The 64478-nt window shown below is 37.8% G+C and overlaps 2 protein-coding genes and 2 long non-coding RNA genes across 6 annotated transcripts; 3 read left to right on the forward strand and 1 right to left on the reverse strand.

Annotated features, from left to right (window-relative positions):
- Positions 1-41655: 41655 nt before the first annotated feature.
- LOC130730176 (protein S40-7-like) lies at positions 41656-42783 on the forward strand. Its single transcript, XM_057582115.1, has one exon. It carries the CDS (start codon positions 41712-41714, stop codon positions 42312-42314), a length of 603 nt encoding a protein of 200 aa, XP_057438098.1. The 5' UTR covers positions 41656-41711; the 3' UTR covers positions 42315-42783.
- Positions 42784-52815: 10032 nt separating this feature from the next.
- Positions 52816-54052, forward strand: LOC130732589 (uncharacterized). The gene is made up of 3 exons (XR_009017081.1): positions 52816-53266; positions 53359-53525; positions 53694-54052. It is a non-coding gene; the product is annotated as an uncharacterized LOC130732589 (long non-coding RNA).
- Positions 54053-55403: 1351 nt separating this feature from the next.
- LOC130732590 (uncharacterized) lies at positions 55404-56023 on the forward strand. Its single transcript, XR_009017082.1, has 4 exons — positions 55404-55520; positions 55639-55730; positions 55824-55906; positions 55995-56023. It is a non-coding gene; the product is annotated as an uncharacterized LOC130732590 (long non-coding RNA).
- A 563-nt stretch (positions 56024-56586) lies between these two features.
- Positions 56587-60733, reverse strand: LOC130730177 (uncharacterized). 3 transcript variants are annotated; one of them, XM_057582117.1, is made up of 8 exons: positions 60432-60733; positions 60228-60339; positions 59090-59281; positions 58529-58795; positions 58346-58448; positions 57925-58241; positions 57610-57771; positions 56587-57251 (listed from the first exon to the last, which is right to left on the reverse strand). In XM_057582117.1, the coding sequence occupies exons 3-8, from the start codon at positions 59216-59218 to the stop codon at positions 57108-57110; spliced, it is 1122 nt and encodes a 373-aa protein (XP_057438100.1). In that variant the 5' UTR covers positions 59219-59281; positions 60228-60339; positions 60432-60733; the 3' UTR covers positions 56587-57107. The 3 variants fall into 3 exon arrangements, with proteins under 3 accessions (XP_057438100.1, XP_057438099.1, XP_057438102.1); XM_057582116.1 differs by having other exon boundaries at positions 60208-60339; XM_057582119.1 differs by lacking the exon at positions 57610-57771 and having other exon boundaries at positions 60208-60339; positions 60432-60732.
- Positions 60734-64478: the final 3745 nt, after the last annotated feature.

Raw genomic sequence — 64478 nt, forward strand, 5'->3', positions numbered from 1 at the left:
AACTAGTGCTTTTTTACCCGCGCGTTGCACGGGGAATATGTCTATCGTATTTGATACATCAATCAATTATTTGATTATTTAAAATATATTAAACAACATATGAAATAGAAGGGTCTCAAATGCTAAGCAAAGTGGACCAAAAGACTTGTCATCTAAGCCTGATTGAGATCAAGATGAAATCGTTTCACATTCTTCATGAACATGAAAACAATGACACAAATAATAGATATAAGGAATCACCAATAAAGCAAACGATAAACACATATTATGGAAAAAAAAGGATGTGATAGTAACACTAATCAGGATTGTAAAAGATAAATCATAAAGTATGACATCATTTTGTGTTTATACCAAGTCATCCAAGTTTGATTCAATATTGCAAGGTACCTACAAAATTTATGAAATATATCGGAATTTTTTTTTGGTTTGTTTGCTCTGTCCTGTTTTCTTTCCGGCACTTTCTAGGTTTTCCTATCTTTCTGTCTTTGGGTTTCTTCTGTTTGGTTTTTGTCTGGCTCGATCTTTGGGTGTACTTTCGGGTTTTTTCCGCCGGTGTTGGTTGGTTTGTATTTCCTGCTTAAGAGTTTGCTCTCAAGCCTTTTGATATTATATATATATATATATATATATATTTATCTTTCAAAAAAAAAAGTTTGACTTTTTTATTAGTAGTTTGTCAACACTACTTTAGTTGCATATAATAATAAAATGTGTAAGAAATATATATTGATTCGTCTACTTGAAATTTGTCTTCTAAAGGAGAAGAGCCGAAATATATAGGGAGTTTATGATCTTTTATAGTATATCAAGTAACAATTTTGTGTCTAAGGGTGACGACTGTCCTATTACCACAAAGTGATTCCACCCTTAGTACATTCATTAAAAAATTATTCTTTTTTTGAAAATGGAAGAAATAGCACGTGATTCTTTTTCAAAAAATTCAACGTGTCAATACATTAGATAACAACTGTGATTCTGTTACATATTTAATTTTAAAAAAAAAGTGATTATTAAACAATAGATGAAATAGAAGAGTCTGAAATGCTAAGGAAAGTGGACAAAAAAGAATCACCAATAAAGTAGATGATAAATACATATTAATCATGGAAAAAAAAAGAACGTGATAGTAGCACAAATCTGAATTGTGAAAGATAAATCATAAAGTATGACCTCATTTTTTTTATTTCAAGTCATCCATGTTTAAGCCAATATTGCAGGGTGCCTACAAAATTTAAGATATATATCAGACTTTGAAAAATCCCCTTTCGAGGTAATGGCAGGCCCTACTGGCTCTGCTAGGGCTTCTTGGATTCATGGCAGAAGTTATGGAGGAAGAAGAAGATTCAGGTCATCTGAGCGTACAAGGAAGCTGGAACAAAGGGAAGGAATGACGTTGTTCGTGGACGGACTGGACGACAGAGTCAAATACAAGCAATTGAGAAAGGCATTCGAAAAATATGGAAAGGTGGAGAGTGTCTTTCTGCCTAGAACAAAGAAGAAAATGAGGAGGTTTAGATTTGGATTCATCCATTTCAGTTCAAGAAATGACGGCTGTCGAGCCATTCAGGGTTGGCATAGACAAAGACTGAACAATGTGTACCTGACAGTGCTTCCAGCGAGATTTCCCTTGCTGCAAAGAAACGACAGATTCACGATGAAAAGGGGAACGAGTGGTCAATATAACATCAAGAATATGGTATGGAAACCAAAGGTAAAGGTTGACAAGAGTCAGGGAGCGAACTGGACAAGGAAATCATTCACACGTAAGAAGTGGAGGGTCAAACGAAAACGTCCAGAGAAGAAGGAGTGGAGGGTCAAACAAAAACCTCCAGAACAGCAGGAGCCTGGTAATGCATGGAATCAAGCGCAAGTAACAAGGAATCCCAATATATCAAAGCTGGCAGCTGTTAGCCTGAAGAATTTTGATTCAGAAAAAGAACTCCACTTGATGCTGGGATGTCAAGATTGGGGTGAGGTGGTGATTAAACCTTTTGGTGCACTAGAAAGAATCTTTGAATTTCAATCGGAAGAAAATTGTGAAGAATTCATCAAGGACACGCACGGAAGAAGGGTGAATTTGATCGAGCAGGTAAGTCGCGTTGAACCATGGGCATGTGCCAAGAGCTTCTTAACCTGGGTGCGAATATGGAAGATTCCGATTGGCTTTTGGTCAGTTGATTTTTTCTCAAAGCTTGTAAAAAGCTTAGGAACTCTGGTGCGGATAGATGATAATGGGGGATGCGATGGCTATGAGTCTGCAAAAATCCTGATTCACTCAAACAATCCTTTGCTTGAGAATGTCAGTATTCCAATTTGTGTGGATGGAAGAGAGATGGATGTTTGGGTTGAAGTTGATCGGACGGATTCTGATCACGGGTCAGGATGGGAAAAAGCGCGGGCACCGGAATATTCCTTTGTGGCGGAGTCGGAAGAAGTTGGAGAGGCAATGCTGGCCGGAGCAGGCAAATCAGGAGAGGAAGAGCCGCTAGAAGACACAGGGAATGACAACACCGCCGACAGAGCATTGAATCTTTACAATCCTCAAGGTTTGGGGTGCACGGGTGAAGGCAACGTGGGTGATTCGATGCACTTGTTTGGGACGGGTGTGAGTAACAAATTATTGCAGTGGGCCCATGAAATTAATGAGTGTGAAGGTTTAAATTTAATTGTTAAGGGGTGGGACGAGTTTTCAAATGATAACCTGTTCAAAATTATTATTCACACTGAAAGCTGGAATATGATGCTTTTTGGGTGTAATTTTCCTATGATAGGCATGGGCTCTCTTGGCAATGGGCTTTTTTTGGAGAATGGGTCTAGCTCCAACGTAACCCATGCTCTCATTTGTGAGCCAAACACACCAAGTTCTAGTGAAGACAATCTGATCGGTGTTGAAAATATAGAATTCTCCACACCCATTGACCTGAGTCAAGAGACCAACGAAGCTGCACCCCAGGAGGTTAGCGAGAGTGAAAACAGTGATAGCGAAAGGGATTTGTTCCTGTCCCTAGCACAAGCGACCAAGGGAGTGGGAAGAAGAAACAAACTGCGAGCATTTGAGAACCTGGGTTGCGACTGGGACAGGAGAACACAAAAAGGAAGAAAAAGAGGGAGAAAACCAAGGGCGGAAGTGGGTGCTACCATTCTCAGAGAAATTGATGAAGGTGCAGGTGTTGACCCAATAATATCAAGCCTGCAAGCTACGGCAGAAAGAGAGGGTAAAGGTGCGTACTTTACCAGGGCAACCAAAGCGTGGATGTTAGGCAAATCCGCAGGACTACGGTACCCGGGCACTGACGCAGAAGCAATCAAAGGGCTGGCAGAGGAATTGGAAGAGGATAGGCCTGTGAATCTTGGGGACTAATGGGAAGAGAACGCAAATGGCTGTCCTGGAACGTCAGAGGGTTATGCAATGCTGAGAAACGTCGATCAGTGAGAGATGCCATTAAGAAAGCCAAAATTGAGGTTTGTTTTTTGCAGGAGACAAAATTAGGTGAAGAGAAAGCAAGAACCAGTTTGAAGATGATTCAAGCTCTTAACATGCAAGGGGAATTCAGTCCGGCAAGTGGTTATGCGGGAGGCTTAGTTTCTTGTTGGGATCCCTCGAAAATTATAGTGGAAGAGGTAACCAAAGATACTAACTTCATTCTTATTGTTGCCAGAGTGTCGCCAATTTCATGTCCCATTGTGCTAGGGAACATTTATTGTCCAACTATTGAGAATGAAAGAAGACAAGTGCTTGATAGATTACACGAGAAGTTGATTTTATATGGATGTGCAATCTGTCTGGGCGGTGACTTTAACGGGACCCTGAATCTAAGGGAACGAAGGGGAGGGGCTGATGACATTGATCGCAATTTATCTAATTTTGTGGAGGGTTTGAACCTTATCGATCTCCCTCTATCAAATGCCGAATTCACATGGTTCAGTTCGAGGAACGGAGGATTATGGAGCAGGATCGATCGCTGGTTATTGAGCGAGGAGTTGATACAAGAATTGGCAGGGGTTAATCAATCGACTGCCAACTGGGGTTTTTCAGACTATAGAGCAGTGATTTTATCAATGGGGGATGTTGACTTCGGCCCTAAGCCCTTTCGCTTCTATAATAATTGGATGATGGAAGAAGATTTCAAAAAGTTGGTGGAAGCTTGGTGGAACTCCTTGACAGTGGCAGGATGGTCTGGGGCTTCGCTGCATTATAAACTAAAGGAGTTAAAACAGAAAATAAAATCCTGGAAAGGTGGGCAGGCACATACTGTCTGTGACAGAATTAATGTGCTAGAAAACGAGTTACAAGAGGTGATGGACCAGTTGGAGAGGGATGGGGCATCAGATTCGCTAAGAGCCAAAAGAAGGAAGACATTAGAAAACTTGTGGCAAGCATACAGAAGAGAGGAAAATAGATGGATGCAGAAAGCAAGAGTCAAATGGATCAAGGAAGGCGACAAAAACACTGCTTTTTTCCACAGAGTTCACAAAATAAGGAGAATTAAACAGAATATTCACAAATTGAATGTGGGAAATCAGGTTATTGAGGAGGCACAAGAAATCAAGAATGCTGTATTCAATCATTATAAATCTTTCTTCACTCGCAGAACCAAGACAAGGCCAACCTTAGCTTGCAGTCTTTTACCTAAGTTGAATGAAAGGGAGAAAAAAGATCTTGAAGCTGAGTTCTCAATCGAGGAGATTTGGGCCGTGGTTAAAGACTCAGATGGGAGCAAAGCGCCGGGGCCGGACGGCTTCAATTTCCAATTTTTTAAGGACTTCTGGTCACTGGTAAGAGATGATGTGAGAGCTTTATTTGCTGACTTCCATGAATCTGGCAAGATAACGCGGGGAATGAATGCAGCGTTTATCACTCTGATACCCAAGCAGGGCGAGGGAAGCTCCCTTTCTGATTTTCGCCCCATTAGTTTGATAGGGAGCACATACAAACTAATTGCGAAGGTTCTGGCTGCTAGATTACAGAAAGTGATGGCGAAATTAATTTCTTGGAACCAGTTTGCGTTTGTCCCAGGACGACAAATTGTGGACTGTATTGCTATCGCGAATGAGGTTGCTGATTTTCTATCAAGAAGGAGAGAGGGTGGGCTACTGTTAAAAATTGATTTCTCCAAAGCTTACGACCAAGTCGATTGGGATTTTCTGATAGATATTCTTCAAGAGATGAACTTTGGAATTAAATGGATAACATGGATGAAAAATTGCATATCTACAGCATCTTTGGCTATACTCGTTAATGGCTCCCCAACTGAATTTTTTGCTATCGAGAAGGGCCTCAGGCAGGGTGACCCCCTGTCCCCGCTGCTTTTTAATATATGTGCTAACGGGCTGTCTTGTCTTCTCAATCAATTATTAGATGAGGATAACTTCAATGGTATCAAGATTGGTCCGAATCTGGCTCTTAACCATCTGCAGTTCGCAGATGATACAATCATGTTCTGTGACAATGACGAACGTCAATTGGAGAAATTATGCAACATGCTGGTCACATTTCTATTTGCATCGGGGTTAAAGGTTAATTATGGAAAATCTGTTCTGATTGGCTGTAACATTCCAGAAGGAGAGGTCAGTAGGTTGGCAGAACAGTATGGTTGGAGTGTCGGCTCTCTTCCCATCCAATATCTTGGTGCCCCTCTCGGGGGCAATCCAAGGAAGGTGGATTTCTGGAAGCCTGTAATTGAAAAGCTCAGAGGCCGGTCAAGGAATTGGAACTCAAAACTGATTTCTCTCTCGGGTAGGCTTGTGATCCTTAAATCAATATTGTGTTCAATTCCAATTTTTCCTATGTCGGTTTTCAAAGCCCCAAAAGGGATTGTTATTGAGATTGAAAAACAGTTGCGTGCTTTCCTATGGGGAAGGGATAATGGGAGAAATAAGATAAACTGGATCGGCTGGGATCAGGTCTGCAAGAATAAAGAAGCGGGGGGCCTAGGTTTAGGCTTCTTAGAATGGCGTAATAAAGCACTCTTGTTGAAATGGGGGTGGAAATTTGGCACAGAAATTGAAAGCCTTTGGAGAAGGGTTGTAATAGCGAAATACAATTTAGATGAATCATCGCTTTTCTTACATAAAGCGAATCAACCAAGTGGTGGATGGTCTAAAATGATGGGTGATATTCTGAAAGTTGTATCTGATGATGATTTGATTTCAGTGAGTTTCAGAAATAGCTTATTGGTATTAATTGGTAATGGTAAGCACACCAATTTCTGGAATGACCTATGGGCATCGAATCTACCGCTGAAGTCTTCATTTCCTAGAATCTTTGCGATCTGTGAAAATAAAGAGGTGACAGTGGCTGATGTGGGTAAATTCGAAGGTGGAAAATGGGTCTGGAACCTGTCTTTTCGAAGGCGTTTTTTTGATTGGGAATGCTCTATATATGAAGAATTTACCAAAACAATAAACGGGATCACACCTTCTGTGGAAAAGCATGATTCCATTGTATGGGTACTGAATCAGAGCGGGATGTTCAGTGTGAAAGAAGCTTGTAGATGGGTAGAGGATCAAGTGTTCCAAAAAGAATGGCAGGTACCGAAAGCTATATCAAAAATGGTTCCATCAAAGGTTGGCTTGTTTGTGTGGCAAGCACAGCGAAATAAAATAGCAACTAAAGACAACCTTTTGGCTAGAGGAATGAATTTGAATGGTCAAGATTTGTGTGTGTTTTGCAACCAGGTACGTGAGACTTCTCCACATCTCTTTCTTCATTGTAAATTAATTTGGATGTTGTGGATGGGTACAGCAAAGCGGGAAGGCTTCTCTTGGGTGATCCCCAAATCTTTGAATGATCTGCTATTGGAATGGGACTACCTGACAAAGTCCTCTGATCGTATTTTATGGAACCTCATACCATATTCATTAATATGGTCAGTTTGGCTCGATCGGAATGGAATCTGTTTTAATAACAAGCCTGTAGACCTTGCAAACACTTGGGAAATGCACTTGCTGCGGATAGGATGGTGGATTAAAGCATGGAACCCTCGGTGTGCATACAATTTGGAGCAGTTCTCTAGAGACTTTTCGAGCATTCGGATTCAGCAGCAAGGAAAAAAGACAAGGAGCGCGAAGTGGACCCTCCCGGCTGCTGGAATCTGGAAGGTGAATGTAGATGGTGCCGTGAGGGGAAGTCCAGGTACGTGTGGAATTGGAGGTATACTGAGGAATGCTCGTAACGAAATTAAAGGTTTTTTCTCTAAAAATTTGGGGATTGGATATGCTTTTGAAGCTGAAACTATGGCAGTCCTTGAAGCTTTATCATTATGCCACCAACACTGCATTCAGAACATAATTGTTGAATCAGATTCAACGATAGTTGTTGGCTGGATAAACAGTAGAAGGAATAGACCCTGGAAGCTGGCGGGAGTGCTAAATCAGATTGATGCTCTCATTCCACTGGTTAGATGCTTGGAAATTCGTCATGTATTCCGCGAAGCAAATACAGAAGCGGATGCCTTGGCTAAACGTGGTTCTAACACCACAAGGCCTCTCCATTACCTAAATACCTCTATTTGTGCATAAGATTTTTGAGCGGGATTTTCTTTTGTAATGTTTAGAAGCAAGGTGCTGGTCAAGAAGTGCTCTTAAAATTGTTCCTTACGTGGATTGACATACTGTGTTGATGCATAATTGACAATTCAGCTGCTGGATTGTGAAGGGAGCATACTTTTTGGCATATTGTGGTTGGTTATTTGCTTTGCTTGGCATGTTCTGTAGCTTATCTGATGAATTCGTTTAGGCCGTGCTTTCCTTTGATATTTTTCTGGTTTGCTCTAGTATGAGTACTCTTTTTCCTTCCTGGGGTTTTTCCCACTGGGTTTTTCCTAGGAAGGTTTTAACGAGGCTTGTACTTGAGCACTGTTGGAAACCAGATTTTTTTAGGGTCTAAGCGCCATTAACTTGAGTTGTATTCAACCAGAGTTCTGGCTTCTTGCTCGTTTTTTCTTTTCATCTACGTGAGAGGATTGTTCTCATGGACATTTCTTTATCAAAGAATTTCAGTTAGTTCTCAAAAAAAATATATCAGACTTTGTACATACTTGTTTTAATCAATAAAGAATTATTTCATTGTAAGGGAAAATAGAACGAACCTTAAACCGACAATAATATTTTTGCATCAGATGTTCATCAACTTATAAGATGTCATAGACATCATATTAACAATGAAATAAAGTTAGGTCACTTAGAAGTCAGTTTGTATTAAAAAAACTATTAAGATAAAAAATTAAACTAACCACTCATATGTTCTAAAAAACTTCTTGGTAGACAACATTGCGCTTGGAGTTTGAAACTACCCCTTGTTTATCCCCTAGTGTTTTTTACCCGTGCGTTGCACGGCAAATTGATTGTTGGAGTTGACATTAATAAAAAATATAACAAAATGTGATGAGTATAGAGAAATACGTGTGGTATAGAGTAAATTATATAAGTTGTTTGTATGAGAGCTGTGATAGTAGAGAAAGAATGACGTAGATTCTCTCTCATCGTTGGGTTAAATAGAGAATAAAAGAGGGAATTAGTTTGCCATGAATCGACATTTAAATAAAAATAAAAATATCAAAATATAAAAACAATGATAGGCTTAATAAATTAATAAGATTACTCCCTCCCAATAACCAAAAAAATTAATAAGATTACAATTGGAAAGCTAAAAAAATTGATCAAACTTTGTTCTATGTCTACTCAAAATGAGAAGATTGAAAAAATACATTGGACCCACAAAATCTACCCCTTTATCTCTCATCCCTTGCCAATCAAACACACTAACTCTTATCTCTCTCTCCTCTATTTCTCTCTTCTCTTTCACTACCATATCAAACAAAGCATTAGAGAACCTAGTTGAATAGTTTAGCAAGGCTATAACAAAATGGCATAGGAGTTCTTGGAAAATAATTTTAAAATTTCTTTAAATTATTTTTCAAATCTTATCCAATATAGCTTTTGTTTGAAAGTAACATATCCACTTCATTAGCATTCTTTGTGTGCAATCACCCTCCTCTCTCTCTCTCTCTCTCTATTCTCCTGCCTACAACTCATTTCCTTCTTCTAGCTTCTCATACCTTATTTCAAGTAGTGCCTTGATTTCTTTAAGGCATTTGATTCAAATTAGCCTAATTGAACCAACCAAAACACATAAAGAATAAAATTAAAAACAGACACATAAGTAGCTTCAAACCAATACATTAATCTTATGAATCAAATGCTAGACATAAAGAACTTATAACTAAAAGGATTCATTCTCCTACCTCAGAAATTAAAAGCATTAAGCCACATGCTTTTCCTTCCCAAACTCTATCTCAAGCCTTTAATGTACTTCAACAATTCTTCTCTAATTTTTTTTTTGAAATCTCCTGCATTCTTCATTCCTTAGGATAGTATGAGAAAACAAATCATAATATGTCTTAGATCAAGAAAATCATTTCAACCTACAATATTATATCAAGAAACTGATTTTGGAGCAACATGCGTAGGTAGATTGGCGGAACCATCACCTATAATCCGAGTCAAAATAAGATTAGACATAAACAAAACTATGCAAAGAAGGAATTTGAAGAGGAAAAGGGAGAATGCTCACCACTTTTTCCGGCCAGCTCCCCAATTGAGTCATGGAACGTGACAAAGAGGGGAGTCGAAGCCATCATTATAAATTTAGTAAGGAGTAGTAGTAAATCTTCTTTCAAAATATAATTTATTTAAATCTTAGATAATTAGGGAAAATCTTTTAAAATTCAGGTTTCAAGATAAAATAGCACAACATAAGAGAGGCTATCTAACAAATTGACAATAAAAACAAAACAAAATCTTTAAAAAATATTTAATAAAAATACGATAAAAATTCGGATTTTTTTAGAGTATTAATTAATTTAAGATAAAAATAAACAACCTAAATCCTAATTGATTTATACTCTAAAAATAACTCTAAAATAGAATAAAATATTTCATGTAGAATCACATACAAAGGAGAATCAAAAAACATAAAAAAAAAATCAAAATATTGCAAAATTCCATATAGAATATAAAATGGACTCACCATCCATGGCTTCCAAAGAATCTCTTTTGGTGGAATATCTATAAAAAAAAACATGAAGAAAAGAATTTGAAATTAGCATGGCAAGTGATGAACGAAATTGACCTTGAAGTCAAACATGAGTGAATGAAAGTTAAAGGTAAAGTAAAATAAAATTGAAAAAAACCATAACATATTATGCAAGCAAAGGAAGAAAATAATTTGAAACCTCCATCTGCAACCTTCCCAATCAGTCCAAGGCAGCAAATCGGAGGGATGCGATTGCAAGTCGATGGCAAAGTGGTTCCGTTGAGAGATGAGACGATTTTGTGGGGGTGGTTCCGTTCAGTGGAGAGATGAGATGAAAATTGCATGGAGGAGATGAATTCCATGGAGGAGATAGTGGAGGTAGGCAGGGTTTTAAGAGGGTTTTTGCTGATGGGATGTATTATTGATTTAAATCACTTATCACAGATTTTATATTAAGATAAAATCATGAAATAAACAACATAAATCCTAATCAAATCTAAAATTAAAAAATGTACCAAATAAATATAGATAAAAACTATCAAAATCTAGCAAATCACAATAAAAACTCATAAAATCAGGAATTAATTAAAAATCTGAAAATTCAATAAAAATACCATAAAAAAATAAATAATAATATAAATTAAGATAAAATACATAAATAAACAACATAAATCCTAATCAAATCTAAAATTTAAAAATGTACTAAATAAAAATATATAAAAACTATCAAAATCTAGCAAATCACAATAAAAACTCATAAAATCCGGAATTAATTAAAAATCCGAAAATTCAATAAAAATACCATAAAAATTAATTAATACTCTAAAAATAAATCAAAAATAAATTAAGATAAAATCAAGAAATAAAAAACCTAAATCCTAATCAAATCTAAACTTTAAAAATGTATTTTTTTATTAAGGAGAAATAAGGTAAGGAAAAATCAGGGCACATGTGGCAAGTGGGGCCAAGGAGAAATAACTTACATGTAAAATATTAGGTGAGAATTAATCTGGGAGCGACACGTCATTAACTTGGCATGTGAGAGCGACACGTCATGCTAGAAGTTGTTCCTTTCTAATATATATAAAATTTAAAAATGTTCTAAATAAATATAGATAAAAACTATCAAAATCTAGCAAATCACAATAAAAACTCATAAAATCCGAAATTAATTAAAAATCCGAAAATTCAATAAAAATACCATAAAAAATAATTAATACTCTAAAAATAAATAATAATATAAATTAAGATAAAATACAAAAATAAACAACATAAACCCTAATCAAATCTAAAATTTAAAAATGTACTAAATAAAAATAGATAAAAACTATCAAAATCTAGCAAATCACAATAAAAACTCATAAAATCCGGAATTAATTAAAAATCCGAAAATTCAATAAAAATACCATAAAAATTAATTAATACTCTAAAAATAAATCAAAAATAAATTAAGATAAAATCAAGAAATAAAAAACCTAAATCCTAATCAAATCTACAATTTAAAAATGTATTTTTTTATTAAGCAGAAATAAGGTAAGTAAAAATCAGGGCACATGTGGCAAGTGGGTCAAGGAGAAAGAGCTTACATGTAAAATATTATGTGAGAATTAATCTGGGAGCGACACGTTGAAGGTATGAAAAACGGTAGAAAGGGGGGGTTTGAATAACGTTTTCAGTACAAAACTACCACCTTAAAGATTTATACAAATCTTTCGAGAACTTAAGTGCTAAAGATAAGAGATAGAAAAGCACACAAGGATTTTATCCTGGTTCACTTGATAAATCACTCAAGCTACTCCAGTCCACCCGTTAAGGTGATTTCTTCCTTCTTAGAATGAAGGCAATCCACTAATCAGGTAAGAGTTACAACTGCACTTGAAACCTACAAGTGACTAACAATTACACTGACTTAGCTCACACTAAGATTCACTCTCTTAGTCTTCTCTAGGATCCGATCAACCTTGATCTCCTAAAGGAACTACCACTAAGATACACAGATCCTAGTCTTCTTAAGGATACTGACCTACCTGGTCCCTTAAGGAAAATCAAACAACTGTTTGAGGTTGGTGTTTACAAAGGTTGCTTCTGAATAAGCTAAGTGTAAACTAAATAAGAACAGATGAAAGAAAGGCTTAGAATATTTTGAATATATCTTGCGCGTGTGTATTCTTTTCTTGTATATTTCTTCTCTTCTAGCCGCTTCTTTCAATCTTCAGCCTCTATATATACTCCAAGGATTAGGGTTGAGCGTTGCATGGAAATGCTACCGTTGGAGGGCAGTTCTGGAAAATCCAGCTTCTGTTGTGGCTGAGAACGTTAGGTAGGTCGTCAGGAAGGTACACTTGCTTTTGTACTTGGATAGCGACTTGACCTTTTAACCTAGGAGACTTCTGATCAGGGGAATACTTCATATTGGAACTTGTGAAGCCGGTTGATCAGAGTCAGAGGGAAAGCACAGATCCTCTGACCATTGTATCTTCTGATTCTGAACTCAGAGGGAAGAACATGGCCTTCAGAGTTTCTTGCTTCTGGACTTCAGAGTTTCCACTATTCAGCTTCTGGATCTTCAGAGTCTTCTACACCATCAGAACATCTGAACCTTCAGTGTTTCATGGTTATCAGAACTTCTGGATCTTCAGAGCTTCTAGCGACTGAATCCACATCAGAGTTTGTATATCTTCAGAACTTCTGAAGCTTTTCCACTGTTCATACTGAACATGGTGAATGCGAAAGCGTTGCTTGATTACCCTTTATACACAGTGCTTCTGATTTGTGTGAGATTGAGTTGAGGTCAGAGCCTGTAAATAGCACACTCAGAAAAACACGTTAGAGTACCACAATTGTTCATATCAAAAGGTTAACTTGTAATCATCAAAACATAGAGTTGTACTACTAGATCAAAACTTGATCTTACAATCTCCCCCTTTTTGATGATGACAAAACTCAGATTTTTGATGAACAATTCTTAAACAATAAACTGAATTCACTCAGAGTTTAGAGATATAGAATAAGACTTATCCTGATGTGAATAGTTTATCTTGCTCATTCTGAATTCAAGTCACTGCTTGATTCTGAGCTTAGCTCCCCCTGAATCTAATACTTGATGAAAACGTTAGTAAAGTCTAGATTCTGAGCTAAAACATATAAGAGTTCAGAGTGAAAAGCTTATGACATAGATGAAAAACGAATAATCAGAGCGCATAAGTGATCAGAGTCATAGACAGGGTATCAGAGTCTTGGGTATCAGAGTCAACTTAGAATCACTTCAGAAGAAGTGAAATGTATTCCTTGTATTTGCCCAGTGACACATCTATGGTCATGAAGGTGGAACTCTTAAAATCTCCAAAATAAAAATAAGTCACACTAAAACATCTTACACATCAAAAACTGGGTGTACTCCCCCTTTTTGTCATAAGCAAAAAGCTTGGGGTGTGAAAAACTTAGCTTGAAGTACAAGGTACTCCCCCTTAGAGAAGGTCTAAGTTTAAAGAAAATGAAGACGATGTAAGAATCAGAGTTAGGCGATAATAAGTAGAAGAGTTAATGCAAGGGATGAGCGTTTACCACCGGCCAAGTGAGTAAATAGAAGGGTCAGTTACCAAGAACGTAACCTCGAGAAACTGTAGGAGCATTAACTTTCAGAGAGAAAGTGAAGCCTATAAAAAGCGTTGGAGAAAAAGGTAGGCTTCACACCTCGAATAATTTTCAGTAAAAAAAATGGCATCATACAGAATGGCATTAGAAGAGCTCAGAAGGAAGGCTTTTGAGGAAGATATGTTCCTTAATATTAGGCATCCCGATGGTACAAAGACCATACAAGAGCTGACGAAGACACTGCTGGAAGAAGATCTTGGTCCAGAGATGGAGAAAGATCTGAAGGAGTTCCTCTGCTTCGTGGAAGAGATTCAGGAGCTTTGCCGGCGGGAGCTGAATCTGCTGGAAGAGAAGGAGACTGTGGAAAAGAGACTTAAGACGACAGAAGATAGTCTAGAGAGAGATGAGCTGAGCATCAGACTCGGCAACATAGAGTATACACTGGATCGTCTGGAGAAGGAAAGAGTGGAGCAGCGCCAAGAATGCAGAAGAATGAGGAAGGATCCTCCATTCTAGATATAGGGAATAATGTATGATGGAAAGAATTATGATGTAAACATAGAACAAGTATGAATAAAACAGGTTTTGCAAACATAAGTGACACAAATATATATAGATATATGCATATAGAATCACAGACGAACAAATGAAAATAAGTAAATAAAAAAGAAACAGAGTTTAACAAAAAGGAAAACAAAGTAAACGAAAGAAGAAAAAAGGAGAGATCCTAAGACTAAGGTTTGTCAGTGCGGCGCAGAAGTTCCATCATCATTTGCTTCATCTCAATCAGCATGGATTCATGAGTGTCAAGACGGTGTTCCATGATGTCGAGTCTGGATGAGCTTGTCTGAGTAGAGCTGGAAGGAACGTTCTGAGCAGCTTGAGGTTCTGGAATGGAAGTAGAAGCAGCAGGAGTAAACATAACTGGTGCAAGTCGCTCTGCCTCAGCCTCAGCTTCAAGACGCTCTGCCTCAAGTCTGGCTTGTTCAGCCTTAGCTGCTGCTTGACGTGCAGCTTCTGCTTCTTGCTCTTTCTTTCGCTTGGCTTCTTCAATAGCTTCAAGAAGCTTATTTCTCTGTTCTAGTTCGTGAAGAGCCACCCTTCTGGCAAACCTTTGCTTTGCAGCCTCAACACTCTGACTGCCCTCTGCATGCAGGAGCAGCATCATAGCGGGAAACTGAGCCACGAGCCAAGTGCTCAAATTGTTCCACTCATCAGCCACATGTTCAGCATTCTCACTGAGGTCAGTCTGACCGTGCACATTGCGGAGCCTCAAGGAGGCTTCATGATTGAAGATATTGATGCACTCAGAGAGAGATGTGGGTTGAAGGTGAGTATAGGGAATTATGGAGAGGTTGGTTTCAGGAGAGGCTGGGTGATTGCTGCTATGAGCTTCAGAGGCACCTTGTGGAGAACCAATGTTAATTATGGGAGCATTGGGTTCAGAGGTTCCATGGTGAGGGTCTGAAGGTTCAACCAGAGGGTGAGGTGATCTAACCGAGGATTGGTTAGACACTGATTGTTCGGGTTCAGGGTCTGGTTGAATAGGCTCATGTTGGTCAGGGACAGGGTGAGCTTGTTGAACTAGGGGATCTGCCTCTTGGATAGGATTGGCCAAGATAGGTTCATCTGGGTCAACTAGACGTTCAGGTCTAGGGCCAGGATATTGCCTAGGGCTTGGACATGTAAGGTAATATTCTTCCAAGGCAGATACCTTTTCTTTCCTAACCTCCATGAATTTTCTAATAGATTCAGAGGTATTGGAGGGAGGAGAGTCAATGACATTGATGGGGAAGGATACAGGTGTGAAGGCTGATGAAGAGTCTGTATCCGTGGTTCTGACAGCAGGACGTGCTGATGCTCTGGGAGCAGAGTGATCAGACGTTCTGGGTTGTGGTTCTGTTGGTTTGGGTTCTGGTTGGTCTTGGATGATGGGTTCAGAAGGTAATGAGTCGTATGGAATGGTAAGGAGAGAGGTTGGATCTTCTGACCTAGAGGGTTGGTTCTGAAGCAAATTCCAGAGTGGTGCTTCAGTAGGAGAAGGTTGAAAGAATGAAGATCTTGGGGAATGTGGTGGAGAGGTGGTTTGTGCGGCTGGTTGGGTTTCAGGAATAGGAGTGAGGGGATTTGAAGAGTGTTGGAGTAAGGCAGAAATTGGGAGTGCATCAAATAAATTCAAATCATCATCAGAGGTAAGTGCAGGCTTACTTGTATGTGCTGATGATCGAGTCACTCTGGCAGGAGGTTCAATCCTTCTGACCTCTGCAGCAGCTGGTTCCACCCGAGTAGGCTTCACCACAATTCTGACCTTCTTCTGCTTCTTCTTTGGAGGACCATCCTCACTATCATCACCATCATCATCATCAGGCTTGCTCTTCGCCTTCTTGACCAGAGGGACATCAGATTCCTCTGAGGATTCGTCCAGAACCATCTTCCTCTTGGTTTTCTTCTTGGGAGGAGAAGGACACTCTGGTGCTGGTGGAAGTCTGCTGACGAAATCATCAAGGTCAATCTCGAATCCTTGAGCCCTGAGGTCTTCAACATAGTATCTGATGGCTTCAGGATGGTCTGCTTGAGTCCACAGAGGGTAGTCATTCAGAGGCATTCTTCTTCCTCTGATCTCAGAAGATGTGTCCTCATGAGCAGGAGCAATCTTCTTCTGGACCAAACCCATCTTCTTCAGAGAGTTGGCAGTGAAGACATCGCTGACAATTGTGCTCAAGTCCTCTGTGCAACCAGCATCGATCAAATCTTGCACCAAGTTGCTTTCAATGAGAAAGTCTGAGAGCAGCCTCCCAAAAGGGATATATTTGATTGCAGACTTGATGGAGGAGGTGGTGCGAGACTTCCGGATGCATTCCTTCAAATAGGAGAACAGGAAGTAGGGAAGGCAGATCTTCTCCTTGTCTTGAATGAAGAACAGCATCGCCTTCTGGTTGAAGTTGATGTAGTCTGGAGAACTGCCCTTCGGTCTCTGATTGATGCAATTGAGCAGGATCTTGTGCCAGATTCTGAGTTTGGGATGAAGATCCATCACCTTGTAGCTCGTCTTGCCCGGTTTGAAGGTTGTGTACAGAGCCTTGTTGACTATGTCCTTGGTTCTGGGTTTCAGCTTCGATTCCGTCAGTGAGAACCGATACCCATGAGCAGTTTCTGCACCTAGCAGATTCACGAATGACTTCTCAGTGATGATGATCTTCCTGCCCAGTATGTAAGAGACCACCTGAGTATCATCACAGTCGGCGTGCTTCCAGAATTCCTTAACCAACTTCTCATACACCGGTCCTCGAAGTCGATTGAAGTAGTTTCCCCAACCTTGAGCTTGGACTTCAGGACGAAGATCAAACCCATTTGCAGCCAAGTTGTCGAGGTTGAATCTCCATTCTGCCAGGACTTGGAGTTCCTCAGGAGGAAATACACAGTGAACGGCACAGCCCCGTTCTGCAAGAGGAACAACCTGCTCTTGAGCTTCAACTTGTTCTTGTGCCGGGTTCTCAGAGCCTCGTTGACCCGTTGCCAAACCGACTACCATGTGAGGGAACTGAGGTGCATCTGCAGTAGATCTTCTGGTTTGTCTCACCATTTTGAAGAGGTTGAAGGTTTGAGGTAGAAGATGAAGTTTGAAGGATGAGGAGAGATCGAGAGAGAAATTGAGAAGGAGGCGGTTTTGAAAAGCAGAGAGTGCGAGAGTGAAAACCGGAAGTGAGAGAGAACGTGTGTGTATAGTGGGTTTTATCAAATAACCGTTGTTGATTCAAAAAGCACTTTAAGATCAACGGTTGAAAATTAAAGATAGATAGTAACAGTAAAATACACAATCACACACAGGAGATAAGCATATCTACACGCAATCATAACAGACTGTCACACGGGCACAAGGAACTATGCATCAGAAATTCTGACGCACGTGTTGTTGTCTCAGCTTCAGAGTCAGTACCAGTGGGCACACACACTCTGATTGAGTTACCTTCTGGACTAGACATCTTCTGATCAAGAAGTATCATAGTCAGAGGTTCTGATCCATCTTCACTCTGGACAAAAGTCCATGCTTAGATTTTTCAGAATAAAATTAAATCTATCTTCAGCTAAGGGCTTTGTAAAGATATCTGCCCATTGATGGTCAGTATCAACAAACTTCAGAAGAAGTACGCCCTTCTGTACATAATCTCTAATAAAATGATACTTTACCTCAATGTGCTTTGCCCTTGAATGCAAGATAGGATTCTTACTCAATGAAATTGCAGCAGTGTTATCACAATAGATTGGGATATTGCTCTCAAGGATCTGATAATCCTCCAGCTGATGTTTCATCCAGAGCATCTGAGTGCTGCATATTGCTGCTGAGATATATTCTGCCTCTGCAGTTGATAGTGCAATGGTTGATTGCCTCTTGCTTGCCCATGAGACTAGATTGCTTCCCAGAAATTGACAATTTCCAGAAGTACTTTTTCTCTCTGTTCTATCTCCAGCATAATCAGCATCACAATAACCTGAAAGCTTATACTCTGATGTTTTCTTATACATCAAGCCAAGGTTTGTGGTGCCTTTCAGATACCTTAGGATCCTCTTAACAGCAGTTAAGTGGGTTTCCCTTGGATCTGATTGGAAACGAGCACATAAATGAACACTAAATAATATGTCTGGCCTAGATGCAGTTAAGTATAGAAGTGAACCTATCATGCCACGATAGAGCTTCTGACATACTTTACCACTTTTATCTTCTTTTTCCAGAATGCATGTTGGATGCATTGGAGTCTTGGCCACTGTAGATTCCAGCATATTGAACTTCTTCAGAAGTTCTTTAGTGTACTTGCTCTGATGGATATATGTTCCTTCTGGTGTTTGATCAACTTGTATTCCCAGAAAGTACTTTAATTCTCCCATCATACTCATCTCAAATTCAGCCTGCATCATCTCAGAAAATTCTTTGCATAGAGATTGATTAGCAGAACCAAATATAATATCATCAACATAAATTTGCACAATTAAGATATCATCTTTATAGGTCTTGCAAAAGAGAGTTGTATCTACTTTACCCCTTACAAACTCATTCTCCAGAAGGAATGAGCTAAGTCTCTCATACCATGCTCTGGGAGCTTGCTTCAGACCGTAGAGTGATTTCTTCAATTTGAACACATGGTCTGGTTTCTTTTCATCTTCAAAACCTGGGGGTTGATGAACATAGACTTCCTCTGAGATATAACCATTTAGGAAGGCACTCTTTACGTCCATCTGATGTAGAACTATGTTGTGATTTACTGAGAAAGAGATCAATAGTCTGATTGCCTCCAGTCTTGCTACTGGAGCAAATGTTTCAGTGTAGTCTATTCCTTCCTGCTGGCTGTAGCCTTGAGCAACTAGCCTTGCCTTGTTTCTGACTACATCTCCTTTCTCATTTAGCTTGTTTATGAATACCCATTTCGTTCCAATAACATGGACATTCTCAGGCTTCTTCACTAAGCTCCAAACATCGTTCTTGGAAAATTGATTCAGTTCTTCTTCCATGGCCAGAATCCAATCCTTGTCCTGAAGAGCTTCATCTATGGACTTGGGTTCAATTAAAGACACCAATCCTTTCAGGCTCAGCAAGGTCTCTTCAGAGGGTCTGAAGGCAGATCTGGTTCTGACTGGTTCATCTTTGTTGCCCAGAATCAATTCCTTAGGATGAGCTGCAGTGATTCTGCTCTTCTTCAGAGTTTGTGAGTTAGAGGGACCAGCTTCTTCCTCTGGTTCATCTTCCTCTGGCTCAACTTCCTCTGGAGCTTTGCCTTTGTCAGAAACATTAATGCTTAAATCTGCAAACTTTTCAACTAGCTTTGACTGGTCAGAGTCAAGCTTATCATCAAATCTAACATGAATAGATTCTTCAATAGTCTTAGCATCAGTATTATAAAATCTAAAACCTTTAGATCTATCAGAATAACCAAGTAATAGACACTTAGAAGACTTAGCATCAAATTTATGCAATCTATCCTTAGTATTGAGAACATAACAAACACAGCCAAAAGGATGAAAATAAGAAATGTTGGGTTTTATGTTCTTCCACAATTCATAAGGAGTCTTATTCAGAATTGGTCTCACAGAGATTCTATTCTGAATGTAACATGTTGTGTTTACTGCCTCTGCCCAAAAGTGCTTAGCCATGCCAGTTTCTTGGAGCATGGTTCTAGCCATCTCCTGAAGAGTTCTGTTCTTCCTCTCAACAACACCATTTTGTTGAGGAGTTCTGGGACAAGAGAAATCATGTGCAATTCCATAGGAATCAAACAGACTCTCAAGCTTGTCATTCTCAAACTCTCCACCATGGTCACTTCTGACACGCACAATCCTACAAGCCTTCTCGTTTTGCACTTGAGCAATGAAGGTAGAGAACACAGCATGAGACTCATCCTTGCGGGTTAGAAACTTTACCCATGTCCAGCGGCTATAGTCATCAACGATAACCATCCCATATCTCTTGCCACCTATAGACTCAGTTTTCACTGGTCCAAACAGGTCGATATGCAGAAGTTCTAACGGCCTTGAGGTTGAGACAACATTCTTTGCCTTGAAAGGGACTTTTGTGAATTTGCCTTTCTGACATGCTTCACAAAGAGCGTCTGAAGCGAACTTCAGATTGGGTAAGCCCCTGACAAGGTTTAGCTTGCTCAGCTGAGAAATCTTTCTCATACTGGCATGCCCTAACCGTCTATGCCATACCCACTGCTCTTCATTAACAGACAGAAGGCACTTCACATTCTGAGCCTCCAACTCAGATAATCTGATCTTATAAATGTTGTTCTTCCTCTTGCTGTTAAACAGAACAGAGCCATCGATCTGACTTACAGCCCGGCAGGACTTTTGATTGAATATAACATCATAACCCTTGTCAGCTAATTGACTTATAGACAATAAGTTATGTGTTAAGCCGTCTACCAATAAAACATTATCAATGCATGGACTACTATCTACACAAATAGTACCAGTACCAATAATTTTACCCTTTTCATTTCCTCCAAAGCCAACTTCGCCTCCAGGCTTAAGTTTCAGCTCTCGGAACATACGCTTTTCTCCCGTCATGTGACGCGAGCATCCACTGTCCAGATACCATGATTGGTGTTTCAGTGGAGCTATCAAGGATATCTGCAACATAGATGATCTTGTCCTTAGGTACCCACTTTCTGGGTCCTCTTTTGTTAGTTACCCCAGAGGTTCTGATCACCTTGGGTGTCTCAACATAATATTTTAAAGGAATATTTGCATGATATTTAGTCATAGAGAAAGATCCCTTTTTAAGAGGGTTTTTAGCAACTTTAGCAGGTACAGGATCAGGCAATATGGTACCAGAGGGAACAAAGCATTCATACAAGGATTTAGCTTTAGACACAGAAGGCTCATTTCTAATTGGTTTAGAATAGCCAATGCCATGCATTCCATTTCTGCTTACGCCATAGATCATTGAAGCCATTAAGCTTCTATCTACGCTTTTAGCCAGGAATCTTTGAAAAGATTTTTCATACTTAGATTCATGCTTACTATCAGAGGCATCGCAGGCAATAACTTCTTCTAACTTAGCAATTTGATTCTTAAGCACAGAGTTAGAATTAACTAAAGCATGGTTATCATTTTTCAAATCAGATATGATTTTCTCATGTTCAGAAGGAGTTTTAGAAACAGCAGATAAGGTCTTTTTCAGCTTCTTATGCTTAGACAATAAAGAGTTATACTTATCCATGATATCAGACAAAGCATGTTTCAGTTCAGAGGTAGAGAAAGAAGCAAATACCTCATTTTCATCGTCAGAGTCTGGATCTCCTTCTGATTCTGAGTCAGAGTCAACAGCTTCCTTTGACTCTGCTCCTTTGTCTTTGACAATAGCCATGAGTCCTTGGACTTCACCATCAGAGTCAACATCCTCTGACTCTGATTCATCGAATGTCACCATCAGACTCTTCTTGGTCTTGAAGTGCTTCTTTGGCTTCTTGTCTTTCTTCAACTTTGGACAATCACTTTTGTAGTGCCCAGATTCTTTGCACTCAAAGCATGTGACTTCCCTGATTGAAGACTTCTTCTGGCCTGAGGACTCATACTTGCCTTTTGCCTTTCCAGAGCCTTTGAACTTGCTCTGCCTGTGCTTCCAGATGCGGTTGAGCCTCTTGGAGATCAGAGTCAGCTCATCTTCATCAGAATCTTCTGATGCCTCTTCAGATTCTTCTTCTTCAGCTTGAAGAGCCTTTGACTTCTCAACCTTAGCCTTTTCAGATTTGGATTTCAAGGCTATGGACTTTTTCCTCAGATCTTGCATCTCTGAGCGCTTCAGCTCATGGCATTTCAAAATGCTGATGAGTTCTTCTAAACTCATATTCTCAACGTCTCTCGTGAGCTCTATTGAAGTCACCAAAGGCATCCAACTTTCAGGAAGACACCTGATGACCCTTATGACATGATCTTTTGTTGTGTAGCTCTTGTTGAGAGGACGTATGCCAGCTACAAGCAGTTGAAATCTGGAGAACATTTCTTCAATGGACTCATTTGGCTCCATGATGAAGGATTCATACTTTTGGATCAAAGACAATGCCTTTGATTCTTTGACTTTCTTGTTTCCTTCATGAGACATCTTCAGAGAATCAAAAATGCCTTTAGCAAACTCACGATCTGTAATCTTCTGGTACTCCTCATAGGAAATAGCACTTAGAAGAATTGCTCTTGCTTTGTGATGTTGTGAGTACAGCTTCTTTTGATCTGCAGACATCTCTGACCTTGGAATCTTCTTGCCATCTGCATCAACTGGACGCTCATAGCCATCCACAATAATATCCCAGAGATCTGCATCGAAACCCAGAAAGAAACTTTCCAGTCTATCTTTCCAATATTCGAACCTTTGACCGTCGAACATAGGAGGCTTTGCATTGTAACCATCTCTTTGAGTTTCACTGGTCGTGGCAGCCATTGTTTTTCACACCGGCCCGGATCACTGAACACTGTTAGGTGTGGTAATCAGAACTTGCGCTCTGATACCAATTGAAGGTATGAAAAACGGTAGAAAGGGGGGGTTTGAATAACGTTTTCAGTACAAAACTACCACCTTAAAGATTTATACAAATCTTTCGAGAACTTAAGTGCTAAAGATAAGAGATAGAAAAGCACACAAGGATTTTATCCTGGTTCACTTGATAAATCACTCAAGCTACTCCAGTCCACCCGTTAAGGTGATTTCTTCCTTCTTAGAATGAAGGCAATCCACTAATCAGGTAAGAGTTACAACTGCACTTGAAACCTACAAGTGACTAACAATTACACTAACTTAGCTCACACTAAGATTCACTCTCTTAGTCTTCTCTAGGATCCGATCAACCTTGATCTCCTAAAGGAACTACCACTAAGATACACAGATCCTAGTCTTCTTAAGGATACTGACCTACCTGGTCCCTTAAGGAAAATCAAACAACTGTTTGAGGTTGGTGTTTACAAAGGTTGCTTCTGAATAAGCTAAGTGTAAACTAAATAAGAACAGATGAAAGAAAGGCTTAGAATATTTTGAATATATCTTGCGCGTGTGTATTCTTTTCTTGTATATTTCTTCTCTTCTAGCCGCTTCTTTCAATCTTCAGCCTCTATATATACTCCAAGGATTAGGGTTGAGCGTTGCATGGAAATGCTACCGTTGGAGGGCAGTTCTGGAAAATCCAGCTTCTGCTGTGGCTGAGAACGTTAGGTAGGTCGTCAGGAAGGTACACTTGCTTTTGTACTTGGATAGCGACTTGACCTTTTAACCTAGGAGACTTCTGATCAGGGGAATACTTCATATTGGAACTTGTGAAGCCGGTTGATCAGAGTCAGAGGGAAAGCACAGATCCTCTGACCATTGTATCTTCTGATTCTGAACTCAGAGGGAAGAACATGGCCTTCAGAGTTTCTTACTTCTGGACTTCAGAGTTTCCACTATTCAGCTTCTGGATCTTCAGAGTCTTCTACACCATCAGAACATCTGAACCTTCAGTGTTTCTTGGTTATCAGAACTTCTGGATCTTCAGAGCTTCTAGCGACTGAGTCCACATCAGAGTTTGTATATCTTCAGAACTTCTGAAGCTTTTCCACTGTTCATACTGAACATGGTGAATGCGAAAGCGTTGCTTGGATTACCCTTTATACACAGTGCTTCTGATTTGTGTGAGATTGAGTTGAGGTCAGAGCCTGTAAATAGCACACTCAGAAAAACACGTTAGAGTACCACAATTGTTCATATCAAAAGGTTAACTTGTAATCATCAAAACATAGAGTTGTACTACTAGATCAAAACTTGATCTTACACACGTCACTAACTTGGCCTGTGAGAGCGACACGTCATGCTAGAAGTTGTTCTTTTATAATATATATAGATATAGATGTGCTTCACATCTCCATTCTCTTTCTTCTAGGGTTGATTTTTCAATCTAAAATTATTTACGTTTGGCATGTTTTTTTATATGTTAGCTGAAAAATTTGAAATGTATCTTTTATCTTTTATTTTCACAAATCAATATTTATTTGATTTATTTAAGTGTCATCATCATTTTTTAGATTTTAATATTTTTGAGAAATATTGTATTTTCGAAATTTTTTATAATTTTTTTAATTCATAATGATTTATAAATTGTGGTAATATTTTTGTGAAATATATTTTATTTTCGTGCTTTTTATATTGTTATAAAAATTATATGGAATATTAAAAAGGAAATTAATTAGTACTCTAAAAATAAATAATAATATAAATTAAGATAAAATCATGAAATAAACAACCTAAATCCTAATCAAATCTAAAATTTAAAAAGCTACAGATAAAACTATCAAAATCTAGCAAATCACAATAAAAACTCATAAAATCCTGAATTAATTAAAAATCCGAAAATTCAATAAAAATACCATAAAAATTAATTAATACGCTATAAATAAATCAAAAATAAATTACGATAAAATCAAGAAATAAACAACCTAAATCCTAATCAAATATAAAATTTAAAAATGTATTTTTTATGAGAATTAACCTGAGAATGACACGTGAAATTTTTTTATGGGAATTAACATGAGAATGCTACGTCACTAAGAATTAACGTGAGAATGACACGTCACTAAATCAGCCTGATAAGAGTTCTTCTTTTCTAATATATATTGATATTGATATTGATATAAAATTTTAAAATGTACTAAATAAATATAGATAAAAACTATCAAAATCTAGCAAATCACAATAAAAACTCATAAAATCCGGAATTAATTAAAAATCCGAAAATTCAATAAAAATACCATAAAAAATAATTAATACTCTAAAAATAAATAATAATATAAATTAAGATAAAATACAGAAATAAACAACATAAATCCTAATCAAATCTAAAATTTAAAAATGTACTAAATAAAAATAGATAAAAACTATCAAATCAAGCAAATCACAATAAAAACTCATAAAATCGGGAATTAATTAAAAATCCGAAAATTCAATAAAAATACCATAAAAATTAATTAATACTCTAAAAATAAATCAAAAATAAATTAAGATAAAATCAAGAAATAAAAAACCTAAATCCTAATCAAATCTAAAATTTAAAAATGTATTTTTTTATTAAGGAGATATAAGGTAAGGAAAAATCAGGGCACATGTGGCAAGTGGGGTCAAGGAGAAAGAGCTTACATGTAAAATATTAGGTGAGAATTAATCTGGGAGCGACACGTCACTAACTTGGCCTGTGAGAGCGACACGTCATGCTAGAAGTTGTTCTTTTCTAATATATATTGATTGATATTGATTGTTGTTATCGTAACAACCTCGTTTAAATTTTGGATATCGATATCGTTTAATGTTTTAAAAGGAAATTAAATGACAAGGTTTTGAATTGACAAAGATAAAAGTAATCTTGAATCGATTTTGAAAACGATTTGGAAAATGATATTGGAAAACCCCATTGAGTTCAAGTAAGAACTCGGGTCGTTCTGTCTAGGTAAGAAGTGCTTTTAATAAGGCATTGTGCCCGACCAGCTTACTTGGGAACTCTTCTCGGGTCATTGCTTGGGTGATAGTGAGCTTTTGTGTTTCAAAATTATCACCCTTTTGAAAAGGAAAAAAAAACCCGATATTGTTTGGGTTACTAATGTGATACTCGGTTTAAAAAGTGACGTTATATTAGTTGTTAGTAAGTTAGAAAATTCCTACAAATTTTTCTTTCGGGATTCAAACATGGACTTTCCCCTCCCTAACCCTTATGTGTCATAGCTCTTACCACTTGAGCTAACCCTCAGACACATCAATATGAGCCTCCTAATCCCGACCAAAGAAACACCTTAATCCTCATAATAGCATGGAGAATCTGATGATTTCAAGATTTATATTAGATTAAAAAAAGAAATAAATTAACCATTTTAATACTCTACCTTTAAAATTAAAACGTCATCATCAGAACAACGCATCCTAAAATTTAGGCTTAAATATGTTCGGGCCCCTACAAAATAGGGTTCGGGCCCCTACAAAATAGGGGCCTTTTGGTTTAAGCCCCTACAAAAAAATTTATTTGCTAAAAGCCCTTAAAGGGGAAATAATATATAGGTTTAAACCTCTACCGTCTGTAAGATCAAGATTTGATCAGTGGTTGCATCTCTAAGTTTTGATGATTACAATTAAGGTTTGTGATGATGAACAATTGTGGTACTCTAACGTTTGTCTTTTTAAAAGTGTGACAAACAGGTTCTGATTCTGATTCAAGCACATTAATTCAGAAAATAGAAACCAAAGGGGTACTATAAGAAAGATCTTAAAGCTGATCATGTTCGTTCAGAACAGTGACATATTCTTGAGAAGATCTGAAACTACAAGAAAGCTTTGATATGGATCTAGACAACTTGAAGTTCTGAAGAACCGGAGTCAGAAATTTTGAGGACCAGACAGTTCAGATGGAACGGTCCAGAAGCAGAGGATTCAAAGTTCTGAAGACTCAAGAAGTTGGCTCAGAAGAACCAAGGTCAGAAGTTCTGAAGACCAGAAGTTCTGAGGAACGGTTCAGAAGCTACTGAATATAGTTCAGAAGATCCACTGGAAGCTATCATCAGCAGCTACAAGCTTTCAGAATCTCACTAATCATTTGTCTTCACGCGTGAACATCTAAAGTCTTAGATAATGATTAAGTGAACACTGGTATTGTCGCGCACTAAGACAAGTTGTCATAGAATAGAATATCCTGGACATGGATGTTTATTCTCGATGGCACACCTACCTCGGGCAGCACAATATTCCTTATTCTCTGTATTCCACCATAACCGGTCTCTGCAAAAGCAGATCCTACAACGGTAACAATCTTTGAATCCAGGAGTATAAGGACGCTGCATCAGGATGAAGAAAGCAAGAAGCATTGTACAAACTTAGCAAACATACTCACAAAGCTTACAAGCAATATTTCTTCATAGCTCTTAAACATTTGAGTTTACCCTGCTTATCAGAAGCATTCATTTGTAAACACAAACCTACTACAATCTTATTGTAAATTCTTAAGAGACCAAGGTTGGTCAGATCTTGAGAGGACTGAATCAAGGTTGATTCAGTGATTAGCTAGTCTTGAGAGGATCGGTAGATCAGCTTCTTGAGAGAATACTAGTGAGAAGGTCTTTGTATTGTTAGTCACTTGTAGGTTGCAAGTGCAGTTGTAACACTCATTGATCTTAGTGAATTGCCTTCATCAGAAGAAGGAAGAAATCACCTTCACAGGTGGACTGGATTAGCTTGAGCTTTTATCTCAAGTGAACCAGGATAAAATACTCGTGTGCTTTACTTCCTATTATTCAGCACTTAGTTGTTATCCTTGAGTTTTCAAAAAGCCATAAAAATATACCCAAGATTGAAAAACTCTATTCAAACCCCCCTTTCTAGTGTTTTTCGCACCTTCAATTGGCATCAGAGCTCCTGTTCTGATTTTAACACCTAACAGTGTTCAGTGATCCAGAACCTCGTGTGAAAAACAAGCAATGGCCCAAGCCAATACTTCCGCTGACAACAACAACAACAACAATCAACTTAGAGCACCAATCTTTGATGGTGAAAAGTTTGAGTACTGGAAATATAGAATAGAATGTTATTTCCTTGGCACTGACCCAGATCTCTGGGATATGGTCATTGAAGGCTATACTGATCCAGTAGATGCTTCAGGAGTGAAGATTCCTCGTTCTGAAATGACTGACGCTCAGAAGAAGCGTTTCAAAGATCATCACAAGGCAAAGTCTATGCTATTCAGCTCAATATCATATATTGAGTATGAGAAGATCTCTGACAAAGAAACTGCCAAATCTATCTTTGACTCCTTGGTCATGACGCATGAAGGAAATGAAGAAGTCAAGGAAACCAAGGCTCTTGCTCTCATATAACAATATGAGCAGTTTAAGATGGAATCTGGTGAAACCATTGAGGAGATGTACTCAAGGTTTCAGACTCTGATTGCTGGAACCAGAGTGCTAAACAAGGGCTACTCTACTGGTGATCATGTCAAGAAGATTATCAGAAGTTTGCCTAAAGAATGGAGAGCTTTTGTCACTGAAGGTATGAAAAACGGTAGAAAGGGGGGGGTTTGAATAACGTTTTCAGTACAAAACTTCCACCTTAAAGATTTTGACAAATCTTTCGAGAACTTAAGTGCTAAAGATAAGAGATAGAGAAGCACACAAGGATTTTATCCTGGTTCACTTGATAAATCACTCAAGCTACTCCAGTCCACCCGTTAAGGTGATTTCTTCCTTCTTAGAATGAAGGCAATCCACTAATCAGGTAAGAGTTACAACTGCACTTGAAACCTACAAGTGACTAACAATTACACTGACTTAGCTCACACTAAGATTCACTCTCTTAGTCTTCTCTAGGATCCGATCAACCTTGATCTCCTAAAGGAACTAAACAAACTGTTTATCAAAGAAATGTTTACAAGAGATTTGCTTCTAAAAAGCTAATAGTAAACTCAATGAATTTCAGATGAAAGAAAGCTTGGAATTTTTGAATATGTCTTGCGTATGTGAATGTTTCTTCTCGCCGCTTCTTTCAATCTTCAGCCTCTATATATACTCCAAGGATTAGGGTTGAGCGTTGCATGGGAAATGCTATCGTTGGAGGGCAGTTCTGGAAAATCCAGCTTCTGCTGTGGCTGAGAACGTTAGGTAGGTCGTCAGGAAGGTACACTTGCTTTTGTACTTGGATAGCGACTTGACCTTTTAACCTAGGAGACTTCTGATCAGAGGAATGCTTCGTATTGGAACTTGTGAAGCCGGTTGATCAGAGTCAGAGGGAAAGCACAGATCCTCTGACCATTGTATCTTCTGATTCTGAACTCAGAGGGAAGAACATGGCCTTCAGAGTTTCTTGCTTCTGGACTTCAGAGTTTCCACTATTCAGCTTCTGGATCTTCAGAGTCTTCTACACCATCAGAACATCTGAACCTTCAGTGTTTCTTGGTTATCAGAACTTCTGGATCTTCAGAGCTTCTAGCGACTAAGTCCACATCAGAGTTTGTATAGCTTCAGAAATTCTGAAGCTTTTCCACTGTTCATACTGAACATGGTGAATGCGAAAGCGTTGCTTGGGTTACCCTTTATACACAGTGCTTCTGATTTGTGTGAGATTGAGTTGAGGTCAGAGCCTGTAAATAGCACACTCAGAAAAACACGTTAGAGTACCACAATTGTTCATATCAAAAGATTAACTTGTAATCATCAAAACATAGAGTTGTACTACTCGATCAAAACTTGATCTTACAGTCACTGCCCTGAAACTCTCCAGAAATTTGAACTCTTTGAAGTTAGAAGAGCTCGTGAGTCATCTCAGAAGCCATGAGATTGAACTCAAAGGAGACAAGCCTCAGAAGAAAGACAAGTCTATTGCTCTTAAGTCAAAATCTGACAAAGCAAAAGCCTATCAGGCAGAAGAGGAAAAATCATCTGAAGAGCTATCAGATACGTCTGATGATGAAGAGCTGTCTCTTTTCACAAAGAGGTTTAGCAAACTCTGGAAGAATAGATATAGCAAAGGCAAAGGACCAAAGAAGAATTCAGGAAGATATGAATCTTCATCTGGTCAGAGGAAGCCATCTGGAAAGGAAGTCACTTGCTTCGAGTGCAAGGAATCCGGGCACTACAAGAGTGACTGTCCCAAGCTTAAGAAGGACAAGAGACCAAGAAAAGTCTTCAAGAAGAAAGCTCTCATAACCTTTGATGCAACTGATTCTGATGAAGCTGAGTCAGAATAAGATGAAGCTGTGGAGGCTCTAATGGCTACCACTAACAGAGGTGCTGAAGCTTCAGAAGATGACTCAGACTCTGAGAATGATGATGAGGTATTTTCTGACTTTTCTCTATCAGAACTAAGAACTGCTTTATCTGAAATAATGAAGAAACATGATACTCTGCTAAATAAGCATAAAGAGCTTAAAAAGAAATATGCTGTTAAAACCAGTTCTTCAGAAGTTCATGAGAAGATAGTCTCTGATCTCAGGGATGAAAACTATATTCTTGTTAATGACAAAGCTGTTCTTTATGCTAAAAATGATGTGCTAGAAGATCAACTTGCATCATCTGATGTTAAGTATGAGACAAAATATGAGAAAGCGTTTCAGAAGTTCCTTGCTAAAGGCATAGACAGAAGTCTTATGGCTTCAATGATCTATGGCATGAGCAGAAATGGGAACAGTGGCATTGGCTACTTTCAATCCATGAAAGATAAGTCATCTGAGCCCAAGCACGAACCCTTGTATAAGCATTTTGTTCCTGCAGGCACTATCATCCCAGAAAAGATTACACCAAAGGTAGTAAAATCAAAAGGAAAATTCAAACTTGACATGTCTAGATATTATAATCAAGTTCCTTTGAGTTATTCTTCTGCTGTATCCAAAGTTCCAAGAACTTCTGGGAAAACTAACAAGAAAGGACCCAAGATATGGGTACCTAAAGCAAAAATTATTCCTGTTGCAGATATTTTATGCAGCTCAGTCAAGACACCTGTCATGGTACCTGGACAGTGGATGCTCACGACACATGACGGGCACAAGGTCTATATTCCAAAAACTGACACCACTTAAGTCAGGAGGAGACGTTGGCTTTGGAGGAAACCAGAAGGGAAAAATTATTGGAAAAGGTTCCATAGGAGATAGAAATATTCCAGTCATCAACGATGTACTTCTGGTGGATGGACTTATACATAACTTGCTCTCCATAAGCCAAATTGCTGACAAAGGTTATGATGTAATCTTTAATCAAACATGCTGCAAAGCTGTCAGTCAAACAGATGGATCAATTTTGTTTTCTGGGAAGAGAAGAAATGATATTTACAAAATCAAATCCTCTGAACTGCTATCTCAGAAGGTCAAGTGTCTCATGTCAGTTAATGATGAGCAATGGATCTGGCACAGACGCCTAGGTCATGCAAGCCTCAGAAAAATCTCTCAACTTAGCAAGCTAAATTTGGTCAGAGGATTGCCTCGTCTGAAATACTCATCAGAGGCTCTATGTGAAGCTTGTCAGAAGGGAAAATTCACCAAGAAACCTTTTAAAGCAAAGAATGTGGTATCTACAACAAGGCCCCTTGAGCTACTTCACATTGATCTCTTTGGACCAGTGAAAACTGAATCCATTGGAGGAAAGAAGTATGGGTTAGTCATTGTAGATGATTATAGCAGATGGACATGGGTAAAGCTCTTAAGGCATAAAGATGAAACACATACTGTGTTTACCAACTTCATTACCCAAGTTCAGAAGGAATTTCAGTCTTCTGTGATTACTGTCAGAAGTGACCATGGCGGAGAATTTGAGAACAAAGCTTTTGAAGAATTATTCAACTCTCAAGGAATTTCTCACAACTTCTCCCGTCCTCGCACTCCTCAACAAAATGGAGTAGTTGAAAGGAAGAATAGAACTCTTCAGGTAATGGCTCGAACCATGATGCAAGAATCAAGTATGGCCAAGCACTTCTGGGCAGAAGCAATCAACACTGCTTGCTACATCCAGAACAGAATCTCCATCAGACCTATTCTGGAGAAGACTCCTTATGAGTTATGCAAAGGAAGACAACCTGACATTTCATACTTCCATCCATTTGGAAGTACTTGCTACATGCTCAATACTAAGGAGCATTTGGGTAAATTCGATTCTAAAGCTCTGAAATGTTATTTTCTTGGTTATTCTGAAAGATCTAAAGGCTTTAGAATTTATAACATTGTTCATCAAACCGTTGAGGAATCTATCCAAATTAGATTTGATGATAAGCTTGGCTCAGAAAAGTCAAAGCTGTTTGAAAGATTTGCAGATTTAAGCATTGATGACTCTGAAGCAAATCAGCCAAAGAACAGCCCAGAGGAGATTACTCCAGAAGAAGAAGCTTCTGAAGACGCTTCTATAACTTCTGATCAACTTCAGAAGAAGAAAAGAATAACTGCCTCTCATCCAGAAGAATTGATCATTGGCAACAAAGATTCTCCTGTCAGAACCAGGTCTATGCTCAAACCTTCAGAAGAGACTCTTCTGAGTCTGAAGGGACTTGTATCTATCATTGAGCCCAAATCAGTTGATGAAGCTCTTGAAGATAAAGGCTGGATTCGAGCAATGCAAGAAGAACTTGATCAGTTCACCAAAAATGATGTATGGTCATTAATGCCTAAACCCAAAGGTTTCCATGTCATAGGAACCAAATGGGTATTCAAAAATAAGCTGAATGAAAAAGGAGAAGTCACCAGAAACAAGGCTAGACTTGTGGCTCAGGGCTACAGTCAACAAGAAGGAATTGATTACACTGAAACCTTTGCTCCAGTGGCAAGGCTTGAAGCAATAAGGCTACTAATTTCCTTTTCAGTGAATCACAACATCATCCTTCATCAGATGGATGTCAAGAGTGCCTTCCTAAATGGCTACATTTCAGAAGAAGTGTATGTCAGGCAACCTCCGGGTTTTGAGGATGACAAACATCCAGAGCATGTCTATAAGCTCAAGAAGTCGCTCTATGGACTCAAACAAGCTCCCAGAGCTTGGTATGAAAAACTTAGCTCCTTCCTTCTGAAGAATGAATTTGTCAGGGGTAAAGGTGACAATACTCTTTTCTGCAAAACCTATAAGATGGATATTCTTATAGTTCAGATATATGTTGATGACATCATATTTGGTTCTGCTAATCCCTCTCTTTGCAAGGAATTTTCTAAGATGATGCAGGCTGAATTTGAGATGAGCATGATGGGAGAACTCAAGTACTTCCTGGGAATTCAAATTGATCAACAACCAGGAGTCACTTATATCCATCAGAAGAAGTACACCCTGGAACTTCTGAAGAAGTTCAACATGAGTGACTGCAACATCTCAAAGACTCCAATGCATCCAACATGCATTCTTGAGAAAGAGGAAATTTCCTCTAAGGTTTGTCAGAAGCTCTATCGTGGAATGATAGGTTCTCTTCTCTACTTGACTGCATCTAGACCTGATATATTGTTTAGTGTGCATCTCTGTGCTAGATTTCAATCAGATCCTAGAGAGACTCACTTAACTGCTGTTAAGAGAATCTTCAAATATCTGAAAGGAACCACTAACCTCGGCTTGATGTATAGAAAAACATCAGAGTATACACTTTCAGGTTTTTGTGATGCTGACTTTGCTGGAGATAGAGTGGAGAGAAAAAGCACCTCTGGAAGCTGTCATTTTCTTGGATCCAATCTTGTCACATGGTCAAGCAAGAGACAGAACACAATTGCTCTATCAACTACAGAGGCAGAGTATGTATCAGCTGCCACTTGTTGTACACAAACCATATGGATGAAGAATCATCTAGAAGATTATGGCTTGTCTATGAAGAAGGTTCCCATCTATTGTGATAACACCGCTGCTATCTCATTGAGCAAAAATCCTATCCTACATTCAAGAGCAAAGCATATCGAGGTAAAGTATCATTATATTCGTGATCATGTTCAGAAGGGCACTCTATCATTAGAGTATGTTGATACTGACCATCAATGGGCAGATATTTTCACTAAGCCCTTAGCAGAAGATAGGTTTATGTTTATTCTTGAAAATCTGAATATGGACTTTTGTCCAGAGTAAGAAACCTTCAGAACTTCTGACTCTGTTACCTCTGAACCCATCAGAAGTTACCGATCAGAAGTTACTCGATCAGAAGTTAATTAACCCACTGGTTAAACTTCTGTGGTAGACAACAATACACGTGTCACCTCAGTTGTGACATAGTTCCTTGAGTCACGTGGTATATCTGCTATAATGATGATGTCTACTCTCCTCTACTATGCTATTTTCAGACTATTTATTTTATAACCGTTGATTTTGCCTTTAATCTCTTAAAACTGACAACGGTTACCATTAACCCACTATATGCACTGTCACACACGATCTCCCATTCACTTACACTTACAGTTTTCAAACCCTTCGTGTGCATCATATTCGCTCTCACTTCTTCTCTCCAACATTCATCTCTTCCTCTGAACCCTACACCTCTCTACTGAAAAATCATGGGCAAATCGAGGAAAACTAAGGCGATTGTTTCTGCTCCCTCCAAACAAACTGGTGAAGATCAAGAGAATCAAAGATTCGAGGAAGCACAGAAGATTCTGAATGCTCCAAATGTTGTTACCTGTGCAAAGAAAGTTGAAGAACTGAACGTATGTTGCGAAGCAAGAGTGGATTTTGATAATCTTGCTCAACATGGGTTTGATATCAGGGAACAAGTTAATTTGCAAGGATGGTCTGGGTACTTCAACAGGCTCGTCGGTCCAATCTATCACAAGCTAGTTGTCGAGTTCTGGAAGAACGCATTTTGCAACGACTACTACGTCGTATCCCATGTACTGGACAAGAAAATCGTAATTTCTGAAGAGTCTATAGCAAAACTGCTGGGTATGGAATTTCAGCAGGGAAAAAGGGTCAAGAATGTTGAAGCAAATGTTGCTGGAATGAGGACCCTGGTCAATAAAGCGATCTATAGCAATTGGTCCTACGAGAAAACCATGTACAAAATTAAGGACTTAAAGTCTGAGATGAAGATTTGGCAGAAGATCTTCATGCAATGCATTCAACCTAGAACTGGAGGAACTGATTACCTGAACGCAACTCAGAAGGTAATCATGTACTACATTTCAATTGGTGAGCCTATATGTCTGCCATTCCTACTTTTCAACTATTTGAAAGAGTGTATTGAGAAATCAAGAACCACAACTGGTTCTGAGAGCAAGAGGTTCATCCACTACATTCCTTATGGAAGGCTGTTATCAGACATCTTCGTCCAGAACAAGCTTGTCAAGACTCTATCAGATCTTGGACTCCATGAAGATCTTGTCATGACAACTGGTGATTCTCTCAATGGCACAAAGTTGAAGAAAATGCAGATCATTGAGGAGGTTAAAGTTGTTCCCAAAGAAGACACTTCTGATGAAGTTCGACAGAGGGATTATCCCATTGAAGACTTTCCCATTTGGTCCAAGAAGGACAATCCAGAATGCATTCTGGAATATGTTAAGATGCTCAAAAGTCAAGGTGATCCAATCACCCTTACAGAATTTGTTCACAATCTTCCTGATAGTCCTCCTAATCTAGCAACCAGGAAATCCAGGAGAGCAACAAACAGCAAGCCTTCAGATCCTAAGGGCAAAGGGATTCTGATAGAGGAACCTGCAAAGAAGAAGGCTGCCTCCAAGACAGTGATCATCAAGGAATCATCTCCTGAAAGGTCTCAGAAGAGAACTTCAACTCATCAAAAACAAATGTCTGATTCTAAGGGCTCAGAAGAAACATGGGAAAGCCCCTTAAGTGAGGAAACTGAAGATGAAGACATTCCTAAGGCCAAAAGAAGAAAAATTATTCTTGAGGAAGAGGAAGATGAGCAGGATGACCAGGAAATCATCCAGAATGTGATTCGAGGGATAAGGGAATCTTCAGATGATGAAGAATCGACTGATTCTGATGCCATTCCTCTAGTACAGAGACAGAGGAAGCTTCCTCTGAAGGGAGCACTTCAGCAGAAGGTAACCGCATCAGAACAAGCATCTGAACAAGATTCAGAAGTCCAAAGGGAAAGAAGATCCAAACGCTTTTCTGATCCAGCAAGGGCTGCAAGTCTTACCAGAACTTCACCCATCAGAAGCCCAAGTAAGGTGTTTACTGAAAGCATTATTTCTGATTCTGCCTTAGTAATTACTCCTGAACAACCTATCCTATTTCTACTTCCATGCCTACCCAAACAACTTCCACACAACCACAACCTCAAACACAAGCCTCTCAAATAAATATTCCAACCACTGTCTCTGCCACTCCAATCATTCCATCTCAAACCACCACTGAACCAGTACCTCCTTTCAATTCCTTTATTCAAGGTATTGTTCGTAGTGAGGCCACCTTGAAACATTTGGTTCAACAATTCTCTCCTCAGCCCCCATCTACCTCAAAGACCCTCTTCTTAACCCAAACTGGTGAGATCCCTACTGAAGCAGAAAAAGAGGATGATGATGTTAGGATCCTTGAACCGCCCTTCGTTGTGCAGCCTCTTCAGCAAATAGCTTCAAATGTTGAAGATCAACCTCAAGAAGCTCCTGAATCATCATATGTATCCTTGTCCAATTACTCAGCAGTCAACTCACAGGATCTGAGCTTCAATTCACCTGAGAATACTGTCAATTCAAAGCCAGATACTATCTCTGAAGCTGAGCACATGGCTGAATCAGATCACTCAGGCTTCGAGAAGGACCATGAGATTGATTTCACTTCATCTGAGCACATGGAAGAATCAAATGCTTCAAGCTCCAATGCTGTCAGAACTCCTCAGCCTGTCCTGACCCTGGCCACCACCTTCCATCCTCAGAATCTCACTCAACTGATTCAGGAATTCTCTGCAGAGGCAACCCGAAGACTGCAATGGTTATATCAGGTAACTGACAATCAACTTAATGCTTCTTTTGTTGAGAATTCATGGACTGCTTTTGAATACTGGTCAGAAGAGCAAGCCCTTAAGTTTCAGAGGCTGCTAGGGACTGAAAAGCGCCTAAGGGTACATGATGCTAATGCTAGAGCACATGAGCAGAGAGTCAGATTGCTGCGAATGGTGTGTGAACCAATCAGAAAGGCCATGGCTGAAAGAGCACCTATTGTCTCTGAGCGTACCTCAGAAGATGCTGAAATGGTTTCAGCAGAGGTTGCAGAGGAAAGTTCTGAAGGGATAGTGATTCTGGAAGATGCTGTTGTTAATGAAGTTGAGCAGCAAGAACAAATTCAAGTTGACACTGAAATGTCTTCAGAAGCTCATGTTGCTACTCCTACTCAAGCTCCAGAAGCTCCTCCCTCAGCTCCTGTTCCAGAAGTTGCTACTCTTGCTGCCAGAATTGATCGCATTCAAGATGATCAGCAGAGACTATTTCAGATGGTTGAGCAGCAAGGAATTGTTCAGATAGAACAGAGCAGGCAGATTCAGGAATCTACTCTCAGAATGGAAACTATGATGAAATTCCTGCTTGAGAATCTTCCCTCCTCTTCCAAACCTTAAATTTCTTCTCATTTTTCTTGCATGCATGTATTTGTCATAATTGCATTAACTCTATGTTGACTATGTTAATTGCTTTATCTATGTTCAATGCACCGTTCTTAGTAACTCACATGCCTTTATTTTTTGTTAAGTTTTATGCATGTTTTTCTGTTACTTTTCTTCCTTATAATCTCTGCGATTCTCCTTCTTCATCACACCACATTTCATCTCCCCATCAATCGCTTCAATTTTCCTTATCTCCTTGTTCAAATATGACCACTGTCGAGCTAATTTCTGAACTTAAGACTCTGGTATTTGACCAAGTCTTTCCATGGAGCGTCAATCTCTCCTCCTCTCACATCTCTCAAGCCATTGAGAAGATTGAGCATCTTCTGACTTGTTGGCTCACACCTCATCAAACTTATTGTCTTCAGAACCTTCAAGATGTTCTGAAAGATCTCCTCCGTCTGACCAATCGCCAGGAAGACCTCGAAGCTCAGCTCCAGGGCATTTGTATGCTTCTGGAATATGAGGAAGATCACCATGAAGCGGATCCAGAGGCTGTCCAGGAGAATGTTGCCTCGAAAGAAGATTTGGCTACTCAATTAGCCTCAATTGATAAGGACATTCGTCCTCTACACCTTCAACTTCTCTCCATGAAGGACTCTAGGGCCTTCCTATGTATTTAGGATTTGTCCTCTTCTTCCCTCTCGACCCTTTGTACTCTTTCTCTTCATTCAATAAAGATAATCTATCCTATTTGCTACGCTTCTCTGTTATTGTTGTTATTATTAAAATTGGTTTTTCACTCTTTTTGATCATGACAAAAAGGGGGAGTACATAAATTGGTTTTGATAAACTTTTATACTATATAAAACCAGTAGAGGAGAATAAGTATTAAAAACTTATAGCATATAGATATTCTCAAGCGTCTCAGATAAGGAATACATTTTGAACTTATCTTGCTTCTAACGCTTTTCCAATTAATATCTGGACAAGAATATATGCAAGTATGTGATATACGCTAAATTCGGAACCATCACTTCTGATGGGTATACATCTATTCAAGCGTAAAATCTGATCACATAACCTGACTCCGAATCTAACCAATTCATCAAGTCATAGATTCAGGGGGAGTCAGGGGGAGACCCTTGCTCAGAATCTGGTATAAATCCAGGTTCAGAAAGAGCAGTGCAAACCGTTACACACCGCTACACAAGGATAAGTTTTATCTCTGATTTCTTTTTCTCTCTTGTGTATTCAGTTTATTGTGTAAAAATTGTTCATCAAAATACTTGTTTTGTCATCATCAAAAAGGGGGAGATTGTAAGATCAAGATTTGATCAGTGGTTGCATCTCTAAGTTTTGATGATTACAATTAAGGTTTGTGATGATGAACAATTGTGGTACTCTAACGTTTGTCTTTTTAAAAGTGTGACAAACAGGTTCTGATTCTGATCCAAGCACATTAATTCAGAAAATAGAAACCAAAGGGGTACTATAAGAAAGATCTTAAAGCTGATCATGTTCGTTCAGAACAGTGACATATTCTTGAGAAGATCTGAAACTACAAGAAAGCTTTGATATGGATCTAGACAACTTGAAGTTCTGAAGAACCGGAGTCAGAAATTCTGAGGACCAGACAGTTCAGATGGAACGGTCCAGAAGCAGAGGATTCAAAGTTCTGAAGACTCAAGAAGTTGGCTCAGAAGAACCAAGGTCAGAAGTTCTGAAGACCAGAAGTTCTGAGGAACGGTTCAGAAGCTACTGAATATAGTTCAGAAGATCCACTGGAAGCTATCATCAACAGCTACAAGCTTTCAGAATCTCACTAATCATTTGTCTTCACGCGTGAACATCTAAAGTCTTAGATAATGATTAAGTGAACACTGGTATTGTCGCGCACTAAGACAAGTTGTCATAGAATAGAATATCCTGGACATGGATGTTTATTCTCGATGGCACACCTACCTCGGGCAGCACAATATTCCTTATTCTCTGTATTCCACCATAACCGGTCTCTGCAAAAGCAGATCTTACAACGGTAACAATCTTTGAATCCAGGAGTATAAGGACGCTGCATCAGGATGAAGAAAGCAAGAAGCATTGTACAAACTTAGCAAACATACTCACAAAGCTTACAAGCAATATTTCTTCATAGCTCTTAAACATTTGAGTTTACCCTGCTTATCAGAAGCATTCATTTGTAAACACAAACCTACTACAATCTTATTGTAAATTCTTAAGAGACCAAGGTTGGTCAGATCTTGAGAGGACTGAATCAAGGTTGATTCAGTGATTAGCTAGTCTTGAGAGGATCGGTAGATCAGCTTCTTGAGAGAATACTAGTGAGAAGGTCTTTGTATTGTTAGTCACTTGTAGGTTGCAAGTGCAGTTGTAACACTCATTGATCTTAGTGAATTGCCTTCATCAGAAGAAGGAAGAAATCACCTTCACAGGTGGACTGGATTAGCTTGAGCTTTTATCTCAAGTGAACCAGGATAAAATACTCGTGTGCTTTACTTCCTATTATTCAGCACTTAGTTGTTATCCTTGAGTTTTCAAAAAGCCATAAAAATATACCCAAGATTGAAAAACTCTATTCAAACCCCCCTTTCTAGTGTTTTTCGCACCTTCACCGTCTAGTTCCGTTAAATTCTTGCTGAGTGTGCTAACGGAAGCCGACATGGATTTACGCACTTGCACCCGTGTGAATGACAGAGGAAGCCACATCATTAAATGAGGGTAAAAAAAAATTAAAATCCTAAATTGGGGATTTAGGGTTAGAGATGGTAACTTTATGATTTTAATTAGTTTTTACCCTCATTAAATGACGTGGCTTCCTCTGTCATTCACACTGGTGCACGTGCATAAATCCATATCGACTTCCGTTAGCACAATCAGCAGGAATTTGATGGAACTAGACGACAGGGGCTTAAGCCTATATATTATTTTTCCTTTAAGGGCTTATAGCAAAGAAATTTTTTTAGGAACTTAAACCAGAGGACCCCTATTTTGCAGGCCCCCCCAACATATTTAAGCCTGAAATTTATGCGCAACTGTCCTTCTCCTACATTCACGGCTGCGCCTAGCGTGAGTCAGTTTCAAACTGATCCACGGTGGTACAGTTACTATTACACACCTAAATTATAAATTTGTCCATTCTTTCTTTTGACTTTCCATTATTCTCCCACCACCTCTCCCCATTTGTCTCCGGTGGCCTTGCTGCTGTTTTGAACCACCGCTCCACTACCTTTGCTCCCCCACCACAATGGTGCTGTTAGCATCTCCATTGATTGTTCCTCACCACGATGGAGAGAGATTCTAAGATGTCACATAGTATCTGCTTGTGCTAAACCACAAATTATTTAATTATTATTATTGTGTTTTCTACATAATCGTTGGAATTGGCTTTGGTGATTACTGGTGTCATGTTTTATATATTCCCAGCGCCATGACTACAACTGAAGTAAGAGCCAATTTCTCCAGGTTCAAAGCCATTTGCAGATCTCATTATTTATTCTCACATCTGTTTGAGGTTGCTGCTAGAATTGGGGATCTGCAACCCTAAAGCCCCAAATCTAGAACCGTCAAGCACAGCAGCAACGCCGCCGCCGCCGACAACCAGTCCTCCTCTTCATCCTCTTTCCACAACGTTTACTCTGCTCCGACGTTGTCGACCACCCCGTGAATCCGCAAAACGTCGCCGCTGCTGTCAAAGGATAAGGAAATTGGGGAGCTGATGTTTTGCTGATTCGTTGTTTTGCTAAAGCTAAGATTTGGTGATCATATAAATCGTGTGTTGTGGAAAGGCATCGTGGGTTCCAGATCTCCACATTTTGTATTGTTTTTTTGAGAAAATTGATGTTGTGGTACCAGATCTGCACATCGTGGGTTCCATGTTCTGAGCATCATGGGTTATATCTGTTGAAAAATTGCTGAAGAAGGAAGAAGGAGAGTTTGGGAGCGGTGGTTGAGGTTAAAGAGTGGTGGCTTCTGTCGTGGTAGCGGCGGCGGTGGCACTGGCAGGTGGAGGTTGCGGCGGCGGAGGAGCTGGGGTGGAGAGGGAGGAACAGCAATAACAGAGCCAACCAGTTAGGAAGAATGGAGAGAATAATTCAGGGGTGTTTTGGCCATTACATGATTTTTGTGTTTTAAATCTGGATCGTTGAATATTTTAGTGTTATATCTAATGGTTCTAATTAAAATGATCCACGGCACCTATCTGCGTCCCTCTGCCACATCACTGTTTGTTGATCATTAGATTTGGCACCCCAACCATTAGAAATGTCACCCCACTTACGGAAACTCAGTTTCCGAAATATTTCGGAAATAAGGTTTCCGAAGCACTTTTTTACTCAAAAGTGTCGTTTTTTACTCAAAAGTGTGGTGTTAGATGTATTTTGAACTAAAAATCACGAATTAATTTCGGAATCTAAGATTCCGAAATAATTCGGAACTTGAAAATCCGAAAATTAGGGGTGTGAAATCTAATGGTTGGGGTGGCAAATCCAGCTCTCCTGTTTGTTAGATTTCACAATCTTTCATTTCATTTTCAACTTCACTCGCTCTTCTCCTCTTTCACCTTCACCTACCACACAACACCAAATGGACCCCACACCATCCTTCCATCGCCGGCCATCTTCCACCGCCGACCGCCTCCTCGGTGCCTTCACCTTCTTCCCCTCATCCGCCACCACCTCCGCTGCCGATGAGCTCAACGAAGCCGAGCTTTTCTGGTCCGAATCGGGAAACCAAAGCCCGCCGGCAGAGGCAAATCGCCGCCGGAACTTCGATCGTGCACTGGACTCCGGCATCCTCGCCGCGCTGACGGAGCCGGGTCTTCGTGGTAAGTTATCTTCTTCGAGGATGATTCCTTCGTTGCGGAGACCTCCACCAGCTGCTCCGGTCAGCTCTGAGCATCTGGCCCAGTCCGCGCCTTCTAGAAAGTTCCAGCAATCGGCTCCTATGAAGGTCCCGATTCTTCTCTCGAAGGGCGTGCCGGCACGGAGGAACGTCGACGAGCTCGAGGACGACGACATCGGAGGCGACGGGGAGATGTTGCCGCCGCACGAAATCGTGGCGAGGGGCTCCGGAGTTTCGCCGAAGACCACCTTTTCGGTGTTGGAAGGAGTTGGAAGAACACTGAAAGGGAGGGATCTCCGTCAGGTGAGAAACGCCGTTTTGCGCAGAACCGGTTTTCTCGATTAATTAACAATTACTGGCATATGTATATGGTGTTTTATTCTCTATTTATATATGTATTGAGTTGGGGATGTCCAATTTTGATTCCTTCTTTGTACCATCCATGACCATGATAGCTTAGATGAAAGATGTTTTAGCTTTTCCATGTAAGATTAAGATTATCTGTTCCATTTCGGTTACTCATGTGAGAGTTGTGTTGTTGAATGATATATAAGTACCTCTGTATGACAACATAGTCCCGGAGGAGGCATACCCGGGTGTGACCGAAGCGGAATTCGCCCAAATTTTTATGAAGAGAAAAAAGACCTTCTCTTTGGAAATTAATGATATAAGTTTTGGGCAAGACAAAATGATATAAGATGTTCTTTGTTGAATATTTTCATCTTTTTGTTAAGTAGGCAAGATTTTTGGGATGAAAATTGTAATTTGTGAACATCCAGTTTAACTTTATGGAATAATTGATTTTGTGATATAATATCAGAGTCCATGACTAAGTTGTCTAGAATTCAAACTTTATTATGCCCAATTCTTTGGTTCTTTGACAATCCTTAAATGATTCCTGCGTTTAATTTTATTTCAATTGCACTGTTTGTTTGAAGTTATTGTAAATATTGGTCCTAGTTGCTTGAGAGCAATAATTATGCTTTGAAATGGCTGAAGAGTAGGTGAAATTGTTGTTAGTATTGATGTTGTTAATATCTGTGATTGTGAATATTACACCAATGAATTAGATTCTTGTCCAACACAAACAAGTGTGGTTACTGGTGGTTAAGACTTTGTGCTTGTTGTTTGTTTCTGATACCGAATAGTTGTGAATAGCGTGTTCTTATACTGCATGATTCGTTTCCCATTCCATTGTGAGTTTTCCACACTCAGACAAACAAGACATGGGACCAGTCTCTTGTGATAGGGTATTAGGGTGGATATAGTGTTGAAACTTGAAATGATTTGTTTTGGCCCACCATAGGTGAAGTTTTGGCCCACCACTGATTCATGACCTCGTGAAGTTGCTTGTAGAATTTGTGGTATCAGTCATTGACAATGGACAAAATTATTAAATTTTCATAATTTAAAAACTTATAGCATGTTTTTGACCAAAAAAAAAACTTATAGCATGTTTGGATTTGGGTTGGAAAAATTCCAAATCGCTTTTTCAACAAAAGTGATAAAGAGAGCAGCTTTTCAATGTCGATAAATGTAAGCACTTATACCACGTTGTAGTTCTGTAAAAGAGTCCTCTGTCACATGATGAATTTCAAAAGTCCTCTGTTAAAAGACTCCTCCAATTCTCATGGCTTCTTTTCTTTCACACTTCAGAAGAGTTGGACTATGCACCTTCTGGGAATTTCAACCCAAAAGCACCCATATTGTGATTAAATTTTAGAAATAAAAAAATTGCTCAAAAAGAGAGTACCAACAAGCAAGTGAGATAGACGAATGAACATAGTCTAATCAGCAATCTCCAAGGAACCAATAACATACAAGTTAATTTCATAGTAGTGTTTCCCACCTTAAAGAGGCATTGATAAATGGCCTAACAAAAGGTATAAGAATCAATTCCTCATGAAAAGGTGGGAGAAGGGATGACCCAGAAGGAAAACCCTAAAGAGAAACCTCAAATACATGTTAATGTTGCGCAGCTATGACTCAAAATGCTTCCATGGTCAATTAGGAAGGAGATCTTAAGGGCTGCGCTTATGTAAAGATTTTCAATCATATAATATGCAAATGAAACAACAAGCAATGAACAAAAGTTGTGTGAGGACACCAGAGAAATCAAAACCATAGACGATGATTATGTATATAATGATCTTAACTAGTGTTTTTCCCCGTGCGCTGCACGGCGAAGTTTACTATTATATCTGACACATTAATAAATATTCTAATTATAAATAATATAAGATACTAAAAATGAAAGAACAATCATAATAAAGATGAAAATATTAAAAAAACATAAATTATGCACATGAGACATATAAATGATTTTTTCCTTGAAGATGTAAATACATATTTCAATCTATTAGATTCGAGACTCACAAAGTGAAACCAAAATACAGATATATAACTGAAAAAGAACACAGGAGACAACAAAACGGTAAAGAAAGTCAGAGAGCAGGAGAAAGAAATTAACACAACATATTAATTTATCATTACTAAATATCAAACAAAAAGCCCCTATAAAATGAACACCACACAACATCTTCTACACATCAAACACATTATTTCCCTTAATTTACATAACCATCACTTGCAACAATTCCTCTAAAAGCAACTGAAAATTTTCACTTTACACCCTTCAACAATAACATGCAGTTGTCAACAAAAAAAAAACTTGAAGTTCTCTCTAGTCAATATTATTCTTTTTGAAAATTTTAATTTCTTCTATGATTGATCAAATTTGAAAAATGATAAAATTGTCCAGTGACAGCCAGAATTTTCCATCATAAGTCATTACAATGTGTGATAGAAAAGCTGGCATGTCGTTCAGCATAAACCATATACAACCTTTAGGGTAAAAAGAATAAAAGCTGGCATGTTGTTTCACCTAAACCATATATTTCAATTATGCATAAAACCTTTATTTTATATATTTTTATTATTAAAACAAATTAAAGAATAGAGAAAATAGAAAAGTAATTATATAAATTGATACTACTAAAAAATAATTTAAGGACTTCAATAAAAAGTATTTAAGACTAATATTGGGTAAAATTACATTAAAATGCATTAATGGTATCTTTTACATCGAATAACCACACACGCTAGAAGCTCCTTCAAAGCCAAGGAATCGGTTCATATCCCCAAAAAGGATTGTGCAATTATATTTGACCATGCATCTTCTGATGACATCCCAACTTGTATTGTCAAAGCTATAATTGAAAGTGCTTCAATTTTATCCATAACCAATATGCTTAGCCACTAAAAATTAAACTAAACTTGTCATACTTCATATCACATGGCGATTCCATTATACCTTGCCCTGTTAATATTGCAAATGTCATTGCATTGATAAAGCAAAACAACACTCATGCAGAAACATATAAGAAATGACTAAGAAAAACTTAAAATAGAAGATTGTTTTATACAGACAATAAAGACATAGTCCCCATGTAATGTGTTTCAATTGTGTTCCTAGTAATCTACCTTAAGCACTAACTCCTTAGCTGTTAGCCTGCATTGAAAGTTCTTCAATTCCCACTGAAGTGAAATCTCCCATATTCTAGAACTCATTTCCATAGTCATGGTAGCTAGAGTAGAAAGAAAATCTACTTCGTTAAATTGTAGCACAAAAATTCTAATAATACATTTGGTTGTTCAAGGCTTCAAGCAATACCAAAAATCAAAATCCCTGTTGAATTAATAACACCTTAGATAAAATCATAATGTGTAAGAGCATCTCTTTAAAGCAGACAAAAGAGAAGAATACACAACACTTGCAAGACATGGCACATCAGTTTTGAAAATTTTATACATCAGCAAATCTTTAGAATGTTAAAGAACTCTATTTAACAATCATGCATGTGTAGCCATATCCATAGCTTCTTATGTGATAAAGAAAAATAAAGTTCAATCATGGTGCAATTGAACATAATTATTTGAATGACTAATCATACCTGAAATAAAGTTCAATCATGGTACACCTCAACAACATGTATAGCAGCATTAAACAATAGTCCATTTATCTTGAGTAAAAAAACAGTTCACCAATCTGTGAGCATTTTTTAATTATCTAGTTAGTGGCGACGACTGAGTTTAGTGGAAAGAAAAGAGAAACATAAAACTAAAAGTAGTATGGACTAAATCCCAAATTTGGTATAATCATTTTTTGTTGTTTCTAAACGTGCACTTTTCTTTGAGTATATGTACATGCAAGTATTGGGAAAAATTAGTGCTCAAGTGGCAGTAAGTGTATTTGGCTGCCGTTTCATGCAACCTTGGTGAATTGCTTCCACTATATCAATTCAAGAAACAATCTAAAGAGTTTTAAAAGACTTAATAAGGAGAATAAAAAGGAAATCAAAAGACTAAATAAGGATTTTTTAAAACAGCTATTACAAAACTCATTTAAAACATACAAACAGATAAAAACACACAAACATTTTCTTGTTGATAATAAATTTAAGATACCCCAACCAAATGATTAGAAAGAAGACACGTAAAAAATGAGTTTTGCATTAAACCCATTGGAATTGAAAAATAGTAGGTGGAGATTTTATTGATGGGGTCCAACTAACCAAAACAAACATGAGGTTTGAGGATGCCAAAGATTTTGCTTCCAATTAAAAGACTTGCCAGTAGTGGATTTGGAGTCTTTCATAAAATTCAAGCTTCAAGAATCTTACAACATAAAAAAAAAACGTTAACCTTATATATCAAAAAAACATCCTATAAAGGAGAGACATGCATACCAAGTTACCAACAAATCAGTTTATTCTCAATAAAAACACAAACAAAATTTAATCAAAGAAAATTTGATAGAAGTGAGAGTGAAGGAAACGACGACACCAACCTACAGACAGGACCAAAAACTAAAATGAAAGAATCCCTCATCTGAAAAAATGATCAACAAATTTGATATGAAAAAATAAAATTAGAAATAGAGATCAAGACCAAAACCAGTATTTTAGTTTCTCTCAGGTATTAACACCGAAACTTGATTGCAGCCCTATGGTAACATGAATTTTTTTAAATAATACTGCTGGCTTACATAATATGGATGCAACCGATAACTATGATAAATGAATGTAAGACTGGAGCACCTGAATCACTTCAGCTATTTGAATTCCCGCAATCAGGTTCAAGCACAATCTCCAGCCAAGAATAACCTGAAATTACATATCAACTAATTCACGAAGAAATTAAAAAAAAAAATCCCTGAGAAATTTTGGGACAAATGTTGTGTTTGGAGTTCAGATTAGAGTTGTACCTGCCTAGCCAATTTTTCAGTGAGAAAGAATATACTGGGAGACACTGCAAGGCACAAACTCCTCCTTTTCCTCCTTTATGAAATGAAGCACATTGAGAGATATGAGAAGAGGGAAACAGGTATTGAAGTGCAAACATGAAAGAGATATCTGAATTTATATAGGTTAGATTGAATTTCAAATTTCAAATAAGGGGAAGACAAAGTCTTGGAAATTGATAGAGCAATGCAACCTTGGAAGCAGAAAAGAAAAATCACGTTTTAACCGAGCAGATTTAATGAGGCCGTGAGTGGGAATTGCAAGAACCATAAATGAGATGCCAAACATTAATGGGCTGATAAAAGTTAATGGAATGGAGAGAAAATGAGGAGCTGTAGAAATTCGGATTGGAAGAGAAAAAGAGAAGATGAAGGGGAAGGAAAAATTAAGAGTAAGAGAGAGAGAGAAACATTCCAAATACTGGGAATTTGGAATTGGGTTTAAATGAGAGAGAGAGAAGCAAGTCGTGAAGCAAGTTACATGTGATAATAGTAGATAGAAATTTGTGTTAATAACTACTCTTAATTTAAAGGCTACCTGGAGAGAGAAGCAGTGAAGTTATTGGAAACCCAAAAGATATGATTAAAGCTTGAATGGAAAAATTTAATAGTTAATAAAAAAAATAAAGTGGGAGAATTTAAATTTTTATTAACGTATAAAAAGCAACAGGAAAAAATTACTGCTCAGTTTGAAAAAAAAATAAAGAATAATTACTGCTCTAAACAAAATATGTTGATTATGAACCAAATATTGTTATGATTTGCTCATATTATTAGGAAACTTAAAAAAAAAACAACATATCATTTCAAATTATATAATATTAATAATGATTTTGTTTTATAATACATAATGAAAAGATTTTTTTTTTAAACGTGATAAAAAGATATTGAAAATATATGAAAAGAACTTTTTATAATTCAATGGGGATTACCGTAAAAAACTAAAAATAGAGAAAAACGAAAAGATGAGAATGGGATGAATTAAATTGGAATGTTGATGGGAGAAGGGACGGTTAATCCAATCAATGGAGGCTTAATAATTTAAAAATTTTCAGATTATAATGAAGAATGGTCTAGATACATTAACGTGAAACAATAATATGAGAAAAGGGAGGAAAAAGATGGAGAAAAGTAATGGAATTATGGTTAATTGCACATAGAAATTTGACCACCATTAAATACTCAGTATAATTATATGATGAGACCGAGATAATGGGGGAGAGAAAATAGTATGGAGATAGCGGGAGAAGAGGGAGAATGAAGGATGAATGAATAAATCTGAATATAATAATCCAAATGAGACACGTGGCGAGTTGTGGTGCAAAGTGAAGGGAATAAAATATTGCAAAATATTCAGGAGCTGAGGTTTTTTATAATGGCATACTTGGAATGTTACTGCTTTAATATATATCTAAATACAATATAAAAGAGAACCTATAAGAAGGAAACTTTTGACACATGTCAAGCATTGGGGCACCTTTCACCTATTTTCTCAAGAATTAAATAAATCAAAAAGAAAAACTTATTTCTACTTATGGAAACTTCAAAGTGGTACTTTTGATAATTGGAATTAAGTTGAGGGTAGCCAGGTAATAACCCATCTTATTTATTTATACTTTGAATTATTTTAATCAGTTTAATGGCTCCTATTAATGACTACCTAAAATTTGATTCCCACTACCCATCTATTGACCAATCAAATTTTTTCTGAAAAACAATTTAAACTATTATTTTGACTAAAAAAAAAAACCACCTCAATGATGCCCAACCAAATTTAATTGTGATTAAGTCCTATTTGAATGTTTAAAAAAAAGTTCCATTTTCTACTTAATTCAATGTATCAGATTCAAATGAAATTAAACTAGCCAATGAAATTCAATGTATCTGGACTGGGCGAGCCCCTAGAGGGGCAACGCCCAGGGTTTTGACCGCCCCGTGGCGGGACCCCAAGCCAGTAGGGTTGGGCCTCGTTCAGCCAGGCCCACACGGCCCATTAAGGACATTAGCATATGGGGGCCCAACACTACCTCTATAAATAGGTAGCAGATACCAATTGTAAGGGACTTTGGCTCATTTTATGAATACACACATGAAATTCAGTTATTCTCTCTCTAGATCTCTCTCTTAAGTGCAATCACTTCTCTCTCTAGGGATTACACCCTTTCTCAATGTTCTTACCCGGAACATTTGGCGCCGTCTGTGGGAATCGATAAACTTTTGATTCCCGGATCACGTGGATTGATTGCACAACTGATTTTGCTTGAGATTTTCGTTGATTTTTGTGGATTTCGCGGGACGGATTTTGATTATGGAAATGGATCTTGGATGATCTTTTTGGGCTCTGGATTGGAAAAGGAATACAATGCACCTTGACTTTCAAGAATCCATGTCACTACAGTTCTCTCGGCAGCATCTTCTTCCACAAGGTTCGCCAACAATGGCGGCGGAAGTTCGGAAATAGAAGCATCGAAGACAAGCCACGCATTCTGAGGCGGAACCGCCTGTGCTACTGGGAGGAGGGGATTCGCGATTTAGAGTGGACGGATCTGTTGATTATTGTGGCATCACAGGCGGAGCGTGGTGGAAGCTTGATCGCTGTTGTCAATCGACGGAGTGGGAGCGAATTCGAGACTAAGAAAGGAATCGATGAAACTCAGTGGCTATAGTGGACGGGAGAATGACGGATCAAGAAAGCTGATCAGGTTTCGAAAAGGGAGGGAAAAAAAACAGCGATAAAAGGAGAAGTTTCAGATCGAGAACAACAAAGAGACTGATGAGGAGTAGATCGGTGGCAATGCGGAGGGGAAAGAACAAGGTGCGTTCACGAGAGAATGACAGATCGAGATTCAGCGTGTAGAAGTGTGTTAGTTCTTCAAGGCGCATCCAGCGATGGCAGATCGGAGCAACACGGTTCAGACCGACAATGAAGAACGTCAACAGAGGTGAAGCTTCAGATCGAGGAAGCATGTAGGCAAGGGAGAGCAGATCGGTAATGACGAAGAAAAGAACAAAGGCGAGGAATCTGTCCAGAGCACAATACATGAGGAGCAGAGCCAATCCCGAGACGTTGGAATTCTGGCGGGCACGCTTTTGCTTTGGCGGTTGAAGTTCGGCGAGCAAGTGTCGGCGGCGTTGAAGTTAGGCGGTGAGCAAATTCTGGCGAGCACGTTTGCTTCGGCGAGCACGTGTTGGCTTTGGCGAGCACGTTTTGAAGGTAGGCGGCGAGCAAGTGTTGTTGGCGATGGAGTTCGGCGGCGAGAGAATGTCGTTTGGCGTTGGAATCTGGCAAGCATGTTTTACTCCGGCGGCGGAATTCTGGTGGGCACGTTTTGTTTTGGCCATGGAAGTTTGGCGAGTAAAGCGTTGCTATGGTTAAGATCGCTGGCCAACAAATTTTCCAATTCCTTCAAACTTTTCCTCCATCTTTCATTTGATTCCCTTCTCAGTTGTTGTATTTTCTAATTTTCTTATTTTGAAGTTGATATTAGAAGTTATATTGTCTTCACTGGTTTTGATTCAGACAGAGAGGAGCAAATCGGATCAAAGAGAAGGAGTGGGTGAATCGAGGCACACCATTAAAGTTTTGTGAAACTTGGAAGACTCTTCCATAAGCGGTTTGTTATTGGGTGGGACAAGCTCCTGATGGCGCGATTTAGTTACAAAGTGAAACAAGTTTCACGATGAACTAAATTAACCCCGGAAAAGCCCACGTAACAACCAGATTCATTGGCGATGTGTGGGGTACAAATTGCCCATTCTACTGAGCACCGCTTTGGTAATCCAACTGGCCATTGGAACCCAAAGCACTTTGAGTCCCGAAATGGGACGATCACACCAAGGGTGGCGACCTACCGCTAGGGTGGTGACCTCATGCCAAAGGGTGGCGACCAAACGCTATGGGTGGCGACCTGTAAGACTCAGTTTAGACACACAAAAGTCGCCAAAAGGGTGGCGACCTCACGCTAAGGGTGGCGACCTACCGCAAGAGGGTCGCGACCTACCGCAAGAGGATGGCGACCTACCGCTAAAGGGTCGCGACCTACCGCCAAAAATGAGGGTAGCGACCTACCGCAAAATGGTGGCGACCTACCGCAAGAGGGTCGCGACCTACCGCAAGAGGGTCGCGACCTACCGCCAAAGATGAGGGTAGCGACCTACCGCAAAATGGTGGCGGCCTTACGCTGAGAGTGGCGAGCAAGTCAAACTAATTTCTTATAAGGAAACAGGCTAAAGCAAGATGGTGATGGCGATGCGGCGAGTGAGGACACTCCTACTCCTCATGACTTGGACGGAGTCTGGTGGACTTGTGGACTCTGGCGAGAGAAGGAGCATGCGTGTTGGGCGGATCTTCTCCTAAGGACGATGCGGCGGCGACTTCGGCTTGAAGACACATTGTGCTCTCATGCTTCGAGCTCGGTGTCTTGTGGACTGGTTGAGTCCCTTCACCATATTAGGGGACTCGCCCAGGAAGCAACTTGATCCGTGAAGATGCTACGAGAGGCGGATGCGGGAGAGATTGGCGGGAGACCATGTCACCAGGCGAGCCAGCTTCTATTCAGCGAGTCACGTCATATGTGGCGAGCCACCACGACACCTTAATCTTGTAGGCGTTTGTACACCATCTTTCTAGGTCCCGCGTCAATCGAAGATTCATGTATTTGCGTATTTCCTTGCGCCTATTGGCGGTTTGTGTTTCATTTGCGCCATGTCGGCGACCTATACGCTTTATACCTTCTTTGTTGATCCTGCCAAGTAGCGTGGCTAGATGATCTTCTAGGCGGGGAAGCTATTGCAACTAGAAGCTTGGGAATAGTTCCTGCGCGTTGGTCGAAACCGCCAGCCGAGGAACGCCGTACCAAGTGGAAAGTGGCAACGGGCGACCTGCTAGGGGGATCACAAGGGGACAGAGATTGGCGGTCACAGTTTGAAGACACACTTCGCTCTCCTGCTTCGAGCTTGTGGACTTGCGGACCAAGGGCACTCGCCCTTCATCTTCTCACGCCATGTTGGCGACTTGGATTTTTGTATACACGATGGATAGGCATTAGGCAGTTATAGTTTTCTTAAAGACACACTTAGCTCTCATGCTTCGAGCTCGGTGTCTTGTGGACTGGGCGAGCCCCTAGAGGGGCAACGCCCAGGGTTTTGACCGCCCCGTGGCGGGACCCCAAGCCAGTAGGGTTGGGCCTCGTTCAGCCAGGCCCACACGGCCCATTAAGGACATTAGCATATGGGGGCCCAACACTACCTCTATAAATAGGTAGTAGATACCAATTGTAAGGGACTTTGGCTCATTTTATGAATACACACATGAAATTCAGTTATTCTCTCTCTAGATCTCTCTCTTAAGTGCAATCACTTCTCTCTCTAGGGATTACACCCTTTCTCAATGTTCTTACCCGGAACAGTATCCTTCAACTTGAATTTATGTGGCACGTTTAAAAGTAATAGACTAAAAAATTGAATGCATTCATCATTGGAAAGACAAAGCATAATAAATACCCACTTTTGATATTCTCAAGCTCATCTAGCATCTTACTTCCATCCCAATTCTACTATATAATTGCGAAATCTGAAGGCAATCTTCACACCATTCTTATCCCAACCCTTTACTCATGATTTTTTGTTCACATGGTGATGCTTATCATGATTGTTTTTTTTTTCTTCTTTTCAGAGTGAGGCTTAACAACCATGGGCGAGGCCACGAGGATTCATATATATGATAATGAATCTGAATGTTTGCATGCGTTTTTACTTGCTTCTGGTTGTATATCGTAGCATTTCTCTTATTTTTCTTATTTATGTTACTCCTTTTCATCCTTATATCTGATTAGTTGCAATTTACTGAGAAATTCCTTGATTCGTTTGGCTATAGAAGTTGAGACGTTAGTAAGATACTATTGTGTTCTACTCCTGTAATTCTCTTTAGTTTTGATGATCATTCTCAATTATGCATTTAGCATAATGATGGCAGGGTGATAAAGAAAAAAGCAAGGTGATAATGTAGTATTAGAAGTTTTAAACTGAAAAATATTATTAAGAGTAGTGCATTAAGTGATCCAACTTTAGTTTGCTTCTTTTCTACAGATTAATAATGCCAGAGTTGAAAGGAAGCAATTTTTTTAACACTTTTCTGCTAGACTTTTTCCAAACATTGTCACGAAAAGAAGGGTTTCAATAGGTTGAAGGTTGACGGGATGAAAGATGATCGCCGGTGCCCAGTGGTTTTACAAACTGAATCCATCATCTTTAAGGTTAGTTCATTCTCAAGATAGAAACAATCATTCAATCTGTTATTCGTAAATTAAGGATGTTTATTGTTTTCCATATATTAAGCTTGCTGCTATTAATCTGGAATAATATCTTCTCCTTAATTTTAGCTTGCTGATCTTTTTCTAATTTCTTTTTTATTATCAATGTAGATTGTCTGCTAATCTCCCTGCACATAACAATGCCCATGAAGTCAATCCTGCAAATGCTGATAAGGACAACCCAAATGATCAAAATAAGAGTGATGAAGAATAGTGGAAATGATCTCACAAATAATTTAGAAGTAGTCTTCAAATTAAGAATAAACCTATGTTTAATAAGAGCCTTTTTTATTTCTTTTTTCATTGAGTGATGAGTTTTTTTATATGATAAATTTTTTTTATTTGAATGAATAATAATGAAAGTCATTTTTATCTCATGACACGTTACCTATTTGCCTGAAGTTGTGTTCTTATTTGTATTGTACTTGAAAGTGACTCACTTGATAATTGTACGTAATTTTAGTTAAGGGTAAGCAAGTAATAGCTCACCTAATTTATTTTAATTTTAATTTATTTTATGCACTAAAAAAACAACTATTAATGACTAATTCAAATTGGAATCCCACTAATATTTTGTTGGCCAATCATACTTTTTCAGTTGATTATTTTCAACCATGTATTTATCTATAATTAAAACCACTTCATCAATAGTCAATCATATTTAGGCATTGTGAGTGCTCTTTTAAACCTCATAAATTCCTTTTTGATTCTTTTTTGTTTTTACTTCCATTCCCTTGACTACCTCCCTATCTTCTAATTTCCTATTGTTGAAAAACAAATACAAAAATATTGCCTCCCAATCTGACCAGTTAAAAAAAGGAGAAATAAATAGCTTATCATTTTGTAATGTTTCATGTGCACAGTTGCCTTGAAAAAAAATTCCAGAGGCATTAATTCTTTATATTCCAAAACGTATTTAATTTTTTGTATTCAATTTTTTTTGGATAATTTTGTATTTCCATAATCCAGAGGCAATAATTCACTTATTATATTTGATTGGTTAATTTTGCCACCCCCTCTTATAGCATTCTCCTATAAATAACTCAATAACTTTTAGGTGCTATTACCATTAAAAGAGAAGATGATCTTGAATTATAGAGCTTTTAAAATATGAGAACTTTTCTGTTGGAGGTAGAGATCATGCAATTCGGCAGACTATTAAAAGAAATATTTTTATCCTAATAAACTTTTTGTACCTTTCTATGGGTATGACTCCTTAAAAGTATGTCATATCTAATCTAAATACAATATAAAAGAGGCACTATAAGAAGGAAACTTTTGACACTTGGCAAAGAATGAAGTACATTTCAACCTATTTTCCAAGATTAAAATAAATAAAAAAGAAAATTTTATTTCTACTTTTGGAAACTTGGGAATGGCTCACTTGATAATTGCAATTTTAGTTAAGGGTAAGCATGTAATAGCTCACCTAATTTATTTTATTTTCGATTTTTTTTAATTACTAATATTAGTTACATTAATTACTAATTCAAATTTGACTCTCACCACCCCTTTATGGACCAATGAATTTTTTTTTTGTAAAAACCATTTAAAACACTATTATCTTCCTTTTATAAACAACCTCCTTCACTGTTACCAAAAACAACCTCCTTCATTCACCAATCAGTTTTAGATGTCATTATTGTTTTCAAAAAAAAAATTAAATGTCATTATATCCATTTTGAATTCTAGATATCTGATAATTAAAATAAATAATTGCTACCTATACTGACCAATGACATGCCACTAACATATTTATTTGAAAAAAATTATATCTCTTTTCAAAATGTCATTTAAAACCCACTATCTCTTTTCAATATTTGACAACTCACTTGATTGGTTTGTTTTACCCAACACAAATACACATGAACGTTTTTCTATCCCCAATGAGAGTATTTTGGATAGCTGCTACTCTTCAAATTCCTATTCCTCTGATCGGTATGAGTGAAGGTTCCATGTTAAATTCTGAATTTACTATTCAAACAATTTTATTTTCTACTATAAATTGCTTCCAATAACCTTGATTTCGACCACTCCCAAATTGCTTCCAATACAGATTTGCAGGTGATGTTGCGGCGCTTGGTATCATCAGAGCTGGGATATTAATGAAAGCTAAAACTGTTTTAAATCCACGAGTTCATTTGCTATGTGAGATGTTAAAAAATATTTGGTGTCAATCAATTTCATGATTTTGTTGTTCTGATGCTCTATGTTTTGCAATTTTTTCTTTTCTTCTTCTAGGTTCCCTATCATATTGAAGGTCAGCCTTCCTACCTAATTATTGCCGATTTAGTGTTCACATCCCTCTCAGAGCCATTGATTGAGTATGTTCTATTTAATCTCCATATATGGTCATATTCACTCCTGTTTGTGGATTCGTACTTATTTCATTAATTATGAAACTTTTGGCAGGGAGGAAAGTGAAGACCATATGCGGGTAAGTTCTAAATTTGTATGGATTAACCTTAAAGCACTAAGTTACAAAACAATTTGTGATTGAGTTTTCTTTTTCCTTTCCGTCGCTAAATAAGCAAAAATCCGTCGCTGATCATTTAGCGACGGAATTAGCGACGGATCTGCATCCGCCGTGCAAAAGAGCGTAGCTAAACAATTAACGACGGAATATGATATCCGTCGCTAATAGCGACGGAAATATATCGTCGCAAACGTATTACTTTTCCGTCGCTAATGCGTTTACATGATTAACGGATGTTTCCGTCGCTATTAGCGACGGATTAGTCCGTCGCTATTTACGACGGAATACATATGACGTCGCTATTTGCGACGGATTGTTCCGTCGCTATTTAAGACGGAACGTAGCTTTCCGTCGCTGTTTGCGACGGAATTGGCCGTCGCTAACTTCCTGTAAAGTTCCCTCTCTAATTTATAAATTTTAGAGAGGGACAAAATCCGTCGCTAATTTCCCACTGTGTAAATGACATTTTTTTTTTAGCAGTTTTTTTTCCGCGTGCAATAACAATTCAATTTGAATATTTTCCCCAAATAGAAGTAATTCAAAATATACTATTGATTTGAAGTTTCATATTTAAGATCATGTTCATCAACCTACATAACCATAGTAGTGAATCCATATATAGTCATGGTAAAATGTCAAGTATAATTAAAAACATAGTATCAAATACATATATTCATCTAAATCAAATGCCATCCAAATCATCCTCTAATTCTTCATCATCTATGTGATGCTGTGAGTCTCTTGCAGCAATTTGTGTTTCAAAATCAACCTTCACATAAGATTTAGATATTAGACATCATGAAAACTGAAAACTACAGCAGTAGGACAATTATAAAAATCAGTAGAAAAATCAGTAGGGACAATTAGAAAAATCAGTAGGGAAAAATCAGTAGGGAAAATCAGTAGGGAAACAATAATGAGACTTTCAGGTTTAGATTGATTTCAGATACGGACTAAAGAGAACTTATTGGAGCTACTAAAAAATGAGTTAAATAAGCTCCAACAAGTGCTCTTTGGTCCGCAACCAAACAAGCTCGTAAAAGAAAATGTTATCTTAATGCGGATATCTTCAGGGACAAAAGGTTATCCAGATGTGAGATCTTTGATGTATCAGTAGCAGGTGGCCCAAAAATATCCCAAAAGCGAAGAGTTTCATCTGCCCCAGCTGACACCACTGTTAACCCATCTGGGCTCTGCAAGAGATAAGAACCTAGTGTTAACTTGAAAGAAATAATTGCCAGGATTGAGTTTAAATGGATTAATTCATTGGAGTCATCAGCATAATATGGCACTAGTGTTCAAACAAATACAGGTACTACATAAGATGCTCTTCCTGATTGCATACCTTACATTACATGCTTTAAATATTTATAATTGGACCAGGTTCTAGAGTTTAAGTTATGGAAAATAATACTTTGACACCCCAATTCCACCCCACACCACATTGGAATAAAAGAGAGAGAAGTGAGATATATGATGAGTGGTGTGATAGGAAAAGAAGAGAGAAATAAAGAAACTGTTGAAGTTTTTACTTATAGGAAGCATATATACCTGAGATAGATGGAGGACTCTTGAAGCATGAGGGTCCAAGCCTCCCATTTTATTCATGGATGGATACCGCCACAAGCAAAGTTCGTTGTGGGATGTACTTGTGCTAAAGCCATGGCCACTTAATATCTCCTTGTGATGCCTATTCCATTCTAATCCACAAACCTGCACATAATGCCAAACTATCATTCAGCAAGAGTAAACAATGGATGCATTTGTCCAAAAGACTAAATAGTAATCAATTAAAACAATGGTGATTAATTATTTGTGGTGAATGGAAATTATTAATTCTCCAAAAACAAACAATAAGTATCTTACCTGAGCTGTAGTATCTATGCTGCGAATGCAAGTTTCTTTTTGAATATTCCATATCTTAATACACCTATCATTTGTGCCACCTCCAGAAGCAAGCACATTTGAATCATAAGGGCACCAAGCAAGGGCTTTGACTGCAGCAGAATGGTCCTTAAAACAATGCAAGAAACTCGATGAATTCATTTTAGATGATTCCCATATGTAGATATGATTGTCATTGCCGCCACTTGCCAGCATATTTCCCCCTTTGGACCATTTTAAGCCACAAACTTCTGCTCCGTGTGCTTTTACCCGTGAAATAACATTTCTTCTTGCTCTAACTGCTCACAGTAACATAATAAAGCAAGATGTTATATCATCACATTTCATCAATAGCTTTCTGTACTCAAAATATATCTAAAGGGTTAAAAAGAACTATACGTACCATCATGGTTGATTATAGATTTGTCATGGCTTCCAGAAGTTAAAGTATCGCCACTCCATGCAATGGTTCCAATCCTTTGACCATGACTTTCTAGGACTCTTATCTGAAAGTTAAAAACTAGGAATTGAGTCCAGACGTTCATGTTGTATAATTAGAGAAGCAGATAAATAGAGAGATACATACTGGCTTAGAAGTCTCAGCATCCCAGAGTTGAAGCTTAGAGTGCATAAATCCTGCTGCGAAAAGTTTGGCATCCCGTGACCAGGCAACACTTGTGGGACAATCATTGTGAGTGGCTTCAAACAACCTATGTACATTGTTGTTCACAGAGTTCCAAAGGTACATTTCTGATCCCAAAGCAACAGCAAGAATGTTGTTTTTCCCCCAATCCATAGTGTTTGAATAGTAGTCATTTCTAATATTTGGTGCATCCAAGACCTTGGCCTCTTTCTGCATGCATAGTTATTCAGTTTATCAAATCAGTGTACAGCAGGAGAATAAAAATGGTTAGAAATCAGAAATGATTCTTCTCATCACCCAATATTACAATTTTACAACGCTTGTTCATTGATTCCTCCAAGAGGAAGCAAATTGCAGGAGGCAAACTTAGGACTTACTAACACAATGATAATACTTGTATTGCATGATCTATATAAACATCGCATTATCTCAAACAAAAAGAAAACAAGAAAAACAGAATCAGAAAACAAATTATTATTAAAAGAGCAGTGATATGAAGAGAACCTTAGGCATTGTACGAGGGCGGGGCTGATTGATACTGTTTTGAAGTGCGGCTGCGTCTGCTTGTCGCACCTGATCGATGTGACGAATAGATTTTGTAGTTGATTTAGAACTTCCTCTGAAAACTAACATCCTAAATGGCTTCCCATCAGAACCCAAATTCAGCGTCTCATCCAGTTTCTGTCTGTAGGATTCCTGTTAAGTAGTTATTATAAGAGATAATAAATCCTCAGTTCTTGAAAAAAAGAAAGAAAGAAAGAATTCAGAGGGAATTGAAGTAGAATTACATATCCTAAACGCGCTCTATACTTTCTTTACTCAATGCAACATATCCTAACAATATGCCAACAAGTTCATATTCTGAAATTGAAGACAAGCACCTAATGGATGGTGAAAACCTAATTCTTGAAAAGGTGCCAATATACGGTTAAACGTTAGACAATAAATAGCATTCTGTTTCTGCTATATTCAACATGTTTAGGCAAACATGGCACGCAATTCACAAAAGCTGTCCTCTCACAAGCTCAAGGTCATGTGAATCAACCATTTTCTTTTTACCAAATGTATGAGCATCAGTGTCTACTGCATAAATCATATTAGATTTCTTATTCAAAGCATAAATCATATTAGATTTCAAGTACTTACACCATCCAATGGCATAAATATGCAATCAAGCATGATTTTTAGATGAATCTTCCGTTTCCTAACGAATTTCAGTGTTAGGCTTCCCTTTAGCCCAAAGACTCAAATGATTGACTTGCATGAGAAATTGTCATTGAAAAAAATGATAAAATTGTTGTGCAACATAGTAAGAATGTTAATTAATATTGATCAGAGATGTTTTATCAAATATATACCCCTAACATATGTATTCTTAGAGACAGACATCAAGTGCATCTAGAGAGTAGACTTAAAATAAACAAATCTTTAGAATAAGTTTAATGGCCTCATCACTTGTACTTATCTAGGCATCAAAAATCAACATTCGGTTGGTTTGGCAGATTCCAGATTAAGAAATTATCAAATAAGAAAGCAATTTAAATTCATTCCAGTGAAACATTCAACAAGAAAACATAATGCACACAGCCAAAATTGTTCAAATTGTAGAAGGATTGAACAACCTAAACACAAGTATCCTTACAAAAACCACAGCATCCAAGCCACCGAAAGCCAATATCTCATCCTCAGATGTATCCCTTGCGTGAGCTGCTTAATAAGCTGGAAGCTGGTAATACAGGATAGAAATCGAGATGCTGTTGGACCAAAACAAAAAGAGCTTCAATATGCTGTTGGATACTGGTATGGATGACCTTCAATATGCATAACCCTAAAAAATTGATCATACCTTTTGTTGCTCCTTAAGCTCTGGCGATGGAGGATGACGGTTCAGACTTTTCCCTTAAGCTTGTTAACTGGCGATGGAGGATGACGGTTTGCGAGCGACGAGCGGCGGACACGCGAAGGGAAACCCATTCACCACCGCATACTGTGGATTCGACCACTGACTCCGGCGGAGGATCTAGCGAGCGTGAGGAACGGTGGTTATGGTGAAAGGGAACGACAACGGTGGAGCTAGCGAGCGTGAGGAACGGTGGTTTCAGTCGAGAGGTTCCATCGATTGCTTCAGTTGTCTGTGCTAGGGAGAATGAGATTGGTAAAGTGTCTTTTAACCTATTAGTCTTTATCAAGTCAAATATATTTATTTCAAAGCATAACAAACAAAATATCAAGTAGTTCAAATGGCTAAGTAATTCCCTTTGACAAACAAGACCCAGGTTCGAATCCCGGAGAAAACAATTTATTTTTAAAAACAATATATTTAGCGACGGAAATTATGTTATTATTCCGTCGCTAACTTCTTACAAACTTTACCGAGGGAAATAGCGACGGGAGGTAAACAGCGACGGTACAAAACCGTCGCTAATTTACAATATAAAATAATAAAATGAAATTAGCGAGGGAATTTGCGACGGAAAACCAGCGAGGGAAAAAATCCGTCGCTAAAACCGTCGCTAAATTTTAAAATTGAATATTTATTTTCAAACCGTCTTTCCGTCGCTATTAGCGACAGATTTTTTCCGTCGCTAAAATCCGTCGGTAATTTGCGTTTTTTTAGTAGTGTTATTGGCAAAGGCACGTTATTCGTTGGCAAGGTTTAAGGGGGAACAAATTGTAATTCTTTCCCAGGTTGGTTGCTGATTTTCTTCAAACAATGTTTGATTATACTCGAGATTTTGCATCACATGTAGCATTTACTTTTTTGCTGACTGGTTTAATTGTGTTTCACTTCTCTAGCTTTCTAATTTTGTTTCACTTCCTTGATTTCGCAGACTTGACTTTGCTAGATCGATGAAGATGGAGAATTGCAAGCATCTGACATGAAGAAAAAATTCAAGATGGCCACCATTAAAGTGGAGCCAAATTCAAACTAAAACGCATTATGTGTGTTGCGAGTGGTTTTGTATGCTTTATCTTTTGCGGTTGCTTTTGGATATTTGAATTTTGTTTGGATTCTGAGGACAGTTTCAGTTTAATAAGTTAGTCGTTGTAACCACATTTGTTCACATATAAATCATTGTAGTTCATAAACATCCTCAATATGTACAAGTCTCTCCGCTAAAATTGTAGTTCATATGATTTTTTTTAAAGTATACATGTAGACGTTTCCAAGCTTTTGATATTATAAAAATGCAATGTCGGGATTTATAGGATTTTTCAAATAAAAAATTAATTGATAGTATTTTAAAATATAACTTAATTTTAAATATCTAATTAGTCAGTCTTTAAAAACATTAAATAAGAACTCTTGAAACTGATTTTACAAGGATACTGTCCCTACCACATGTTCTAAGGAGATGCATCATTTTTTTTTGGAGATACTGCTAATATAAAAGAAAAAAATTAATTCTATAAGAATAAAAGTATTCACCTACAATTGATGTACTTGGATTATTGACAGAATGTATGTGCTATATATTTTTTAAGAAAATAATCACAATAACAAATCAAAAATATATTTTTTAATTCAAATGATTCAATTCCCGTATTAAAGGCGTGTTGAGATCTTAAAGGTCCATATTTAGATAAAACTTTCAATCTTTTGGATTCTCAAATAAATAGCTTATAAAAAAATCTTAATTTTTTTTAAAACTTAAACTTAAAAATTAATGGTTTACACGTCTTTTGAACATGTGGATATTTTTTTGAATAAAACGTGTGTGTATATAAATAAATAAATAAATAAATATATATATACGAGAATTTAAAAACTTAATTGAGTTTCATAACAGAAATTAATTTTAGTCCTTTTTTTTTCGATCAAAAAAAGAGCATAATTAGATGGTATAATTATCTCCATTACACGTCATTTGAAGATAAAAGAATATTACTTAATTGTTTACATATTTTTTTAAATAGAGAAATTTAAATTTGAAATTTTTCTTGATAGGAATTGTAGCGGCTATATTAAAGGAGTATAATTACAGGGTTTTTTTTTTTGTACATCGGAAACATAAATTGCATCCGCCAGGAATCGATCCTTGGACCTCCCTTACCCAACTCATATGTCATCCAGCTCCTACCACTTGAGCTCTCCTACCGGTGCAAATAATTAGAGGGTTTACATATTAAAAAGCTCATACGGGTAGAAACATTTTACAACAAAATACTTTCAATTTGGAACTAATAGAAAATATGTTTTAATTTAATTTTGTACTTTTCCCACTCTTTTTAATTAATTTAAGACTAGATATACAGAAGAATTATAATTTGATTGTGAATATAGGGTTCCCACGGGGGATTAGAGAATAATTAACATATTTAGTTTATATCTATTAATTATATAGTACAAAGCTCATACATAATTAACATTTTGCATGAAAATACTTTAAATTGAAACTAATAGAGAATGTTTTAATAAAATTTTAGTACTTTTCCATACTTTTCAATAATTTTAAGAGTAGATATACAAAACCATTTTAATTTGATTGTGAAAATATAGATTCCACATGGAAGAACATTTATAATAAAATATTTTCAAATTGAAAATAACAAACAATATAATTTTTTAATTTTTTCATAATTTTAAATGTGTGTATATATATAAAAATATGAAATGTTGACAACAATTGGAATAAATGAACATATTACATATATAACTTATATTTTTTTATGTTTAAGTTTTTCGATGAGAAAGTAAGATAAATTATTGAGTCGCTAAATTCCAGTTTTCTAAGCATCCAATCAGCATAACAATCTCACAACATAGATTAATTCTTTATACATGAGGGAGAGGGAGAGGGAGAGAGAGAGAGAGAGAGAGAGAGAGAGAGAAATTCCCAAATTACATGAAGGCTTCTCCGTCTTTTTCCGCATATCCCCATTTCCAGGGGCGTATCTACGGAGGGGCAGGCAGGGGCCATCAACCCCCAAGATTTTTGAAAATTTCACCGACTAAAGGTCTTTTAATATAGATTTTTTTGCAGTCCGAGTCTCGCCCCCCTCCCCCTCCCAAAAAAATGTTATTGTTGTAGAATTTTAGTTGGATCCCTCAATTATCACAAAGTTTCATTATTTAAAACAAAATCAATTCAGAATCTGAAGTAACTAATGATTTTTTTTGTTAAAAAAGTAAGTAATGATTGATTAAATTTACCTTTGCTAAAAACAATCTGTTGACTAAATCTGAAAGAACTTTTAATGATTATTATTGCTGTCAATAATTTATAAATAAATATCTCTTCGTTTGCTAATTCAGATGATGGAGTTATAATTAAATATTTTTAAAAGTAAAAATATTAAAAATATGATAAATATGTCGTGCTATTTTCCACGGTATCTATCAGACATTTTTGATAAAATTTTCTACATAAGCTTATGCTATATGCTATTTTCAGACTTTTTAAATGATTTTAATGGAATATATATATAGAAGCATTATAATTTAATTGTGAAAATTGGGAAGTCAGAGGGAAGAACATTTTCAGTTATATTTATTTATGTTTAAGTTACATTTTAAAAACCTCATACGTGGAGGAACATTTTACATGAAAATGCTTTCAAGTTGAAACTAACAGAAAATGTTTTGTTATAATTTTAGTACTTTTCTCATACTTTTTAAATAATTTAAGAGGAGATATACATAAGCGTTATAATTTGATTGTGAGTATAGGGCTCCCACAGGGATATAGAGAAAAATAAACATGTTTAATCTATATTTATTAATTATATAGTAAAAAGCTCCTACATGAGGAAAATTTCGCATAAAAATACTTTCAAGTTGAAATTAATAGAAAATGTTTTGTTATAATTTAGTACTTTTCTCATACTTTTTAAATAATTTAAGAGTAAATATACATAAGTATTTTAATTTGATTGAGAATAAATGGCTTCT

The sequence above is a fragment of the Lotus japonicus genome, chromosome 1, assembly GCF_012489685.1.
Source record: "Lotus japonicus ecotype B-129 chromosome 1, LjGifu_v1.2".
Classification (NCBI taxonomy): Eukaryota; Viridiplantae; Streptophyta; class Magnoliopsida; order Fabales; family Fabaceae; genus Lotus; species Lotus japonicus.

Bases quoted from the DNA above. Each gene is read 5' to 3' on its own strand.
- LOC130730176 (XM_057582115.1), top strand. From the start codon at position 41,712: ATGGACCCCACACCATCCTTCCATCGCCGGCCATCTTCCACCGCCGAC.
- LOC130730177 (XM_057582117.1), bottom strand. From the start codon at position 59,218: ATGTTAGTTTTCAGAGGAAGTTCTAAATCAACTACAAAATCTATTCGT. The intron at 58,449-58,528 runs GTATGTATCTCT...TTTAACTTTCAG, and splicing joins ATGCTGAGACTTCTAAGCCA to ATAAGAGTCCTAGAAAGTCA. The intron at 57,772-57,924 runs GTAAGATACTTA...CATTATGTGCAG, and splicing joins GCATAGATACTACAGCTCAG to GTTTGTGGATTAGAATGGAA.